Raw genomic sequence first — 72,089 nt, 5'->3', positions numbered from 1 at the left:
CCTCACTTTACACTCCTCTGCTTCATTTTACTACATTCATGGAAGATTGCAGCTTACAATGATGAAGATTGGAAGAAAGCCACTGCAACATTCACCAAAGACACTGATGAAGGATCTCTCGTTACTGGTACTACATTTTCATTTTGATAAATGACAATGTCTTAGCATAAAAAACTACAGTAACTGAAAAATGTGGATTTGCATGTGTTGCAGAAGGAGCTTGTGGCTATGGAGATATTCACAAGGCAAGTTATGGAAAACACAGTGCTGGATTGAGCAGCATTTTGTTCAACAGAGGGAGTGCTTGTGGGGCTTGCTATGAGATCAGGTGTGTTGACCACATCTTGTGGTGTGTTATGGGAAGCCCTTCTATTGTTGTCACTGCTACAGATTTCTGTGCTCCAAATTATGGCCTCTCAGTTGATTATGGTGGATGGTGCAACTTTCCAAGAGAGCATTTTGAGATGTCACATGCCGCATTTGCCCAAATTGCAAAGAGTAAAGCTGATATTGTTCCAGTTCAGTATAGAAGGTAAAAAGGATCTTTCACTGATGAAAGATATAGAATGTGTTTAGTCACTATAGATTAAATTACTTCAGTCGTTTTACCAAATTTGTAATTAAGTCCCTATAGTTTTAAAAACCAATTGGGTCCCTGCACCATTTTGAACTTTGTAATTAGGTCCTTATCGTGCCAAAAATGTTAGAGTTATCAGAATATTCTGAAAATGAGAGGACATTCAGGTTTACAAATTTACCTCTAAGCGTGGGTATCTTCGATTTGGCGAAGGATATTCTGCTAACTTTAATGTTTTTAACATGGGAAGGACCTAAATACCAAATCTAAAACGTGTAGGGACTCAATTGGAAGCTTTTAAACTATAGGAATTAGCAAAGTAATTTATCCGTAAGTATATTATGACAGAATACAGAGATATTGAAACATAGACAAGATATTAAAGTTGTGACAATAATATCCCTTGTAAAAATATGAGTGAAGTGTAACATGTTTATATACTTTGCAGAGTGAAGTGTCAAAGAAGTGGTGGCCTGAAATACACAATGAGTGGAAATGCTCACTTCTATCAAGTTCTGGTAACCAATGTAGGACTTGATGGTGAAGTGGTTGCTATGAAAGTGAAGGGATCTAGAACAGGGTGGATCCCAATGGCAAGGAATTGGGGGCAAAACTGGCATTGCAATGTCAACCTTCAGCGACAACCTTTGTCATTCGAGGTAACTGTCAGCAGTGGAAAAACATTAACATCTTACAATGTTGCCCCGGCGAATTGGCAATTTTCGCAGACATTTGAAGGAAAACAGTTTTCAGAATGAGTAGAATCAGAACTTCAACAGAAATGCTGAATTTTGCAAACTTTGCTTTATGAATCCAATGACAGAGCACAAGCTTGATTGTGCAAATTTTGCTCATGATTCATGATCTAGATTGGTTCAAGTCTCTGGTTAAAATGGTTAGAAAGAAAGTTTAGTAATATAAAGCTGAGCAAATGGGTCATGTATGATTCTAATCCTTACAATTTCATCAATCAAAAGGCAGCCATTGATGGAATATATAGTCAGTCAAAAAGTAATAGCTATATGAAGCAAACAAATCAGTCTTTTTTCTATCTAGCAAGTTATTTTGTTGCTTGAGCTTTTTCTAATCCCTTAAGGGTATTTTTAATTGTGGGGTAAAAATGAAGTCAAAATTTTCATAGATAAACTTAACGCATAAAATATACAGAATTCTCCACCCAATTTTACCCCCAACCAAGCATACCCTAAATATGAATATATCTTAGATCTTCCCCACAGGAAAGCAGAGTTTGATTCTGAATTTCTAAGCTCAATTTATCAAACTTCAACATTTACACCAATGACACTTTGGTCAAATATTTTTTCTATACTACAGAGTGATACTTCTAAATAAATATCTTCATAAAACTGGTTGAAATTGTCAGAGCTTATTGAATATAAGTTGGAGTGTATACTATGGAATCCTTGTGCTTCAATACTAACTAATAACAACCATAGAGGATGAACTAAACTGCCTATGACACGTCTAAGAAAAGTGTTACAAAGATTTTAGAAACTAATTCAAGGAATTCTACTTTGATTACAAATGTAAAAGCAAGATTAGAGCAAAATCTATCAGCAAACCATGCTACAAAACCTGAAGGATTGATTATTTGATATGTCAATTCTCCTCCTAAGCACTAACTTTAGCAAATTCAAAAGAACACAACTCATGTACACATAGGAAATAATTACTGACAAAAACGATATAGTCTTGATTGATATGCAGCTGCTAGCATCGAATGAGCAGCACAACCACTCTCAACTTCAGGAGTATTAGCGCCTAATAACTTGCTACATAATTCTTTGTAGTGCCATGTTTATTAGACTCGTCCATGTGTTTAAATTCGTTTGCATTAGCTTGCTTGAATTGTAACAGGTTCAAGAATTTGTTTCTTTGAAAGTTGTATGTCCAGCTCCTAATATCCTTCTTCAATGCTTTCAACCGCTTCCTCCAATATGCATTGCAAACTCAACTCTACCACCTCAATTTCAGCTTCTACTAAGTTTCCTTTATTAATAACATCAGACAAGAAGCACACTAACATATTTTCAGCATTTATAAGAAAATCTCCCACTGATGTTACATTTTTATCATTGATGAATTCTGCATATAACACCAATAAATTCTATTTTCTTTTCTCCCTTGACCCCATCTTCCATCTTCCGACTTTTCTTTACAATTTTCTTGGCTCCTACACTTGGCCATTCCTTCCAATGGTAAATGATTTCTTCCCAAACTTCATTATCCTGTATTTGTTTATCTTCAAACAGTTTTTTGTTCTTGATTCTCCAAGTAACCCAGATAATAGTAAATCATAGATTAATCCACCGTCTTTTTTTATTTTTTCGCATCTAACCACAATTTGGTGGCACCATGCCTCAAAAACATCTATAATTTTTTCAGATTTTACCCAGCAAATTTCTCCTAGTTGTAACGTTTTAACCCACAGAGATTTCACATATGCACAGTGTATAAATAAATGGTTCTCATCTTTTGTAATTTCAATGCCATAATTTATGACTTCAGGTTGTGGATGCGTCAAATGTGGTTTTGCAAATCATATAGCCAAGGAGAGTAATAATAGATAACACCAAATCTGTACATATGATTGCATATTCCTATCTAATATTTTGGTTCTGTGATTATGTTTACTCAAATAAGTGACAAACTTCATGGTGTGGATGTGATGGTATTTGATGGAGAAATAAACTCTCAATATTAAATCTTTTTAATTGTTTGTTATTATTTTTGCTCATAAATTATGCTTTATTATAGTAGTTATTTTTATCTTTGTTGAATGCATTTTTAATTAGGGCCAATGGAAATAATTCACAAAATCTTTTGTTGGAAAAACACTTAAAAGATGATATTAAAAAATTATTTATAGATTAAATATACAATTCGTGCTTAGCCATAGACTTGGGTTAAATATACATATAATTTTATAAACAAATTATAACAAAGTAGATTAAATACACAGTCTGTGATTAACCATATACTAGGGATCTAATTATTATAACTAAATGTCACTTAGTATTCATTGTTTGTGTAACTATATTTAAACAAATAAACATAATAGTTTTTACATTTGAGTTGAATCTATTCATATCGGCAAAATTATTTGGCTTCTGAAAAGGAGACGATGTAACAATCTTATACATTGTACAATAAATTTTTAACAAGAGTAGTTTTTCAAATTAAAAGTAATAATTATTAGTATAAATAGACATATTCAACAAATTTTTACAATAGATCAATATTTGGCCCGCGCGTAGGGCAGATTTTACACTAGTTTAATTTATAAATTGAAACCAATATGATCAACATTTAAGGGCGTCATTTACTACCCTATGGCCTGCCTTATGGACAACAGATGCCGCATGTAGCCAATAGATGAATTCAACATATCAGAATAAGAAAAATGTATGGAGACCTATTTTTGGAATTAGTAGTTCACATTCTTGATATTTCACTTATTTCAGCACACCATAGGTTGGGATTGGAGGGATAACTCGAAATCTCTCTTATTTTTTAAAACAAAAATAGAACCAAAAATTAAGCAAACTGCAAACTTAACAGCGAAAATAAGGAAAACGTAAATAGCACAACAAAGCTTTTGTTAAGCAAAACATATATTTAATAGGACACCTTACAAAGTAAATGCTTAATTGAATACATTGCCCAACAAAGGCACCGCTTTATCGGTTAGGTTGCATTTATTTTTGAAACCAGGGCAAGAAAATACATTAAAAATAAGACATAAAGCACATAGACACAAAATTTAGTATTCTTGTATTCTGTTTAATAATAAAATAGAATAAATTATGAAAATTTAATTTTTTTTTTATTTAAAAAATTTAAGAAAAAAATATAATAATAGAAAATTTATAAAAATAATAAAAAAATAAAAAATAAATTATATTATTTATTAGTATCTCTGTATCTTTTCTATAAGAATAAACACAAAATACATTAATTTAGTATCTCTAGACACAATGTCTCTATCCCTGGCTCATCTATCAAATATGATTTTGATCCATATCTCATCTATCAAATAGGATCTTGTGTCTTTATGTTCCTGTCTCAGTGTTCCATCCCTATAAACAAGCACAACCTTACATGCTAAATGCCTAACTTCAAACAACGTTTCCACCGAGTTATTCAAGTACTACAAAACTTCGGCCATAAATCAAAGAAATTATAGATGATGCCTATGAATTTAACAAGTTCACAAAAATAAAATAAAATAAAGAACTCTCCAACTATTTCTTAACCAACTAAACTATGAGTTAAGCAGGTAATACAAGTAGTTTACAGTTTAATATAAACTAAGATGTGACAAGTGAAGCTACTTCTACAAAGGGCGAGAGACAAATCCCATGGCAACCATCTTTTCCACCAAATCCTCATGCAGTTTAAGCTGCCCTGCTTTCCTCAACAGTTCTAGAACCATTTCATAAACAGATTGATTAGGTTTTAGTCCTTTTTCTTCAACCATCTCCTTCATAAACTTGTAGCCATTGTTCCAGTGCCCCTTTTCACAATACATTGAAATCAAAATTCGATAAGTATTCACATTGGGCTCAACTTGATTCTCATCCATCTCCTTCTTCAATTTCAAAACCATATCAATTGATTTTGAGTCCGCGAACATTCTCATCAATATATTGTAAGTTAATGTATTAGCCTGGCACTTCAGCTCCTTCATTCTAGCATACATCCTATGAGCAGCATTAACATCATGTAACTGAGCTATGCATCCAAAAATTGAATTGAAACTTGACGCGTTTGGAGAAACCCCTTTCTTAACCATTGAGTTGAGAACCTTCACAGCTTCTTCAAGATTCTCATCCCTGCAATGACTCTCAATTAGGAAATTATAAGTAATCGTATCAGCAGGACAATCCAGCCTCTTCATCTGATTGTAAACTTGCAAGACCTTTTCAGTCCTTCCAGCCTTCACATGAACTCGCATGAGACTATTGAAAGTAACCGCATTAGGATCGCAGCCGGCATCAATCATCTCTGAGAAAACATCATGAGCACGAGAAATCTGATCACACCGGCACAGTGAGTCAATCACAATGCTGTAAGTGTATGTGTTAGGCTTGATTCCAGCCAGTTTCATATCCCTGAAAACCTCCTCGGCTTTCGCTATATTCCCAGCCCTGCACCAACCATGAACTAAACTAGTGTACACTATAACATCAGGCTCAAACCTATCCTTAAGACTATCAAAAAATGATTGAGCTTCAATTGCTCTTCTCTTCCTGCATAAGCTACTAATCACAATTGAAAATGCAACAATATCAGGGAAGCAACCAAAGTCTTCCATGCGATTAAAGGCGTGAACCGCCTCCGCAGCCAATCCGGCCCTCACGTATCGTCGGACAAGGACAGAAAACGTGTCAATGGTTATTTTGACTCCGCGAACTTTCATCAAATTGATCAAATGCCATGCCAAATCGAAATGCCTCAGCTTTCCGGCAAGGTCGATCATCTCGTTGTAGGGCTCAGGGGATGAAGGGAAGCCCTCGAGGGAGGTGGCCCAGTTGAAGAACGCGAGAGACTGGAGCAAGGGGATGCCATGGCGGACACCCCCGCATTTCTCGATAACCTTGCGGGCGACGGCGGGGGAAACAGTTTCTGTGGCGGAGATTTTGGAAAAACTGATGTTGAGATCGGGTATGGTGAGATTGGGGGTGGGTGAGGTGGCGTTGGGATTAGGGTTTTTACGGTAGTGGTCTTTAATGAGAGAGTGAAAATTTTCTGCTATAAGGGTCTCTTGGGGTGACAGGTTAGTGGTTTGGGCAGTTTCTGTGGTTTCGTCTGTGTCATGAGCTTTTGAAATCAAAGCTTCGGAAGAAGAAGAATAGAGTTTGAAAGTGCAGAGTGAAAGTGAGGAAAGAGAGCTGTATGAGCTAACCCTTTGTTTGATGAAGGCCATGAAGAGGTATGGCACGCACTGCCACTGAGCAATTTAACTGAATATTGCACTTCAAGGTGACAGAAACTTCTCCGATGACTTTTGAAATTGGGAAGTGATGATGATAACTGAGAGCGGCTCCCTGGTTGAGTTATTGGCGGCGCTTTAGAATGGCAACTCCCTCGGCATCAATAGTTCACGCAAATCTCCTCATTCTGCATAAGCTAGACGAGGGTAAATTAGGTGAATAAAATATTTGACAAAGTATAAACTAGAGAGTTTATGTAAATGTTAATAAGATTTTTAATTCAATATAGAAAATTCGGACAGAAAAAACAATAGAGATCAGTTCATGAAACAAAACAAATAACTCCTATGCACATCTTTAAATTTAGAGTAAAGACTTAATTCGACTTTTGTTCATTTTTATCAAAGATAAAGTAATTTTTGTCTAAAAAAAATGAACATTTAAATTTTTAATTTTTTATTTTGGTATAATACGGTTTTTCTCTTAAAAAAATTATTAAATAATAATAAAAATTAGTTTTATAAAGGTTTTATTTGTATTTTATGGGATTTTAAATCCTCACAAAAATTTTTCAACAATATAACTAATTACTATCACTACTACCATTATCTTTTTCATCTTCATTATTATCACTCCTACTTCTATTATTTTTACTGTGTAACCATACTTTATCATCATCATTATCTCCTTTACCATCATCATCACAAATACCAATATTATCAATATTAAAGTTTTCTTCTTTCATTTCTTATTTGATGTTATTTTTTTCTTTAAAAGGTATTGTACTATAATTATTTTTTTTGTGGCATCATTTTTATCAATGGTTTTTCTTCACTTAACCACCATTGACAAAGGAATTTTTTGAAAACAAAGTTATTAATAGTTTGTGGAGGTTTAAACCTCCCACAAAATACAAATAAAACTCACACAAAGCTAATTTTTATTATTATTTAATAAATTTTTTAACAGAAAGACCGTATTGTCCCAAAATAAAAAGGTTGAGAGTCGAAGTGTCCATTTTTTTTTGACAGAGATCACTTTATCCGTCGTTAAGCTGTAACAGTTAAGTTGAGGATTTGATCAAAAGCTGAGAGAGTACCTTATCATCCTCATAAACCACAGTAGAAGAAATTTCTTATTGATGATCTTATCAAATTTGTTCAATACGGAATAAAAGAGTAAGAATTTAAACAGCTAAAAATTAAACCTCAAGCACAAAAACGAATTGATACAACGACATAATATCTTAAAATAATAGGAAAAATGATATACAAGGCTCAAGAAAGGAAAAAGTACAAAGAGAACAACAAATCAAATCAATTAGTTTTACATACAAATATAATTCATCTAAACCTATCACAAATTAAATCAATCAGTTTTACATACAAATACAATTAGCATCAATACATTGAAAGAGCAAAAAGCTAGTATAAAAAATTAATAAGAAATACTATATAAAAAAAGAAAAAGAAAAATCTCACCTACAGCAGAAGCAGAAACCAGAAACAGTCAGGGACGTTTTCAATTTGGGATCGTCGCCGCATTGCACCGTTGCAAAGCAAGCCGCCAGCGAGACAGCAGATCTTCGACGGACGCAGAGCAGAGCCTGCAGAAGAGCCAACACGATGACAAACCGGTTTTAAATCCAATTTTTTAATATCCAAATTTAAAATCCGATTTTAAATTTAGTTTTTTAATATCCAAATTTTAAATTCAGTTTTTTTTTTTAAACCAGATTTTTTAACCAAAAATTCAATTTTAAAACCAGTTTTTAGAAATCCATTTCCAAATCAAATTTTTTAACCAAAAATCCAGTTTGAAAACCAGTTTTTAGTAGGGATGGCAATACCACATGAACCCACGGGTACCCACCCGCCCCTATCCGTTCGGAGCGGGTAATTACTCGCCCCGCACCGGGACGGATTTTTAGCGGGACGGGTTCTTGGGAGAGGTGGGGCGGGGTCGGGTTTAGGTAATACCCGCCCCGCTATATATATAATATATGTAAAATAATTAGTAAATAATTAATAATATTGTATCATACTTAAATTTTTATTTTAATTTATGTTATGTATGTGATAATAGTTATATAAATTTTGAAATTTTATTTTATTTATTGAATTTTAATAATTATAGGGGCGGGTTAGGGTTCAACGTTTTACTACTCGCGGGTAGAAACGAGAAGGGTTCTATGCCGGTTGTTGTACGGCGGGTAGAGCAAAAACCCGCCCCGTTGCCACCCCTAGTTTTTAGAAAATTCGATTTTTAAACCATAATTTTTTTAAAAGTAAAATTTAGGGGTGAGCACGGGTAGCGGGGTACCCGATTACCCGTCCGAACCCGAACCGAACCAATTAAATTGGTTCTGTAATCAACGGGTAATTGGGTCCAACCCGAACTAAACTAATGGCCTTTGTTAGTGATTGGTTCGGGTATCGGTTCTGGGATGCGAAACCCAAACCAACCCGTGAACCCGATTATATATTAATTAAATAAAAAAATAAAAATATATATATGACTTTTAGTGGCTTTTAATGAGATTATTCACTATTAATACGTTTGGATTTTAATGAGTTTAGTTTTTAATATATTTAGTGTTTAACATCTTTAGATTATTTATATTTATATTACATGTTTATTGTACTTGATGAATTTTTAAGATAAAAATTTAGTTTTTTTATGAATTTCAAAGTCATTGGGTACCCAATTACCCGAACCGAACCAATCTGTTGTTAATCGGTTTGGTTTGGTTCGGGTACATACACAAAAAAATATAAATCCAAACCAAACCGAACTAATTATATTTTGATCAGTTCGGTTCTAATTTTACTTTGAATCCAAATCAAACTGACCCATGCTCACCCCTAGTAAAATTAATACTAAAGCCTTTTTAAACTATATAAGTTCATTACAACTAGAATTTGGTTCTTTATAAATCTAATGACAATCGCTAATCTAAATAACATTTAATCATTCTCAAAACATCAAAATGATCCCACTAAAAATTCTTCCTACAACAACAACCACAAAATATCAAAAGATCCAACAAAATCATCAAACAACCACAATTTTTGAGAAAAATATATTTACAAATAACAATATATCTGCAAATACATCAAACAACCACAACCTAATATTTCTCAAACGCTAGCATCAGGTGCTTCAATATAATTTCTAATCGTGGTGCCAACTCTTCTGCAGCCTCCTGTTTGAAGTAAACCAAATGTGGGCCATACATAAAATTAAGTAAATTGGATAACTGAATATGATTCATTAAGCGAAAACAAACAGATATTGTAGTCAGAACCTCTTCAAGTGTTGCAAAAGCTGAACAAGCAGCCTCTTGCACCCGCTTAACAATTTTTTCCAGTCTTGGCATCCTCTCCATCTTTCATAGATTTACCATCTTTGTTGTCTTCTTTGGGCGGCAGAGGGTTCTGTTGAAGCTTCAAAATCATTTGGTGCATTCTCGCAAGATTTGTAGGCTTCCCAGGCTTGGGACCCTGAATAGGATTGACTTGATGCTTCTTCTCAGCTTCTGCTTTCCTTCCTCTCTTCTCAATATTGGCAACTTCAGAAGGGATCATCTCCGCTATTGCCTTCCAGTAATGTTTGTCAGCTTCTTTGTGAAACTTCGCTTGGTTTGCCAAGTATATCTGCATATATTCTTTAAAAAACATGAGAAATGACACAAAATGAATAATGTTCCGCAAAAAGGCAGAAGGGAACTTCACTATTTCTTCTACCTTCTCCTTTCCTCTGTTGGTAGCTTTGCTTGTCTCACAATTAACCTTTCTTTTTTCATAGAAAGCTTGAATATATTCTTCAGCTTCCTTGATAATTTGATTCAGTAACTCCTTTTCTCTTTTTTCATTTTCCCCAAGATGAATGGCATTTTCACTACACCAGTGGAAGTCAAGAATAAAAATTGCACTTAGAGGAGGAGTATACAATTATATTAACTTTTTGTTTATAATAAGAGAGAACTATACTTATTTCACTACTCAGATTTCATTATTTCATACACTTAAACATTCAGAACTCACAGATTTAATGAAGGGACAATAAGAAAGCTAGCTTACAACCTACAATTAAAATCTTTACATCACAAGCTTTTAGTGGAAAAAGAAATCCAAACAAACATAATTAATTTATCTAATTTGCCATGTACACCTCTTAGTAAGAATTTCTGTACATGGGGAAGAGAAAATAATAACAATCCAACAAGAATGATAGTTAAAAGTGAAAGAAACCATTCGGAATCAGTGTTACTTGTTTGTGGTCCACAGAACAGTTCAATTACCTCAACTCTTTCAAAATTAATAAGAAAAAAAACATAAGACCATATTCAATGCATAAACCATATCCGCTCACCTTCCAAGAAATCTTTAAAGATCATACAGAAACAGACAGAGAGAGAGGAGAAGGTTAGTCCCAATAGTAACTAATTTGATCAGCATTTTCAATTCCCAAGAACTATATTGAATATTTTTCATGTTGAGGTTTTGTCCAGGGACAATGTAGAAAACAAGAATGAAAGAAAGCAAGAAAGTGAATGGGATGGATAGTAGAAAATGAATCTAACCGTCGCCATTGGCGTCTGGCGAAACCTTGTTGTTCTTGTTGGTGCTGGGCGTCGTGATCAAAGAATGATTCGCATATCTGAGAAGGTTGGAGTTGATACAGTGCATTGTTGTTGTGGTTGCTTTCGTCGTCTGCGTCGATGACAATAGACTCCTTCAACGCCATATTTTCTGAGAAGTGCTTCCCTTTTTTACTTGTTTCTGTTTATGGGTGTTTTCTGCCCCGTTCTGTGTCCTGGTCTTCGAGTTAAGCCCAAAGTGGTCTGACGCCGGCGTCGTGCCCCAAAATCGTGATTCTAGTTGTACCAACGGCAACGGTTCACTAAGTTGTTAAGTCCTGATTCATTTTTCATTAACAGTGTTGATGTCGCTTGATGACACTATTAGTGAAATATGATATATTGAGGTAGACGGATAATCTTGTTTAATAATATTATTTGATTATTTGTTAGTTTATATTATGTGGTACAATATTATTTATCTATATTTTATTAGGATAAAGTATATTTTGTGTCTTTTGAGGTTTGACAAAAATTTTAAAAATACCTTCTAAATTTTATTTTGTTTCAATTTTGTCCCAAAAATTTTCGATTTGCATCAAATATATCCCTGACAGCTAATTCTTTAAAAAATTTAAGATCAATTTAACAACAATTTCATAAGAACAATCCTTAATACAAGCAAATCAAGCATAATTTTCTAATTACTGAAGATATGAATTGGAATCAGAATCTTATTCAAGAATTATTTCCCCAAGACGTTGCAAATAGGATTTTGTCAGTTAAAATTCAGCAGAGTAGGGACAAATTGCAATGGAATTTGAACAAATCCAAACAATATGATACAGTTTCAGGTTACAGAATTGGCTATTTATTTTACCATCCGCCTCTGGAGCTTTGCCCTAATTATATGCAACAGAAAAAGCCGTGGATTGATCTATGAAAGTTGAACTTGCCTCACAAAATTAAGCTATTTATCTGGAAAGCTCTCCATGGCCGGCTCCCGGTACTTTCTCAGATTCATCACCGCATCCCATCTATATCACCAATATGCCCCTGCTGTCATGAAGCAACCGAAACAGTCACTCATTGTTTGATCGATTGCTCTAGAATTAAAGATGTATGGTCTCAGAGTTATCTTTGTGACTGTCTTCCCCCTCAGAGTCCTAACGACTTTTGGACATGGTGGATTGCATCAACAGAGATGCTTAACCCGTTGAAGAATACTGACCGTAATCCTCAATTACTTGCCATCATTTGCTGGAACTGCTGGAAAACTCGCAACCAGTTGATTTTTGAAGGTTCTACTTCAATGCCGTCTGCCATTCTAGCAAGCTCTGTCAAGTTGCTCCGTGAAATCCAAAGAACTCTCAGTTTAGGTCGTCATCTCCACGAGGCAAGCTCTTAGTTGCATTCAATTTGATTTATCATTCTTTCTTCTTTAAGATTTTTTTCGTTTTTCGACCACGCACCGTTGGATGAATACCTTCAGTGTAGTGTTTTTGGGAAATCCCCACCTTTCATTATGCTGTCCTCCTTTTGGACATCTTTGTATTTCATTTTTCAATAATTAATGAAATATAACCTACTATCTTTGGAAAAAAAAAATCAAGCATAATTTTCATGCATTATTGTTAGATTAGTCTTAAATTTTTTTGAAAATTTAGCCATCGAGGGTATATTTGATGCAAATCGAAAACTTTTAGGACAAAATTAAAACAAAATAAATTTAGGGATATTTTTAAAACTTTTACGAAACTTTAGGAACAAAAAGTATACTTTGTCCTTTTATTTATTATGTTATTATTATAGATATATTAAATTAGTTTTTAATTTTATATTAAATATTTGAATGAATATTCATCTCAATTTTTGATAATTTTTTTAAAAGATTTCAAGGTTTTCGACAAAAAATATTATTTTCGGTTCTTAATATTTAATTTTGTAAGATTGATTAGTTTCTTTATCAATAATTTCTCTTTAAAACATATTTGTATAACATATTAATTACTAATATATTTTTTATTTAATTTTATAAGTAAAAATAATTTAAATCTCATAGAAACAAAGATCAGCCGAAAAAAAATTTTTTTGTTGAAGACCTCCTTGTCTTTTAAGTCTAGTTGTCAGAACCGAATCGGTGATCGAACCGGTCAGGTTACTGGGTTACTGGATTACTAGTTCAACCGGTGAGTCACTGGTTGAACCGGTTGACTCGGTCCTATATAAATAAAAAATAAAAAATAGTTACAAATTTAAAATTAAAATTTAAAATAAATATTTTTACTAATATTTTAAAAATATCAAGCTATTTTAAAATAATATAGAACAGGAATAATAAATATTTTATTATTTTTACTCTATCATAAATATTTTAATTTTGTTTTTATATTAAAATAACTATTATTTTTAAATTTCAATAATTTATTAATTAGTTTATATTTATTATATTATTATATACTACAAGTATTTATTAAAAAAATATTAATAGATATTATATAATTATGAAAAGAAACAATAAGTGATTTATAACTAAAATTAAAATAAATTAAATAGAAGTAATTTGATGAAAAATATTTATATATTATAATTTGCGTATATACTAATGAAGAGCACAGTAGCCTAGTGGCTGTAAATAGTGCCTCCATTTATGAAGGAAGGGGTTTGAGCCCTGCTTCTAACATTTTGAACAAATTTTCAATTCGTACCGATTCGGTCGGACTGGTTTTCATCAGGTTTAATCGGTTTTCAACGGTTCAACTCGAGTGGCTGTAAATGGCGCCTCCATTTATGAAGGAAGGGGTTCGAGTCCTGCCTCTAGCATTTTGAACAAATTTCCAATTTGTACCGATTCGGTCGGATCTGTCTTCATCAGGTTTAATCGATTTTTAACGGTTCAATCTGAATTTGACTGGTTCGTACTGATTTGTTATCTTATACAGTCCAAATATTAGATCGGATCAGTATAGGATCCAGTTCATCGGTTTTTTAGTCGAACTGACCAGTCCGGTCCGATTTTAATAACAACGGTTTTAAGGTAATTGTTAGAAGCAATTAAAAAATTTTTTTTTTAAATAATTCATTTTAGCCTTTAAAATTGAATGTCATATATACCAGAGTTAAATCTCAATTTGACCCCTGAAATTTAGTCCAATACTCAGAATGACTCCCATAATTTCGTTGGCCCCAATTAAAACCCCCAAATTTACAATCGTGGCTCTGGCTTGTCCCTACAATTATCTCCATCACCGGAATGATGATCTGATGCAATTGCATGACATTGTGGACACTACTTAAATGATGGCGCATTAGTTTCGCTCCCAAACCCTTTGGAAACCACATCGTTTCAGTTTTTTTCTGGGTTAAAACTCTTTTTCTTTTCATTATAACGATCATAAGTTGCAAAATATCAAGAAAACCCTTACACTACGTGGTTTCCAAAGGGTTTGGGCGCGAAACCAATGCGTCGTCGTTTAAGTAGTGTCCACCATATCATGCAATTGAGCCAGATTGCATATTTTGGGGGTTCTAATTGGGGCCAACGAAATTATGGAAGTCATTTTGAGTATCGGACCAAATTTTAGAAGCCAAATTGAGATTTAACTCGCCAAATTAATCTGTTTATTTTTTTTTTGAATTCAAAATTCTTAATATATTTCTTAATGTTAATTTTAATTATATTTTTTAACATATTTTTTAACTACAAATATTTTTTATAAATATTTTTAAAATTTTAGTTTTAATGGTATAATTTTATTTTCATAATAATTTAACACTAATAACTGAGGTGAGATAATTTTTCATGTAATAAAGGAAGAAACCATATATTTTATAAATATTCTAGCAAACTTAGGTATTTCTTAATTTAATTTTTACGTAAATTAACTTAAATTTTTGTTGACTTGAGCACTAAAATTCTTTATCAACCGCTGTCTTGGAATTGATATAAAAGCATTTTAAATATTTTTAATGTCTTCTCTCACCTGTTTTATTTAGTCCATTTACACACTACTGATTTAAGGCATGTCTCATAATAATGATTTTGTTATTTAATAAAAAAATTATATGATTGATTTAAAAAATATATTTTTAAATTAAAAAACGTATATTTCATAGAAATCGAAAAAATTAAAAAATTTCTATGTTAATTTTTGATTTTTTGTTAATAACATGTGGGTTTTTTTACCAAAAAATGTATTTAATCAAACATAATTTTATATATTACAAAATTTATCAATATTAGATTATTGTAAAAAAAATTGTATAATTAAAACTAAAATCTTAAAATATTTTATAAAATCACTTGTATTTAAACGACATGTGAAAAAATAGAATTGAAATTAGTGTATCCAAAAATATTGAGGATTTTAAATTAAAAAAGATAAAAGAAAATTAGTGAAAGAATTAATTTAGTACACAATATTTAATTTCAGAGTGTAAAATGAGTCACTTAATACAAAATTAAGGATCAATTTGATGACCTACAATGATGACATAATTAATGACATGTGGACAAATAATGCTATGACACGTGGCACTTATCGATCCATTGTCATATCATTATATGAGGTCAAACCATAATGTGACACGTGTCACTAATGATCCATGTCATCAAGCCACATCAACAGGCGATTAATAAAAAATGAATTAGGGACTAATGTGATGCATTTTTAGGAATCTCAGAAATGTAATTGATGCAATTAAAATATTAAAGATGATTTTAGTGTACGACGTCAATCTTAATAATCACTTTGGAGCTTAATTCCCTACTCTTCTTGCGAATACAAAAAGGAGTTTATGTCAAATAGTTTTTTTCGTCGATATTAATTAAAATATAGAGTTAATATTTTATGAGTATATATTTAAATATGTCCTAAAAAATTTTGTGCCGAATATTTTTATCTTTGATTTCTAAATTTTATAAAAGTAAGACATATAAATCTATTTTAATTATTTTTAATTAGATAAATATGTTTTTAAAAGTGTGATAGAAGAACCTATATATTTTACTTTTATAAAGTTTAAAAACTTTAATATAATAAATTTATTTTAAAGACAAAAAGATTCAATAAAAAATTTCTTAATAACTAATTTAAATATATACTCATATTTTATCTTTTATATTATTAAAATTTAAAATTTAAAATGTAGTGCATAGAGATAAATTTATATATATTAGATTATTATGAGTTCAAAAATAACAAAAAAAAATCATGTGTTATTAGCTATTGTGAGTGTTGCCATTCGATAATAACGCTTAGTCTATTTTAATTTTTTTTTTTAAATTACAAAACGTAAGTCTTTTCATAATTTAAAAGTAATTTTAAATAAAAATTCATGTACACTATATGTTTATTATAAAATATTAATTTTTTATAATTAAAAGATATTATATTTATATAATTAAAAAAATTATAATATGTCTATGACGGATTATATTATTATTATAATAATATAAAATAAGAATAAATCACCAAAAATATATTTGAATAATTTTAAATGTACTCAAATTTTATTATAGACAAAAATACTCTCAAATAATTTAAAAATGCGATAAAAATGCACAATATTAAATATGTATTCTCAAAAATATTTTAAAGATTGAATTTTGATGCAAAATTTTTACAAGCATGATTAAACAATGAGATATTTTTATCTTTAAGATTTAGTCATTTTTCGTTATATATATATATATATATATTTGTGAAATTTTTTGTCAATAACTAATAATACTTTTAAAAAATAAAAAATATAAATATCAAATTTTTTGTGTATGTGTTTTTTAAATAGTTATCTAAATATTCTTATAAAATTTTAGATCAAATGCATAAGCGGTTTGTCACAAAAATTGTTTGTCACTTATAAAAAATATTATTTTTGTCACGCTTTTAAATTATTTGAGGATATTTTTTGTCGATAACAAAATTCATGTGTATTTTTATCAACGAAAAAATTATTCGAGTGCAATTTTTGTAAAATTATCAAATATTTTGTGTTTTCCAAAAATTACTATTATGTAAAAAATTTAACCTTAAAAAATATATTTATTAATTAGAGTAATTATCCAAATTAGTTTCTGAGATTTTTAAAATCGGACACTTTAGTCCTCCAACTTTTGAAATACACAAAAAACTCTCCCAAGAATAATTCCGACAGACAAATCCATCCTTGGCAATGTTTCTCCATCAATGACAAATAAAAAACGCTAACGTTGAGTCCCGAACTAGCACACGTGGCAGTCAGTTGTCCACGTGTGCAAAAAGACAGATTAGTCCCCAGGCTTAAACTGCGTCGTTTTGGAGAATGGACTATGTACAACCTCTCTGTTTTTCTCTTTTAAAAACAAAAAGACTCAAAACCCACCCTTTCTTCTTCAATTTACAGAGAGAACTTCAACCCTTCTTTAACGTTAAACCCCAAATCATTGCCCACATCATCGCCATCATCCTATTTCATTTGTTTCACCTTTAACCTCCATCACTCACATTCAACCGTGTCACCCCCAACGTCACCATTCCGTTTGTCGCCGTTACCTTAGCGCCGAGTCAGACGCAACGAACAAGTGGATGTGACCACTGAAGACTCGCATTGAAGGAGATTAGAAACTCATTGTTTATTCTTAGCTACCATTATAGTAATAGTGATGAGTATTTTATTATTTGGCCTAGGGTTTAGAAATTTGTGATAGAATATTGTAATAGTTTATTCATCCTCTCTGTTTTGGTTATTATTATGACATAAAACGAAAAAGAATGAACCAGGAAGTAGGAATTTTCATTGAACTTTGTAGTGGTGCTTGTTTTTAATAAATTATTATATGTTATGTTCAGTGATGGAAGATTTCGTAGTTCCTATGTTCCACCATAGTGGTCATTTTGAGAGGCATAACAATGGAGCACTACTGCACATTGATGGTAAAGTAGAAAGGTTTCTAAGGATGGACCTTGATCTCATCTGTTTCTTTGATCTACTGACTATATTCAAAGGTTTAGAATATCTAGATTACAAAAAGATGTTTTGGTATGATCAAATTGCTGGTGATATAGAGTTTGGATTGCATCCTATTAAAGGAGACTTAGAGATTAATCAAATGTGCGAAGGGTTAATGAAGAACAGAAAAACTGATGAAATGTGCATTTTCTTTGATCACCGAATCATGGAAACCTCAGTTGAGGAGGCTAGGGATGAACCTGGCGATGAAGCTGGAGATGAAGCTAGTGATGAGTCTAGCAATGAGTCTAGTGACGATGGGTATGAAAGCACAGAGGATGAGTTTTATAGACCACCTCCCCCAGGCTTTGATGATAAAAACAGTGAAGAAGGGTGTGTGATTGTGAATAAGAAGACCAATAGAGGAGAAAAAAATAGAGAATAAACATAATGCTTCCAGGAAAGAACAACAAACTATGAAGAAGATGTCTTAGAAGGAGGTTAACAGGGGCTCAAAGAATACAAAGACTTTAAAAATTAACAACAAATCTCATGTTGGGCCAACTATTAATGGGCCTAATGTTAGGCAGTCTAATAATGTTGGGTCTAAATTTAGTGACCCAAGTTCAGCTAGGCACAACCATGCTAGTTCAAGTGGTGGTGGCCCAAGAAGTGGTTGTGGTCCAAGAAGTAGTGGTGGTCTAAGTTTTGTTGAGACAAATTCTGTTGGAGCAAGTGATGATGAACAATAAGAGGCTGAAGAAGAGGTTGAGCCTGACCCTATATTTGAGTATGAGTCATTTACTTTAGTGACACTAGAAAACTATAAAGATGAAAGAGAAAAGTATGAGTTTCCATAATACAATGAAACAGCAGGGTTTGGAGAGGTTTACTTTGAGTTGGGCATGAAATTTGCAACAATTGAGTCCTTCAATAATGCTTTAATGTTACCTTGCAGGTATTTCTTGTGTTCATGCTTTAACTGCTATTTCTAGGAGGGGTGACAACCTGAGGGCTATGTATATCCATTATTGAAAATTGGGGCAGCAAGGGCCACATACCCAACCCTGCATCCAACTAGTGAATTCAAAAGAGTATTGGGATAAGATTGATGTTATTCACCCAATTTCACCTAAGTTGAAGAGACCTGTTGAAAAATCAGTGAAGAGAAGAATGAAGGAGCCATCTGAAAATGAAACAAGTGGTTCAAAGGTGAAAAAGATATTTTGGGTTACATGTTTTAAATGTGGAGAGACTAGACATAACCAGAAAACATACAAAGGTCCTCCCGCTCCAAATAGAAGATCAACCAACTCAAGAAGACGTACAAATACTCAGTCAACTGCTGAAATCACTAACCAAGCAGCAGAGGAGATTCATGTCTCCCAGTTAGCTCTCCAAGCACAGGTAACACTTGTGCTTCTTTGGTAAATTGATAGATGGTAGAGATTGTGTTGGACTTTTTATAATAATTGAGGGATTGATATGTCTTTTTTTAAATTTTTTGGGATTGATATATCATTTTTTAAAATCTTTAGGGATGGATTGTAGTTATGCTAAACAGTGATTGTATTTTTTTGGTTTGGTTGCAGAACACTAGCACACCTCAGCCAACTCAAATACCAATTCATGTAAGACCAAAACAGTTAATTATTAGGCCACAACACTCTCTAACACTCCAATCTAGCACTCCATCTCCTATTCCACATCCTCATGCCAATGAAAGAATCTCATCAGAAACACTGATAGCTACAAGTAAGGACACTTCTTCAAAGATGTTCTAATTCATTCCAAATTCAGGTTTCAAGGCTCTAAGAAAGAAGTGATGACATGAGCTATTTTATTTTAACTTTTTCGGTTGGAATTTCATATGACAAAAATATCAAAACTTTAGTTTCTCATTTTGACCATCTAGAAATATTATAAAAATTCTCTATTTTAGCAACTCATGCTACTGCATGCATGATCTATTTTGGCTTGTTCATACTCATACTACTACTAAAAATGTATAACATTACTATTTACTGTTAATGTGGTGCTTGAACCACTCAATATATGGTATTAGCTATTATATATATTTCGAGTAGTGTTTGTTTTAATTGCAATAATTTAAATTCTATATCATTCAATTAACAACTGATTGTATATGCTCATAAAGGATAGAGCTTACATTTCATTTTTAGTGCCTAGATAATATATTAATACAAAAATACAATAATAACTATTATTTCAGTAATAGATTCAATGATTATTTGATGAGCAGGAATGACTCAAAATCTAGGATCCTAATTGAAATAATATGTTTATTATCTTTGTTTAAGAAAGGATAGTTCTTTACAACTAAGTTTTAACAATTTTCAATTTTTTTTTAAAAAACAAACGTGTTTGACAGCCTAAAATTATTTAAAAAAAATAAAAATAAAATATATCACTCTAAAAGAAGTGATATAAAGAGTAACATATATAGAGTCAAATTGTTAAGGACTTCATTCATTCATAAGTTTGAATTTACATCACTAAATAACTAATATTTTTAAAAAATTAAGATCCAACAATAACTTAAACACAACAACACAACTTGCAGCACAAAATACACAAATAAAATAAATTGTCTTACACTAACTCTTCTTGCATTCTTTTTTTGGCTCTGTATTTTGACACATCTCTAGTGCATACATCTTATTTTGCAACTCTATCAATTTATCTTGAAATTCTCCAATAATACCCACTAAATCCTGTAGTTTACTAGTGTCTTCCACAACAACCTTCTTGAAGCTGAGATAAAAAACAATATCAATCCAAGTGAAGAACTTGCAATATAGTTGATTTTCCTGCAATGAATCCAATTATTGATTTTGCTCAGAAGCATTCTTAAGATCCAAAATGCTTGTTATGCAATAATTTTGGTTTCTTACCTTGTACATGGAACACCCAAAAAATAACTTTTCAGAATTCTTCGTAACGGTTGATTTGCATATTCTCGCGTGATACCCACAGAAGCAATTCGGGTCTTTTCTCTTTGCGAAGTCGATTTTGCTTAACCCTCCCTCACTCATGCTGTCCTAGCTTAGTCTCGCTTATCGGCGACTAGACGCAACAAAATTTTCGTTGCTAACGGTCGCTGAAGCATTAGCCATTATAGAGTGCAAACAATAGAGTTCTAGATGCACGCAAAGGGGGATTCCATCTTCACCCAATTTCAAAATTTCAAACGATGTGTTTGCAACCCTACACCGATGTCAGGGACTGATCTATTTTTTTGCACACGTAGACAATTAACTGCTACGTGTGTTAGTTCAGGGTTTCACGTCAACGTTTTTTGTTTGTCATTGACGGAAAAATATTGTCAGGAATTGATTTGTCTGTCGAAGTTAAATTTGAGAGAGTTTTTTTGTGCATTTCAAAAGTTGAAAGACTAAAGTATCCGATTTAAAAAAACGTCAAGAACTAATTTGGGTAATTACTCTATTAATTATTAGAGTAAAGTGACAATTAGATGCTCGAAGATGTTGACTTTGGACTAATTAGTCCTTGAAGAAAAAAAATATTAATTAGGTCCTCTAAGATAGCAAATGGTGGACATTTATATCCTTCTGTCAATAAATAGTGCAAAACGAAACCGAATTGTCCATGTATTTTGTTATTTAAAGTGGTGCATGTCTCGTTATTGTCACATGAGCAGGAAAATATAGTTTTGGACAGTGAAATATTTAGTATCTTTTGAGTTTTCATATATTCTTTATCAGTTACTCTCTATTTATCACAAATTCTATCAAAACAAGTGAAGTTTCGTTCCAAAAATTGTTATTTACATGACTATCTTTAATAGATAGACATGTCAAAATAATTAACAATAAATATAAGTATTATCGTTAAGTTTTAGTTGATGAATTGATAGAAGAATGTCATGTATCCACTGTTTGCTATCCAGATGATCAAATTAATATTTTTTTCTTTAAGAACTAATTAGTCCGAAGTCAAAATTTTCAAGTACCAAAGTATCACTTTACTCTAATGATTATGTACTGACAAAAAATATCTGTGTTTGAGAGAGAATTATTTATTGGGTATAAGATGGTGGTTTGTTATGGTCATTTGGAAGTGGAAGTGGAAGTGGACGTGGGAAAGCCAATGCTGGACACCTCACAAAATTCAGAGTCCGGATCGTAAAATGAGCGGGTGAATTTTAGCCCACGCCTATCCCATTGAGGTTAATGAAACGCCTCGTACAATCTGACACATTCTAACCTGGGTTTTCAGGTTTATTATAGAATTGTGTTTAACCCCTAAAAGATTCAGATTTTAAAAAAGGCATACCATAATATTTTTAAAGATGACCCATAGGATTTAATAAATTGCTGGACTCTATCCTTGACATATGCAGCCCGAGTTATTTTATTGAGCTGAATACGTATATTTTACATGAGGGCCGGCCCAATTCGTGGTTTGGCAAGAATGTTTCTTAAACTTTTTTTTTTAATTCATGACCATACAAAAAACAAAAAAAGAAACTCCATGAATGAGAAAAAGTGAAAAAAAAAAGTGAAAAATGAAAAATAAAAATATCTAACGGATGGTAATTTTTAAGAAAATTTCATCCGTAAAAAAAAAGAGAAAATAAAAAAAAAATTCTTTAACAATATGTAAAATAAAAAAGAGGAAATGAAAAACGAAATCCATTCATAATTCATACTATTGATTAAAAAAAAGCCCACAATAGAAAACTTTAATATGCCAACATCTTAAGATCAGATTCAGAAAGAGCTGTAGTTATGTATTCGGGATGCTGATGACAGCCATGAAAATATAAACAAGCGAATCTACACTTTGAAGCATAAACATTTTGAAGACTTTCAACACATCTGTATTCTTTAAGATGGAGTGTTGATGGTAAGTACATTTTGTTTGTGTTTCGTATTTTTTGTTATTTTGCTATGTTTGTAGAATTACTAGTACATAATTTTGTGGAAAAAAAATTATATATATATATATATATATATATAATAAAGTAATGTGATTCTAGTCATTTTACAAATATTTTATGATGAATAAAAATTTTTAAGAGTAAAATTAAAAATAAATATGTGATTCTAGTCATTTTACAAACATTTCATAATGAGTAAAAATTTTTAAGAGTAAAATTAAGAAAAAATTATTTAGAATCAAAGTAATGTGATTAAGTGTAATTTACTTAGATGTGGTTAAAAAATAATTGAATAACTATATACAATAAAAAATTGATATTAGTGAAGGATAAAATTAAAATTTATTTCTATGTATCGTTTTTGTCTCCAACGTTTTCGTCCTATTTAAGTCCCTAACTCTTCAAAATCGTCTTACTTTTGTCTTGCCGTCAATTCCGTTAAAAGATTCCTAATGACAGGATAACATTGAGTCAATTTTAAAATGTTGGGAATTTAAATAGGACGATTTGTTCAAATGTTAGAGACAACTTTAAAATTTATTCCAAATGTTAAAGGATAAAAATAATACTTTATTCTTATATATACTATATGTACAGAATTTTACTAATAATATAAATCAATTTATAGGAAAAAAGAAATGTTTACAAACGCCCAAAATGAGGTCCCTGCTAAAGACCTAAAACTTTAGATTTTGTTCTAATTTAGTGAACTTTTTTTAAAACAAATCCCACATTAGACCTCAATTTTATTTGCCCCATATCTGTTAGTTTTTTTGTTCGTTCAGTTGCCAAAAAAAAAAATTATTCTCACATGCACCAAAAAAGAAAACATTTCTCCTGATCCAACTTAAAGACCCACAGTATATCCACAAAATTATTTTAAAAAGTACTCTATCCTATATGTATATTATATATCCACCCCACTGGGAATAGGCCAAAATGAAAATTCGAAAAGACATCTTCTACCAAATTTCAGGTTAAAAGCAAATCCTCCATGACTGAGCCACTGAATTTTTAGAGACAGGTGTCTAAATTTTCCATTACCACGATCGCAGGACAGTACAGGCGTCTCGGACACCTCATTTAGTGAGGCGCTCCCTAAAACCCACCAAAATGAGCGAAAAGGCAAAGCCAACAGCCTCATTTCGAATCCCAAACACATCTTCTACTACGTGCCTCTTACTCAAAAGTCAAAACCACCCATGGCGGACCGCTTCTTCCCGAACTCCATGCCCGAATTCGTACCCGAAACGGCGCCGTCTACCCCTCTTGAACAACAAGAAGCCCTTACTGTCGGCGACTCACTCCCGAAGCTGCTTGCCATGCCCCACGCCCCACTCTGGGAGCGTCTCAAACGCGCTGCCCTCGACCTCAAAGAAACCGTACCCACTATTACCAATCTCTGCCATCACACGCACTCTCTTTCACTTCCACGCACGCTAACCTCTCGAATTTGTGTTTGTGTCAGATAGTGGTGGAGACTTGGGGGTTATCGGGCCAGCGCGCACGTGACTTCACTCTCTATTGCGGCCTCCTCGGCACAGCTTTTCTTCTCCTCAAATCGTACCACGTGACCGGAAACGCAAATGACCTTGCGCTGTGTTCCCAGGTTGTGAAGGCTTGCGACGCTGCTTCTGCCACCTCCAGGTTCTCATTTTCTAAATATCTTATTCTTAATGTGCAGTTTCTTGGAAGTTAGTTAGTTAGAGGTTTGTTAAGTTTAAAGGTTGAAACATGAATTGAATGGCAGGGATGTGAGTTTCCTTTGTGGGCGTGCTGGTGTGTGCGCCCTTGGGGCTGTGGCTGCCAAGCTCGCCAGGGATGATGAGTCCTTGAGGTACTACTTGGCTCAATTTGAAAAGGTATTCTACTACAATTTATTTTAATTCGACTAAAAATGGTAGGTTAGGTAACTGAGTTATGGAAATTATCATTCACTACTAAATTTAAGAAAACAATTTAGGGCTAAACATGGAATGATGATTCAGGATTATTTATGAGTTCTCATGTTTTTGTTTACTTTTTGAAGGGAAGAACCTCAATTATAGCACCAAAAGGTTCAAAATTCTAACAAGTTAATTCTTAAAAGAGAGTTTATTAATAGTGAGTTATGTTTACTAATGGGCTTTACTTGTGTTGCCAAAAGATGTTTTAGGGCTACTTTGCTAGCAAATCAAGCTTTTAGGTATTTATTTATTTGTTTGTTGGTATTTTAAGAACCAATTTGTTAGTACATTGACCATTGTGGTATCTCAAGAGCATATAATTATCTCTTTGTTTGGGATTAAATTTTGAACTTTGGGATCGTTTGAGGACCAAATTGGTGGTTCTCCCTTTTCTCAAGGTTATTAATGTGGGGGTTTGATGCAGATTAAGCTACCAAGAAGTCTTCCTGACGAGTTGCTATATGGGAGGGTAGGTTTTCTTTGGGCATGTTTATTCTTAAACAAGCATCTTGGTCAGGGGACAGTTCCGTCCACTTACACTGTGAGTTTAGTTTACCAACAAGTTTTGCCTTTTTTTGGAATTTGATTTGCGTTGAATTGATCTCAAAGAAGGGTTAGGATACTGGAGATCTAAATTTTGATATTGTTGTCAGCGTGTGGTTGTGGATGAAATCATAAAGAACGGAAGGGCAATGGGTAGGAAATTGGGAAGATGCCCATTGATGTTCGAATGGTATGGAGAGAAGTATTGGGGTGCTGCACATGGACTGGCTGGGATTATGCATGTCTTGATGGATATGGATTTAAAGCCAGATGAGCTTGAGGACGTCAAGGGCACCCTTAAATATATGATACACAATCGCTTTCCAAGTGGAAACTATCCTGCTAGTGAAGATGATATAAAGAGAGACGTCCTTGTGCACTGGTGTCATGGGGCTCCTGGAGTGGCCCTCACCCTTGTCAAAGCAGCTAAGGTAAAAAGGATCCTTAAGACTGTTTAAAAGCTGCAAAATTTCTTATTTTGATTTATGAAACACTTAATTATGTAATGTCATCATTGTTAAACACCATTTCCCTTTCTTGTTTGATTTCACTTTGCTGTTTTATGATATGCAATATTGTGGAAGCTGCTTATTTTTTCCCCCTTAAAAATAATTCTTTGTGGAAGTGCCAGTGTCAATAATGCTGTTTGAATGTCCATGTCAATCATTTATTATTAAATGTTTTGTCACAAACTAAGCAGTTAGGACAAATGCACAATTTTTTGTTTACCATGTTTTAATTTCTATTTGTTACTTGTCTCATCTCACTATCATGGGACACTTGTAATAAACTTTCTCTTGAAAAACTCAGCTTTTTGGAGATAAGGAATTCTTGGATGCTGCTATAGAAGCTGCAGAGGTTGTTTGGAACCGTGGTCTACTTAAGCGAGTTGGGATTTGCCATGGTATTAGTGGGAATGCATATGTCTTCTTGTCACTATACCAACTAACCAGGGATGCAAAGTATTTATACAGGGCCAAAGCTTTTGCTTGCTTTTTGCTTGAGAGAGCTCATAAGCTGATATGGCAAGGTGAAATGCATGCAGGTGATACACCATATTCCTTGTTTGAAGGGCAAGGAGGTATGGCTTATCTCTTCTTTGACATGATTGACCCTACTCAATCTAAATTCCCAGCTTATGAACTATGAGAAACAACATATTATGTATGGGAGGCCTTTATGTATGATGTAAAATCAATGTAAATGGAAATGTGAATAAAATGACTAAACGAGAGTCTTAGACATGATATGTAGCTTTTGCTTCTTAGTGGTAGGCTATCCTTATTTATGCATGATTTTTCCCTCTTACAACTGACAAAACTCTTCATAACTTCCTTTTGTGGTATGAGATTGCCCCTTTTAATCTCATTCTTTGGTGTGAAATTAGTCGCCAATGCTGAATCTGGATAGAAGCCAGAAGGCTAAGTTTTGTTAAGGGCGTTTGAGAGTTGAGATATTAAAGTAGGGAATAACTTTGAAATTTATTTAATCTTTAACACTTCTCGTATTTTCTTTTCCTCAAAAATTCCAACTCATACGTATCCTTGGGTTCTTAGCACAATGAAGGAGGAATGCAACCTTTTTAATTTTTATCGGACATTACAGTTTCAAATATCAAAAATGGTAGGAAAGCTGTTTCGTTATTTAGGATGAGGATTCTTTTTAAGTTAAAATTAAATTTGAAGTTTTGAACCATCAAAATGAACTTGAGTTTACTGTGATGAGTATTAGATTGGAATTGAGCAGCAGTCAATGTTTCAACTTTCAACAGCATTCATTGTTTCTCACAACCACTCATAAGTTTCTAATAGAAGGCTTGCACGAGGAGAGAGCTAGACATTAAGCTAAAGTCGCCACCTAGTTAAAAGGCCACTGAAATGAGTGACATTTTTGCATTGTTGAATCGAACTTGTTACTTGTTGCTTTTCCCTCGGATCCTGTCTCTAACCCCCGTGATTTAACCTCCCTAAATGGAACAAGATTAGATGTAGTCATGGGAAATGATTTCTTGATCTCTTAATCGATGGTGTAAAGCCGCTAAGAAGTCGTCTTCATTTAAGACAAGGCGTAGAAAAACCGGCACACAGAAATCACTAGCCCTCTCTCCAAAGTCCAAACGAATCTGTGAAGTCAAAATCCTCCCGGTGCATGAGTGCATCCTCAGATATATGTACGGGGATTTTGAACTAAGATAGCAAAGGATAATCTGAACGGTGTGTTTGATTTAGGGTTTGAGTTACAGAACGTTCAATTGTTTGGAGTGGCGTCGTCCCGCACAGGGTTGAACTGTTTACTTGATTTGTGTTGATTGAGAGGGTGCTTACTAAAGAACGACTATCCAGACTAGGTGTTATTGATCAGCGTGATAATATTTGTGCTTTATGTAGTAAGGCTGTTGAGTCTGCTTTTCATCTGTTTGTTGGGTGCGAAATCACTTGGCAAGTGTGGAACGCGTGGCTGTTTGCCCTTGGAAGGTCATGGACCATACCAGGTACACTGAAACAACACTTCGAGGGTTGGATACATGCGCCACGGAGAAAGATTGAGAGAAAGAGGTGGTTGGTTGGCTTCTTTGCTGTCATTTGGGCAGTTTGGCTAGAGAGGAATGATCGAGTATTTAATAATCATGGCTCGGGAGTCGTGGAAATAATCAATAAGTCCTTCATGTTCTTTGACGAGTTGCTTGGTGGTGCTCCCTTTGGTTGTTGATGGCAACGCCGGAGATGGCGAAAGGTTGATACCACTCTTCGAGTTGTTAGTAATGTTTGTAATTTGATATTTACTTATGTTCTGGACTCTAGTTGCTCCACTTTGCTGTGTTGAGCGCGTTTTAATTAAAAAAAAGGTTCAATTGTCTGGAAATTTTTTTCTTACTAAATGCATATGTGATTCTATGCTTCGACTCCTATTTATTTAAAGTAACAAATTGTAGTTTTTGTGTTCAATAATTACGGTTGGCTAAATGATTAAAGAAATTTATTTTTTTGAATAAATGACCATTTGTACCCATGAGAGATGAAAACGTCTACCCATGAAAGCTCGAAACTAATCTTGTACCCATGATAGATGCTGCCTGTGTGACAAAAGTGCCCTGACTTAAATCTGAGCTTGGTTCGTGGGTTTCCGAACTTACGTGGCACTCCCAACCTCCCCCCCCCCCCCAAATCTGAGCCAACCATTCACCATCATCATCTTCATCTTCTTCACCATCACCATCACCATAACCTCCATAACCTCCATCACCATCACCTCAGCACCGCCACAGCCACCTCCCTTCACCACAACCTCCGGCGACAACCCACACCGCCGCGCCCCTTTCTCTTCTTCTTCCCCTCTTCTCACCTCCGCTGAGCCCAGAAACCACAGTGCCAGCTCCTCCTCTCCACCAAAGTCCAGAGCGGCAGCGGCCACTTTCTCCATTCCTGGGTCTCCTCTCGTCTGCCACCAAATAGCCGCGACACCCAACCTTCTACGAGCCACTGCAACCCTTCCCTTTTCTCCCCTTTGCGTGTTCTCTGTCTTCCTCAGCCACACCAACGAACCGGCCACCTTCTCCTCCCTCTCTCTCACTGGCCGAACCGCCGCGCCGTCGACGAGCCACAACGACACCGACGATGAGCCCCTTTCCCCCTTTCTTCTTCCTTCTCTGTCATCCCGTCTCACCATCGCGAACCAGCCTAGCACCGTCGCGATTCCAGCCCCGTTTCCCGTTCTACCATGGAACGACCAGAACAGGGTGCAGCCCCTGTGTCTTCCATCCCCTCCGTTTTCCCCTGTGTCTTGCATCTCCTGCGTTTTTTCCTGAGTTCTGTTTCTTTTATTGTATTGCTTTTAGTTCATTTTGCTTAATTTGGTTAGTTATAAATGCATGTTAGTGGATTTAGGTTTATTTTGATTCATGCTGGTGTTTGAAAATTTTGCTGTTTTGATTCATACTACTGTTTGAAAATTTTGACTTGTCTGATGCTGCTGGGAGCTTTGGGGGAGGCAGGGTTCGGACAGGGGAGTGGTGACGGGTTGGAACGCCATAAGGACGCTGCGGAGAAGGTTGGGTGTCGCGGATGTTTGGTGGAGAGGAGGAGCTGGCGCTGTGGTTTCTGGGCTCAGCGGAGGTGAGAAGAGGGGAAGAAGAAGAGAAAGGGGCACAGCGGTGTGGGTTGTCGCCGGAGGTTGTGGTGAAGGGAGGTGGCTGTGGCGGTGCTGAGGTGATGGTGATGGAGGTTATAGGGGTTATGGTGATGGTGATGGTGAAGAAGATGAAGATGATGATGGTGAATGGTTGGCTCAGATTTTTTGGGGGGGGGGGAAGGTTGGGAGTGCCACGTAGGTTCGAAAACCCACGAACCAAGCTCAGATTCAAGCCAGGGCACTTTTGTCACACGGACAACATCTATCATGGGTACAAGATTAGTTTCGAGCTTTCATGGGTACAAATGTTAGCGTTTTCATCTCTCATGGGTACAAATGGTCATTTATTATTATTTTTTTGAATAAATGACCATTTGTACCAATGAAAGATGAAAACGCTGACATATGTACCCACACTAAATCAAAACTAAACTTGTACCCACGCAAGATGTCCTCTGTGTGACAAAAGTACCCTGTCTTTGGAGGGTTGGAGTGCCACGTAGGGTACTTTTGTCACACGAAGGATATCTTACGTGGGTACAAGTTTAGTTTCGATTTAATGTGAATTCATATGTCAGTGTTTTCATCTTTTATGGATATAAATGATCATTTATTCTATTTTTTTTGGCCAACATTCACTTTACTATATAATCTATTTTCATATAAAAGCTGTCAAACATAAATCAGGCTAACACTGATTTATTTTTCATCAAAATTAGGGCAAATCACAATAATAAGCTAAGGGGAGTAAAATTTTACACGAATCAGCCAAAACAAAAACTGCTTCATGAATTCACCAATGCACGTTTATATGTAGTTCGAACCAGCTAAATTCGAACTCTATTTCTACATAATTCGAACCAGCTAGGTTCGAATTATACACAAACACACGCACACACTAATTCGAACCAGCTTGGTTCGAATTACACACAGTAATTCATGGTATAATTCGAATTATGCTGTTAAAAAATTAATAATTTATTAAAAAAAAGTTATTAAAAAATTTATTAAAAAAATTAATAATTTAAAAATTAAAAAAATATATATTTTATTTCATACGTTAAAAAAAGCTAACGAAATATTTAATTACGAGACTTCTTTAAAATATTAATAAACTATTAATTCGAATTTCATACAATACTTTTCTGTCCATTTTTAATAGCTCATGAATATTTTTTAATAAATTTTTTTAATAAATTTTTTTTAAATTATACTACAAAAAATATTTTATCCTATGCAAAATAATGTAAAAAAAATTGGCTTAAAAAATGTTAAGAGTACTATAAAAATTTGTAATGTTCTAATAACTTAGGTAAATACATGCATGTACTCAAATTTTAAATAAAATATTCTACATAGTCAATAATAATTTAGAAATGAAAGAAAATATTTTATTCCATACAAAATAATTAAAAAATATATTTTATTCTATACAAAATAATTTTTAAAAATGGTTTAAAAGATATTATGAGTACTATAAAAGTTTGTAATATTATAGTGATTTAGGTAAATACATGATAAAAATATTTTTTTCCATACAAATATTCAAGAATGGGCAGAAGAGTATTGTATAGAATTCGAATTGCTCACTATATAATTTGAATCAGAGTGATTCGAACTTCCCATGCGTAATTCGAATCATGTAATATCTCATCATATAATTTAAATAATTTTATTAAAAAATTATCAAAAATATTTTTTAATAAATTTATTTAAATTATACCACAAAAACATATTTTATTCTATGCAAAATAATTTAAAAAATGGCTTAAAAAATGTTAGAAGTACTATAAAAATTTGTAATGTCCTAATGACTTAGAACATTAAAGAAATACTCTACATAATCACTAATAATTTAGAAATTAAAGAAAAAATATTTTTATCATGTATTTACCTAAATCACTAGAATATTACAAACTTTTATAGTACTCATAACAACTTTTAAGCCATTTTTTAAAATTATTTTGTATAGAATAAAATATATTTTCTAATTATTTTGTATGGAATAAAATATTTTCTTTCATTTCTAAATTATTATTGACTATGTAGAATATTTTATTTAAAATTTGAGTACATGCATGTATTTACCTAAGTTATTAAAACATTACAAATTTTTATAGTACTCCTAACATTTTTTAAGCCATTTTTTTTAAATTATTTTGCATAGGATAAAATATTTTTTGTAGTATAATTTAAAAAAAAATTATTAAAAAAATTTATTAAAAAATATTCATGAGCTATTAAAAATGGACAGAAAAGTATTGTATGAAATTCGAATTGATAGCTCATTAATATTTTAAAAAAGTCTCGTAATTAAATATTTTGTTAGCTTTTTTTTAACGTATGAAATAAAATATATATTTTTTAATTTTTAAATTATTAATATTTTAAATAAATTTTTTAATAATTTTTTTTAATAAATTATTAATTTTTTAACAGCATAATTCGAATTATACCATGAATTACTGTGTGTAATTCGAACCAAGCTGGTTTGAATTAGTGTGTGCGTGTGTTTGTGTATAATTCGCACCCAGCTGGTTCGAATTATGTAGAAATAGAGTTTAAATTTAGCTGGCATTACTGGATTCATGAAGTAATTTTCGTTTTAGCTTATTCACGTAAATTATTTTCTCCTTTGGCTTATTTCTGTTTTTTGCCCTCAAAATTAAGTTTGAAAAATCAATATGATGCAAAATTCCTTTTACAAATTTTAATAAAAAAGCACAGTAGTTCTTCTGCCTTCAATGTAATAACAGGAAGTGATTACCATTTGGTTTTCTTTAAGGCAAATGTTTCAATTTGATTATATCAGTGCTGGGAACCCTTTAAAATTCAGATTGATCGAACTGCAACGTGAGGAATCAAAAGTGGTTGGACTAAAATCAATGTTACTGTTTTTTTTTTTTACCAAAGATATAGAGACTCGAATCCGCAACCTCTTAATTGAGTATGAGGAGACTCTGTCATTTGAGCTATTGCTTCTTGGCAAAATCAATGATACTGTTGATCTGATTACTAGGCTAAATGGCATCAAAGGTAAAAAGGTACTAACTGGAAACTAAGCCTTACCAGTCCCGAATTCAAAAATCTTTCTTAATTTGTGGAAAGAATTTTGTTACACTTATATGTTTGGGACTTCGTTATCATAAAAAGTAAAGAAAAACATGCCGTGTTTGGCAATTTGCCAATTTGGGGGATCTTTAATTTGGGTAGTTACTAGTTAGTAGTTGCAAATGATAACAGGTGGTTGCAAATTGCAATGTCAAATCATATAAAAATAATACCATTCAAACAGTTGAAACTGTTCTATTTTTTTCCGTGGAAAAGAGTACACTTGGAACAAACACAAAATGGACGATAGATAACAAAGATACGACACCTCTTATAGTGACCCCTAACCTCATGAGGAAACAAGTCACACAGAATCCAAAGGGTTATTAAATTTGAGCCTAGCTAAGACATTTTATTGCAGAGTTGAAATAAATTACGAAATGTGAAACATGTTTTAATGTCTATTTGTTAATGAAAAATCTAAATAAGGTTTGCTGGAGAAAATAATGTATAAACGCAGTTTTAAAAATATTTTATGAAATTGAATTATTAATAGTCATCAATGATATTTTAATGGTGTGAAATTTCATCCAATGGTTCATTTTTCTTTACTGGTTACATGCTGCTGGCTAGAATTTGAAAAAGTTGTTGGCTCCTAGACTTTTCGTACGAATTTATTATACTTATGTTTGAGTTAGATATAGTTGAATTTTAATTGTCATTAAAAAAGGAGATAGGAAAAAAAAACTTCCTGTGAAATTATACTCCTTTCATAACAGTTGGAAAATCCAGATGTACGTTGATAATTCAACGGAAAAAAATAAGGAAAAAATAAGAAAAAATAAGAAAAAGTTTGATTGCGGCATTAAAACAAACAAGAAGAGCCTAAAATGCTTGTCACCATATATTTCCAATCCTTGCCACTCGCCAGTAGTAATCGCCACGCATTATGAAAATAGAAGCCTGTGAAGTGTGAACAGAAGAAGTACACAACCCATAAACCTTAACTCTCAGACTTCATAAAAACCTTCACCTACCCCTGTTGCACATATTCTGTTATATTAGAAAACATTTAAAGGGCTCTGAAGATGAAAGAAAGTTGTAGAACAGGAGAGTATCAAGTCAGGGTTTAGCTTTGCCTTTGGCCAATGAATCACTAATTGCAGGTAACTAACTAATAATTATATTCTAGTTTCCTTTACTTTGCTTAGGATTTTTCACTTCTATCTTGGGCACTGCATGCTAGTTCATGATTCATGTTGCAGCTGATAGGAAGTGTAGGGGAACAATTTTTTTTCTTAAAGTAAATGACAATTAGATTCTTAAAGATGTTGACCTTGGACTAATTACTTCTTACAGAAAAAAAAGTACCCTTCAAAATAGCAAACGATGAACATGTATATCATTTTGTCAATAAATAGTATAAAACGAAACCGAATTGTCCATATATTTCGTTATTTATAGTAGTGCATGTCTCATTATTCTTGTTATTGTCTCGTTATACAACGATGTAGGTTTAGACAGTGAATCATTTATTATTTTTTCAATTTTCATATATTCTTATTCTCTATTTATCATCAATCCTATCAAAATAAGTGAAGTTTCATTCCAAAAATTGTTATTTATATGACTATATTTCATAGATAAACATATAAAAATAATTAACCATATATATAAGCATCACCGTTAAGTTTTAGTTGAATTGATAGAAGAACATCATATGTTTACTGTTTACTATTTTGGAAGTCCAAATTAATTTTTTTTCTTTAGGAATTAATTAATCCGAAATCAAAATTTTCAAGAATTTAATGATCATTTACTCCTTTATTGTAAAACTTATCATTTCATTTGAAATTTATGTATCATAGATCATGACTATAAATTTCATATTAATCCAAAATTATTTTGACATAATTTTCATAAAACAAAGTAACAATAATATAAAAGTTTAAAATGCATATTGTTAGATTATGATCTTATTGATGTTCAATTTTTTTTTTTTAAAATTTAGTACAAATAACTTTTAACCATGTTAGATGTTTACCAAAATTAGCTATTAAAATTAATCACTAATATAAAATATACAATAAAATATAAAATACACATTAACAATGAATTAAATAATACATAATTACTGATTTTTTTTTTGTGACTGCATAATTACTGATTTTAGTATGCACATAGTATTTTTTGAATAATTTTTATAATAAATCATTGTTATTCAGTGATTGAAGCAATAAAAATAATTTTCAAGACAAATATAATTTTGTTTAAATCTTAACTTTTTATGTAACCCTTTATATTAATAACGTTACAAATTTTTTAGAACAATCAAATTAGATAACTAGTTTTTTCAACTAATAATCAAATATATTATTATTTTCACTATTAAGAGTGCAGACAATAGAAAATTGGTTTATTTTCATTTCTTAGTCTAGAAACTAAACTAGTGTCACACATATTGTCCATAAAACAGGACAGCAAAAAAGTATCAAGAATGTTACATAGAAAATATAAATTAAACAAAATATATATATATATATATATAAAATATGATTGATTTAGTAATTAATTTTTGTCTGTACATATAATATTTTTGAAAAAACATTGTATATAGAAGAGTGACACACTGAACTATTTCTATTTCAGGAAGAGTCCTGCATAAAGTAACTAGCACACTCCATGGAGGGAAGAAAATTGAGAAGGTCTCTGGTTCTCTCAATATCTATATCACTCTTTCTACTCCTCACCTGGCTTCACCTTCCATCATCCCCTGAGAATTTCATCAAGAAACCGGGCCCCACACACCATGAATCGGATGTTCCTCACCACCCTTTAGACCCTTTAACCGTTCACGAATTCAACAAGGTCCGTGCCATTCTCGCCACGCACCCTCTCTTCGAGTCCTCATCCACGTACTCACTCAACGCCATTGCCCTTGAAGAGCCCGATAAAGAGCTCGTTCTCAAATGGAAGCGCGGAGATCCCCTTCTGCCAAGGAAGGCCTCTGTCACTGCTATGGTCAATGGAAAATCTCATATCCTCTTAGTAGACCTCAATACTTCCGAGGTATACATAATCTTCTTATCAACTAAAATTTGTCCCTACATAATCACTAGATTTTTTTTTACGTGAAATATGTTATAAATACACTAAATTAATTTTTTGCGTATAAATACATACGTTATTAATTTATTTTTAACATACATTTTGTATTTTAATATTTAAAAAATATTAAAAAATTAATAAAATTTATTATTTTTAGTTAATAATTTGTTAATAATATTTAAATATATACTTAAAAATATATTGTTGAATTGATAAACTAAAAAAAATAGACCAATAACTAAAAATATAGACAAAAACAATAAATTTTGATAATTTTTTAAATATTTTTTTTATGTTATATTATAACTATTTTAGTAGTTGATTTTATTTTTGCGCATAATATAATTGTTCTAATTTTATTGGTTGTTGACACCTCATTTAAATTATCTACTACTTATTCATCACAGGTATCCTATAATGAATTGGGTTCGACTTCGGGGTACCCAATATTAACAATAGAGGAGACGGCGAGAATACTGGAGGTTCCATTCAAGAACGTGGAGTTCAATGGCACCATCGCCCAGCGTGGGATCAACATGGGAGATGTTAAATGCGTGCCACTCTCTTCAGGGTGGTACAACATGCCAATAGAGAACAAAAGAAGGGTGATTAAGGTGCAGTGTTTTTCCATGAAGGACAGCGTGAACTTCTACATGAAACCAATTGAGGGGCTCACTGTGCTGATTGACATGGATAGGGAAGAGGTGTTGCACATTTTTGATAATGGCAGAGGCATCCCTGTTGCTAAGGGAATTGACACTGACTACCGTTACTCTGTTCAAAAACTCCGTGGTGAATTGCATCTTTTCAATCCAATATCAATGGAGCAGCCCAAAGGGCCAAGCTTCATAGTTGAAGATGGGCATTTGGTCAAATGGGCAAATTGGGAATTTCACTTGAAGGCAGATCCCAGAGCTGGGATCATAATTTCACAGGCCAAGGTAAGTTTCGATCATTAATTTCACTTGCAGCCTTGCAGGCATGCAGATGACAAGTTAATATCATTAAACTCATAAACTACTCCTGTACACCGGAGATTAAATTTGATGTTAGTGTTCACAAAAAATAACATATTTCTTAAGCTTAAATAAGATTTTAGTTTTTATATTAAAAAATATCTATATACACAGAAAATTAATTACTAAATTAATCATTATATATTTATATAAATATATGTATAATTTAATTTATTTTTAATATATATTTTATATTCTAATATATTTAATAATTGATTTTCTATGTATATCAAATACGATTGAAAATATAATTTTTTATTTTAATTTATTAAAATTTTTAAAAAATACTTATTTTAGTTGTCTTTAAAATTTAAAAAATTTTAAATTAGACACTTCCGTCTTTAGTAATTTTTTGTTTATTAGAAATTTAAAAATTATTTTTTTTGGACATGACTTCTTAGTTGCTTTCAATTAAATTTTTAATCTGTATATTAAATAAATAAATTTTTAATAAATTTTATTATAGGACAATCAAATTTTAAAATATATTACTATAAGACAAACAAAGGAATCAATATAAAAGTAATTCTAGAAAAGAATAAATTTTTTTTAAAAACCAAAGTATCTGATTAAAAGTTTTTTAAAGATCAGTTTCCATGTATTGTATAACAAATATCTACCAATAAGTATTTGAGTGGAATTAAAATCTTTTTGGATGCCAAAATTGTGAACCACAATTTACTTTTTTGAAAGGTTAGGGATCCAGACACGTCAGAGATGAGGAGCGTGATGTACAAAGGATTCACATCTGAATTGTTCGTACCGTATATGGATCCAACGGACGCGTGGTATTTTAAGACGTACATGGACGCGGGCGAATACGGGTTTGGGCTGCAAGCAATGCCTCTGGACCCACTCAACGACTGCCCAAGAAATGCTTACTACATGGATGCAGTCTTTGCAGCCGCTGATGCCACGCCCTACCTCCGACCCAACATCATCTGCGTCTTTGAGACTTATGCTGGGGACATTGCTTGGCGCCATGCTGAGACCCCCTTCAATAACTTCAAGGCAACACCATCTTTCTTATTTCTTCAAACACAAATTCTTAATTAATAATTTATTTTAATAACTAAATTTAATTACATTAGTTTAATAAATTAAAAGTTTTAATTGAAAAAGTTAAACAAAACATGATTTGATTTAATTAAAAAATAATTTGTTCTTTTAATATCTTTTAATTGATAAAATATTTTTACTACCATTTTACGGAAATTTATAATTGTTTGCATTGATAATATAGTTGTAATTATTTTAACTTGCTTTTTAATGCGAGGACTTTTAATTTTCTTTATAAAATAAATAGATAAATAAATATTGTTACCGCCAATAAATAAATAATGTCAGGTTACAGAGGTGAGGCCAAAAGTGAATCTAGTGGTTCGGATGGCAGCCTCCGTGGGAAACTACGACTACATCGTTGACTGGGAATTCCAAACTGATGGGCTAATCAGATCAAAGGTTAGTGCATTTTTTCCCTTCAATATTTTATGTTATTAGTTGTTACTACTTCGTAATTTGTTTGTTTGTTTGTTTGTTTTTTGTTTTTTTACTTTTTTCGATTTCATAGGTTGGACTAAGTGGTATGTTGATGGTGAAAGGAACAATCTATGATCACATGAACCAAGTTCCAAGCGAAGAATATCTCTATGGCCCCCTTTTGAGCGAGAATTTAATCGGTGTAATTCATGACCATTACATCATTTATTACCTTGATTTGGACATAGATGGCACTGACAATTCATTTACCAAGGTAAATATTAAGAAACATGAGACCTCACCAGGAGAATCACCTAGAAAGAGCTACCTAAAAGCAATTAGAAATGTGGCAAAGACAGAGAAGGATGCACAAATAAGGCTCAGCCTCTATGACCCATCTGAATTTCACATGACAAACCCATCAAAAAAGACAAAGATAGGGAACCCAGTTGGGTACAAGGTGGTTCCAAGTGGCACAGCTGCTAGCCTTTTGGATCCTGAAGACCCACCACAGAAGAGGGCAGCATTTACAAATAACCAAATATGGGTCACTCCTTATAACAAGAGTGAAGAATGGGCTGGTGGCTTATTTGCTTACCAGAGCAAAGGTGATGACACACTTCAAGTATGGTCCAACAGGTTAGACATACACATACAATTCTTTCATGACCATATGATGAGGTATTCACATACATTTGAATAAATTATTGACTATAAAAGATTTAAGTGTTTGATAATTCTAAGAAAAAATATAGAGAATCAATTTTTATTTAGTTAATTAGTCAATATTTCTTTTTTTAATTTTAAAAGTTTTTATTTTTTGGAGAATTTATGGTTTAGAATTCATAATTTAAAATTTAAGATTAAAAATTTATAATTTAAGATCTATAATTCAAGATAAATAAAATAATTTTAAAAAATTGATTAATGTTAGCTGAAAAAAATTAGTTCCTTGATATTACTTTTTTGATAATGAAAGATCAAAGATGTAAATTAATTTGATACTCACTAAAAATTAAATTAGTTGGATAAAACAATTTATCGGACAACTCTTTATAGATAGTTTTGTTGAACTAATCCAATCTTTAATGAGTATCAAATTACTTTATAACATTTATGATTAGAATTTATAACTATTTAAATCTTTGATGATAAAATATAACATTTTATAACATTTTGTTAAGAAAAATATTAGGTGATTAACACTTTATTTTATTTTATTTTTATCTTATATTTAAATAATAACATTTTTTAAAAAAGGTAAAAGTGTTGGTCTCCTATCAATCGTTTATTAATTAATATCTTCAAAATATTTATTAAGGTTTATGAGAAGAAAAGTTTTAATTAAAAAGACAAAAATTTGAAGTTATTAATGCACTCAATTAAAATTTGGCTCATGAGATATAAGGTTGCGTTTATTTATTGTCTTTCAAATACATAGACTTAGACATAAATACACAAAGAGATATATACACAAAAAGACACAAATTTTTTATTGTGTTTAGTGATATTGGACAAAATATACCAATATAAACTAAATATTAATTTTACTCTTATATTATTACCAATGGGATAAGAATAAAAATAAATTACTAAGGATAAAAGAGTAAATATTTGTATTTTATTCAATGTATCTTAATGTCTCATCTTTTTTGAAGGACACCAAATATATGTATTTTATGTATGTTTGTGTGACATCGTGTCTCAATAAACAAACGGTAAATATGTACCACCGTATTTATGTATTAATGTCCGTGTTTCATAGCATAAGTGTGGTTAAGAAAAGAAAAGAAAATAACACAATGTTACATACAGGGATCGGCCAATTGAGAAGAAGGACATTGTGCTGTGGTACACACTTGGATTCCATCACATACCTTGTCAAGAGGACTATCCCATCATGCCTACGGTGTCATCCAGCTTCGATCTAAAGCCTGTCAATTTCTTTGAGAGGAATCCAATCTTAAGGCTGCCTCCCAATTTCAAACATGATTTACCTCTTTGTAGCTCTCATCATTTACCTTGAACCTCAAACCATTTTTTAGCTTACACTAGTGTAGTGCTCGTGCATGAGAATGCTAAACCAATCCACGAGTTAATATAAGTCACATTTACATCACAATGACACATACACTATTTTTATAATTTTATTACAAATGTATCATACATAATTGTACACTTCACATTGAGTCACCAAATTAAATAAACCAAGATCTCTATTTATAAATAAAAACAATGAATTTCTTATGGTTAATATTAAGATATCAATGTTATGCTAAAATTAATTCTCAACAATAGAAAAAAAAATTCATAGAACTCGTAGCTATAAGTTAAAATTAAGTAACAAATAAATAAAAATATTACAAAAATCTGAAAAAACCAAATTATTGTAAAAAATAGAAATACACATTTAAACGCATTGTTGCTTGCATTATACATAAGGAAAAAAATTTTCTGTACACCATATTCAAAGTTGAATCGTCATTTAGTAAATCATTATTGTTAAATATGTTACTACATACTTTAAAAGATATTGCATAGAATTTTTCATGACTTAGAATAATAGTATTTATCATTAAATACTAACAAAAAATGCACATACTTTAGAATAAATTACAAATATAATCCAATGTGCAACACTTCTTAATCAATGGTGCAACCGAAAATTTTCATTGAGTTTTATTTTTTGAAATTTTTCAGGTCTTGGTCTACTTCTGTGAGACCATGAAAGTCCTAATAACAATTTAACAACACACAATTAAATAGATAATTGCTTTACTTGGCAGCAAAATGAGGAGAGAATATATGATAAATAATTATTTTTGGTATTAAATTATTCATGGTATAAAATTTCAAGCTATTATTCGGCAAGTGAAGGTATACGCTAGATAACATACTTTCTCATGAGTTCGAAAATAATTCTGAGTTCAAAAATCAGGAGAATTGAAAATGATAGGAAACTAAATTGTCTAAAATGTTGAAAGCATAAAAATAGCAAATTAGGAAAAAAATTAATATAACATCAAAGTGTACATCCACTTAATATAATAGATGTTCTTTAAATATTGACACATTTAAGAATATTCAATGCAACCCTCTTTTCAAATTAAACAAAATAATGATCATGTTGCTTAAAATGAAATTTATCCTAATTTTTAACAAAAAAGAGCTCCGCTTTAACAATTGATTGGGAGAAACAATAAATAAAGAATTAAGAAAAAATTTAAAAAAAATGAAAGTAATGAATTTACAAAAAAAAATTAGTGATCTTATACAACTAACAATTTTTAAACTGTGAAGTTTTGAGGTCTTTAAAAAATGAACTGAAATTGGTTTAGATCAACCATAGCCCACACGGACAGACATAAGAGACACAATACAATCATAATTAAACTCTTAACTAAGTAATTTATTATCCAAGTGAGAAGAAAAGAAATGAAAAGTAAAAAAAAAAAAAAGCAGAGAAAGAAAAACAGAAAATATATCTTCACATAAATTTGAATAACATTCAAACTAACTTCCTTGACTTTCTGAATAAGATCTGACCATATCTATCAATAAAATAAAATAAAATAAAATAACAAATCAAAACTTAGCATTGCAACAAATAATAATAATAATAATAATAATAATAATAATAATAGCTTAAAATAAAAATAAAAAATTTAAGAATTGTAAAAAATCTTAGAAAAAAAAAAAAGAAATTTTAAGGAACCTTTGCTATCTATGCTTCCTGGTCGCTAGACTCATTCTTCCTATCATGACTGTAAAGCAATGGAATGAGCGATCTCAGATGTCATTCTTGCATCATGACGCCGAAAACCTGCTCGAGCAATCTCTAGTTTCGAATCTAGTCTCGGCATCAATCCCAAAGGCCTCTAGTCCCAGAGCTTTGCCCACAAGCCCTACTAGCGTAGCAAGTCTGGTCGCAGGTGTGTTGTTCGTTCTAGCTTATCATCTCTCTTCTAAGACATTCTCAATCTATCCGTCTCAGCTCAAACATTCTTTCTTTGCCCGTTGCTTAATAGCCCCTGTGTTGTCTTATTTCAGGAGGGACTAGATTGTTAAGAATGCTCTCTCCTTGATGTGAGGGAAAGAAGTGAAGGGCTTTGTACTGACTGATAAGAGTCTCCAATATGCTCTTAGCTTTCATCGTGAGTGAGAGAGGAATTGAGGCTGATCCTGCTAAGGTGAAAGCCATTGTGAGTCTATGTCGTCACCCCGCCAAAGGTTAGGCCAAGTCATGTCTAGTGGGAAGAAGGCCTAGGCTAGTGTCGTCGAAGAGGCTCATGCTTTTAGGCAATTTGAATTCCTCTTTAGGTAAGAATGTGTAATTTCCCACATTAACTTCGAAAACTAGGTTTTCCGATCTTCTTATAGTAAGTAAGTTTAGATTAAGCCAACCTGCTAATCCCTAGATCTAGAGCGGCCGCTTTCCAGTATCGGAATTCATTCTATTTAATGTCGGGGGGTAGTATTTGTAGAATAGAGAGAGAGAGGAAGAATCAGAGGTCCGAAATTCGAAGTGAAATTTTTGAATTGCCCGTTCCTAGTCGTCATGGGAAAAAGGGTGCTCTTATTTTACGACGGTAGGGACGATTGCTTCCATTACTGACAAGAAAGACTGGCGGAGTATTTTGACTTTCAGCTCAGTGAAGTGAAAAAAGAAGCAAGGAGGAGAGTTAAGTACCCATTTGAAAAATAAAGACCTTGTAAAAGCAAATTTTGAGCTAAGAGCATTTATAAATGGAGCCATTGACAGAAAATTATCCTTCTTTATCTGTCCATGGTAATAACTTTATAGTTATAGGACACTAAAGCCTCAGCTTCAACAATTAATAAACATACCAACACCATCAAGATTAATACCACATTTTACATTTTTTTAGTTTCTTCATTCCGTCGTACACAAACGCTATCAAATTTAAAAAAAAAAAACCAAAGTATTTAAATTAGTAAAACTAAAAAACAAAAAGGAGAATTATATTTGATGCAAGAAATTCAGTATTGCAGAGTCTAATATGCAAAAGACACAATAATCTCAAATTGAATATTTCTACCAAATCAACAATTTAAATAAATCAAATTCTCTCACTATTCTCCTAGAGGCTCTAGTTAAATTACAAAGTTCTCTAGGCGAAAAATGACAACATTATCTAGAACTCAACATGTCTTTAGTTCTAGACATACTTTTCTAAATAAACTCCAGCATTGCCAAATGCAGCAGCAATTTCACACTTAGCAAACTCTAAACAAATTAAATATAGCTTTTCTTTACCAAAACGGCCATTTGCACGTGATATTGTTATAATGGCTAATGAAATACAGATTGATAAGTGAAGTTGTACTATAAATAATAAACTAACTCAAATAATAAGTCAAGAATACTATTTCAACAAATTTACCTGTAACAAAATTTCGGGTCAGCTAATGTAAAAATTCTAACACAACATTCTCATAAGATTTATAAATCATAAATCATAATAAAAATCAATTTCAAATGAGTGCATTACCCGTGCTTCACACAGGCATGTTTAATGTTCCAAGCTATATAGACAAAATATGAATAAACACAAATGCAGAATATGTAATGGTTAAAGTGATACCACTACGTAGAAAAATGTATGAATGAAAAAATATTATCCTAAAATAGCATTTAATGTCAGAAAATTGAAAACTAAATAGAAATGACTTAATAAAAACATAATCATAAAACAACTACAACATAATCCAAATTGATTGCTTACAAAAGGCTTTTATAAAATCCATATAGATAACATATATTAATTTTATCAAAGCAACCTTGCTACATGGTAACATGACGACTGCTCCATTGAATGAACAATCATGTGTGAAAATCCATACGCCACATTAAGTCATACTTCAATGCTTCATTTATAAATTGAACTACTAAAAGAATGTGCAAAATTAAGCATGCAAAATATTTAAAAATGATGAAACTACTTAAAAAAGTTAGACTGCATGTTATAACTTATCAGTTATCACTCTATCTGTTGTTACATCATGAAAAACAGGCTAAAAGTTCTTGATCATTCATTCACCAAATTTGACAGCAAAATTCAAAGCAAACTACCAAAACCACAACATAAAAAAAATGAATAGCTATGAATCAATCAAGCACCGAATATTAACATTAGATTAAATCAAAATTAAAGTTTAGTGATCAATTAAACTTTGTATTGTACTGATAGATGCATAGACACATGTATGTATGAACACATACAATGACAACAAAAAAAGAGAATTTCGTCTTCTTTTTTATTCTTTTTTATTAAAAAAATAAAAAATATAATTCCTCTGGCTCGCAATAATCAAAATAATAATAGTATATCAATAATCATACATTTTGTAAAAAGAAATAGAATAACTAATTGTAAACTCTATATTTTAATTATTTTTTAATATTCACCAAAGAGGATTCAATATTAGTGAATATTAACGTTACTCTCATCTGTCATAGGCATGAAGAAGCACGCACGTTACCTTACCTAGGTCAATTAACAATAGTTAATGATAAGTATTACAAATTAGCAGCTAATGTGACTCCAACCAAAGAAACTATCATCTAACAGCATCTATTCCATTCCGTTACACATTTCATAGACTTACTATTACTCACCAAAAGCTAGTACCAAATAACATAAGTATTATTTGTTCTTTCTTCTATTGTGACTCCAACCAAAGAAACTACCATCTAATAGCAACTATTTCATTCTATTACACATTTCATACATTTACTATTGATCACTAACAGCTAGTGCCTAGTAGTATAAGTATTATTTGCTCTTTCTTATAAAGAAACTATAGTCTAATACAAACCAAGAATGTTTTGAATCTTGAATGTGAGTACACCTGTTATCCAAAGAAACAGATAGTTCACAATTTTAATTTCGCCACATTATTATGAACAAAATGTATCTGGCAAAATGTAACGTGAGATATATGGCTCAGCTAAACTACAAAAAAAACCCAAATAGGCAAATAGTAAACATACCAACAATAATCTGAAGAAAGCTTTTAAATTTCAAAGAAAAATATAAAACTCAACCCAAGATTAACAAAATTACTACTATCTCTACAAAGCTTCAAGATGCTGGGATTAACAATCTCCTTTGTATTTCAACCTAAAAATTATAATAAAATAAAAAATTTAAAGTAAAATACATTTTTTTTGGTTTTATAATTAAGGACTTCAATTAAAGACTTCAATTTGCTTATATTGCATGCTAATAATCAAATTTAACCTGAAAATCCCTCCTAGCAAGCTTGATGTCATAACTTACTTGGAATGCAAAATAGGTTGATACAATTTAGTAATCGGCCACTGAAATTTGAAGACAATCTACATTTAATTAAAGGTAAAGCTCTCACCAAAGGTGAGATGACAACTACAATAATCAAGTCCAAATTATTGCATGTAAAGCTTTAGTTAACAATATCAGTTTTGCATCAAAGTACTATGCAGATGCAATTTTTGTTTTGGAAAAACTGAGATCCACAGAGAACACAATCCAGCATGAGCAAAATCTAAATAAATTCTTTATTCATATTACTAATAAGTTAATCATATAAAAAAACTCACCTTAAAAAATAAGATCAAATCAAATAAAAGCTATCTTTTTTCAAGAGTTTTCTGTTGAGCCAACCGTGGGGAGCTCTCAATCACCGGAGAGATTTTGAGGAGGAATCAAGTGAGATAACATAAGATGAGAAGACACCACATCCAACTCAAAATCTTAAGGTGTCAAGTTAATGGGTCTCTCATCACTCTTCCTTGCTTTCTTTGATGTGGGACTAACTTCATAGACTCCTCACACTTGCAACATTAACATTTTCTATAGCAGGGTATTAACTCAAAATATGGAGAAAACTTACATGAATTATTTGTGCAATTAACCTAAATAAATCCCAAAATACAAAAAACTCACTTCAACATTTAACAAAAGAAAAAAGAGAAAGAGAATGGCACAAATCAAAACTATCAACAGATTATCTTCCTATACACCACATTCAAAGTAGAATAATCATTTAGTGAATCATTGTTAAATGTGTTACTACATACTTTAAAAGATATTGTATAAAATTTTTCAAGATTTAGAATAATAGTATTTATCATTAAATAATAACAAAAAATGCACATACTTTAGGATAAATTGCAAATATAATCCAATGTGCAACACTACTTAATCAATGGTGCAACTGAAAAATTTTCATTGAATTGTTCTTTGAGATTTTCCAGGTCTTACTCTACTTCTGTGAGACCATTAGAGTCCTAATAACAATTTAACAACACACAATTAAATAGATAATTGCTTTACTTGACAGTAAAATAAGGAGAAGAGAATAAAAAAAAGTATATGATAAATAATTGTTGTTGGTATTAAATTATTCGTGGTATAAAATTTTAAACTATATTACTCGACAAATGAAGGTACGTACTGCTAGATAACATGCTTTCTCATGAGCTCAAAAATAATCCTAAGTTCAAAAATCAGGAAAATAGAAAATGATAGAAAAACTAAATCGTCTAAAATGTTGAAAGCATGAAAATAGCAAATTAGGAAAGAAATTAATATAATATCAAATTGTACATCCACTTAATATAATAGATGTTCTTTAACTATTGACAACTATAAGAATATTCAATGCAACCCCTTTTCAAATTAAACAAAATAATGATCATGTTGCTTAGAATGAAATTTACCCTAATTTTTAACAAAAAGAGCTCCGCTTTAACATTTGATTGGGAGGAACAATAAATAAAGAATTAAGAAAAAACTTTTGAGAAGAGATTGAAAAAAACTGAAAGTAATGAATTTACAAAAAGAAATTAGTGATCTTATACAGCTAACAATTTTTAAACTATGAAGCTTTGAGGTCTTTGAAAAATGAACTGAAATTGGTTTAGATTAGGGGTATTCACGGTTCGGTCTGACCCGAAGTCCCGGTCCGGCCCCGAATTTTTTAGGGGCTAATTTGGTGTGATTTTACTGGGTCTAGGGCCGAGTAAGGGTCTCAAAAATAGACCCGGTCATTATTTCGGGTCGGATCTGGGCCATAACTCGGGTCACCCGAACTCGACCCGGTGGCCCGGTCATCATACACAATTAATATTTTGTGTTATTAGTGATAGATGATGGTTATTCTTATGTGGAATTTAAGTATTGTAAACCTTAATATTTTGTGTTATTAGTCATTATAAGACTATAAGTTAATGTTTTATGTTTAAAATGCATAATATTGTGTTATTTGTATTGATTTAAATATTTGGTGTTATTAGACAATATTAGTATTGATTGTGGTTATGCTTTAATTTTAGGGAAGGATTGGTTCTTGTTATATTTTTCTAAGTGAATTTTACGATGTCAAATAATGGTTGGAGTCTTGAAAATTTGGATATTTTCACATGTTAGCTTACAAGAAGGTAATGTTAACGGCCCGGTTTTCACCTGATTTTTACCCAGTATAATCGTGGCCCAAAAGTGTGTAGGTTTAATTGGGTCTAGGACCGGATTTGGGTCTAACAAATAGACCTGGCATATATTTCGGACTGGGTCTGGGTCAGATCAAACCCGATTTCACCCGGCCCATGAACACCCCTAGTTTAGATCAACCACAGCCCACACGGACAGACATAAGAGACACAATACAATCATAATTAAACTCTTAACTAATTAATTTATTATCCAAGTGAGAAGAAAAGAAATGAAAAATGAAAAGAAAAGCAGAGAAAGAAAAACAGAAGATATATCTTCACATAAATCTGAATAACATTCAAACTAACTCTTTTGACTTTTTGAATAAGATCTGACCATATCTGTTAATAAAATAAAATAAAATAACAAATAAAAACTTAGCATTGCAAATAATAATAATAATAATAATAATAATAATAATAATAATAATAATAGCTTAAAATAAAAATAAAAAACTTAAGGATTGTAAAAAATCTTAGAAAAAACAAGAAATTTTAAGGAACCCATTTGAAAAATAAAGACCTCGTAAAAACAAATTTTGAGCTAAGAGTATTTATAAATGGAGCCATTGATAGAAAATTATCCTACTTTATCTGTCCATGGTAATAACTTTACAGTTATAGGACACTAAAGCCTCAGCTTCAACAATTAATGAACATACCAACACCACCAAGATCAATACCACATTTCACATTGTTTTTAGTTTCTTCATTCCGTCATACACAAACGCTATCAAATTTAGAAAAAAGAAAGAACCAAAGTATTTAAATTAGTTAAACAAAAAACAAAAAGGAGAATTGTATTTGATGTAAGAAATTTAGTATTGCAGAGTCTAATATGCAAAAGACACAATAATCTCAAATTGAATATTTCTACCTGATCCGTCACCTTATAACTCGATCTTTATTGTGTATTATGAGTCATAACTCGGCCTTAATTATTATTCATTCTTTGCTTGTAACTGACACCTTCATTACCGACTTAATGACCATCATTTCCATCTTAATGACCAAACAGTCATAACATGAATATCATTCATCAATTCTATACCTATAAAAGGAACCTTCTATATCTAATCTCAGACACAACACATGATAAGTTCTATTTTCGTGTCTTACATTCTATATTCATAGAATTATTATAAATACAACATATAATAAGTTATATTTCATGTCTTACATTCTATATTTATAGAATTATTATAAAGACACACACGTGATAAGTTCAATTTCACGTCTAACATTTTATATTCATAGAATTATTATATAGTTCTTAAACATTTACTAACTTGAGTGTTGGAGTGTCTTTTGCAGGTATCCACCCCTTGTTCTTTCATTGCTGATGTATACCTCATCTGGAAAGAAAGCTTACAAGTATTCACCGGTAGACGAGCTATACACTAGCCAATCTCAGCAAGAACAATTGACGCCGTCTGTGGGAACGAGTAAAATAATTCATACTCCTTCCGGGTTCATAAAACTTGATTCACATACATTCAAATTTTTGAACCAATCTCAACAATCTTATTTAAGATTTTATTTAATACCTCTTATCAAATTTTAATCTATCGTAACTTTTTATAAAGTGTATACTTTATACATTCGAGTTGCTTCACTTTTACGTATCATAATATTTCACATCTCATAATCGATCAATGAACCAATCCGAGAATAAACTCGGCTTTCAATCAATTCGAGAACAAACTCGATTTTCAATCAATCCGAGCACAAACTGGCTTATCAATTTTGCTTATTTTTTCAAAGTTCTCTATTTACACAAGTAAAATTATATATTTTATTCAACATACTTTTGCATTTATATTCTGTGTAACTAATATTTACTAATTTATTAGTTATATTCAAACCTCAATATATATTCTATACTTTATGCTATTAAATTTTATGTTACTATTGATTTAACACAAAAAGTTAAGCAAAAATATGTGCAAACATTCAAAATTTACTATTATTGAATGAGGAATATCCCTCGTCATACTGTAACTGCTAAAAACATTGTACTAAATGTATCATTCAATGACTGTTATCTTATTACTTTATTGTCAAATTAAAGCATATTCTACAAAACAAAATTCAGATATTCACATTTGACATATATGACATTCATATATGTTGTCTTCTTCTCTGCAATTATCAACCTTCAAGGTATATTTTTCTACTTTGAACTCTTTTACTTTTACAATATATATTATTTAATATATGTTGCAACTTTATACATATTCATTTTCTCAATTTATCTTATTCATGTCATATGACATTCACTATAATCAATAACTAATTACTTTGAGCGAGAAATTCATCAAATAAGCTATTGTGGGCCGGAAAAATTCCCAAGATAATTAACCATTATATTCTCGGATCATACAATCGATTCCGTCAATGGATATCTATTTCTAAACTTTTCAGTTCACATACAATCAAATGCTAAAATTGTTCTTAAGCGAAAAAGTATTCCCACACAACTATCTTGATTGAATGACTCTTATCACTCAATTATTTTTTGAATAATTGCCATAATAACTCGACTAAGCTTGGGGCTCACCATATCATTATTCACTTATCTTTTAACCGAGTTATAACTCATTTTATTTTCTAAGCTTAGCCTGGATCATATGATTGGCAGACAAAGCTTGAGGGCTGTGATTCGTCACCTTATAACTCCGTCTTTATTGCGTATTATGAGTTATAACTCGGCCTTAATTATTATTCATTATTTGCTTATAACTGACACCTTCATTACCGACTTAATGACCATCATTTCTATCTTAATGACCAAACGGTCATAACATGAATATCATTCATAAATTCTATGCCTATAAAAGGAACCTTCTATATCTAATCTCAGACACAACAAATGATAAGTTCTATTTTCATGTCTTACCTTCTATATTCATAGAATCATTATAAATACAACACATGATAAGTTATATTTCATATCTTACCTTCTATATTCATAGAATTATTATAAGGACACACACGTGATAAGTTCTATTTCACGTCTAACATTCTATATTCATAGAATTATTATATACTTCTTAAATATTTACTGACTTGAGCGTTGGAGTGTCTTTTGCAGGTATCCATCCCTTGTTCTCTTATTGCCGATGTATACCTCATCTGGACAGAAAACTTACAAGTATTCACCGGCAGACGAGTTATACACCGGCTAACCTCTACAAGAACACTACCAAATCAACAATTTAAATAAATCAAATTCTCTCACTGTTCTCCTAGAGGCTCTAGTTAAATTACAAAGTTCTCTAGGCGAAAAATGACAACATTATCTGGAACTCAACGTGTCTTTGGTTCTAGACATACTTTTCTAAATAAACTCCATCATTGTCAAATGCAGCAGCAACTTCACACTTAGCAAATCCTAAATAAATTAAATATAGTTTTTTTTTTTTTACCAAAATGGCCATATGCACGTAATATTGTTGTAATGGCTAATGAAATACAGATTGATAAGTGAAGTTAGACTATAAATAATAAACAATACAGATTGATAAATGAAGTTGGACTATAAATAATAAACCAACTCAAATAATAAGTCAAGAATACTATTTCAACAAGTTTACCTGTAACAAAATTTCAGGTGCCAGCTAATGTAAAAATTCTAACACAACATTTTCATAAGATTTATAAATCATAAATCATAATAAAAATCAATTTTAAATGAGTGCATTACCCGTGCTTCATACGGGCATGTTTAATGTTCCAAACTACATAGACAAAATGAATTAAGAAATAATGAGAAAAAAATATTAATAAACACAAATGCAGAATATATAATGGTTAAAGTTATACCACTGTGTAGAAAAATGTATGAACAAAAAACATGATCCTAGAGCAGCATTTAACATCAGAAAATTGAAAACTAAATAGAAATGACTTTATAGAAACATAATCATAAAACAACTACAACATAACCCAAAACGATTGCTTATAAAAGGCTTTAATAAAATCCATATAGATAACATATATTAATTTTATCAAAGCAATCTTGCTACATGGTAACATGACGATTGCTCAATTGAATGAACTATTGTGCGAAAAATCATATATTGCATTAAGTCATACTTCAATGCTTCATTTATAAATTGCACTACCTAAAGAATGTGCAAAATTAAGCATACAAAATACTTAAAAATAATGGAACTACTTAAAAAAGTTAGACTGCATGTTATAACTTATCAATTATCACTCTATCTGTTGTTACATCATGAAAAACAGGCTAAAAGTTTTTGATCATTCATTCACCAAATATGACAACAAAATTCAAAGCAAACTACCAAAACCATAACATAAAAAAACATGAATAGCTATGAATCAATCAAGCACTGAACATTAACATTAGATTAAACCAAAATTAAAGTTTAGTGATCAATTAAACTTTGTATTGTACTGATAGATGTTTAGACACATGTATGTATGAACACATACAATGACAACAAAGAAAGAGAATTTCGTCCTCTTTTTTATTAAAAAAATTAAAAAATATAATTCCTCTGGCTCTCAATAATCAAAATAATAATAGTATATCAATAATCATGCATTCTATAGAAAGAAATAGAATAATTAATTGCAAACTCTATATTTTAATTATTTTTTAATATTCACCAAAGAAGATTCAATATAGTGAATATTAACGTTACTCTCATCTGTCATAAGCATGAAGAAGCACATTGCCTTACCTAATGTCAGTTGACAACAGTAGTTAATGATAAGTATTACAAATTAGCAGTTAATGTGACTCCAACAAAAAAAACTATCATCTAACAGCATCCATTCTATTCCATTACACATTTCATAGATTTACTATTACTCACCAAAAGCTAGTACCAAATAGTATAAGTATTATTTATTCTTTCTTCTATTGAGACTCCAACCAAAGAAACTACCATCTAAGAGCAACCATTCCATTCTATTACACATTTCATACATTTACTATTGCTCACTAACAGCTAGTGCCTAGTAGCATAAGTATTATTTGCTCTTTCTTTTAAAGAAACTATAGTCTAATATAAACCAAGAATGTTTTGAATCTTGAATGTGAGTACACCTGTTATCCAAAGAAACAGATAGTTCACAATTTTAATTTTGACACATTGTTATGAACAAAATATATCTGGCAAAATGTAAAGTGAGATATATGGCTTAGCTAAACTACAAAAAAATAACCTAAATAGGCAAATAGTAAACATACCAACAATAATCTGAAGAGAACTTTTAAATTTCAAAGAAAAATATAAAACTCAACTCAAGATTACAAAACCACTACTATCCCTGCAAAGCTTCAAGGTGCTGGGATTAACAATCTCCCTTGTATTCCAACCTAAAAATTATAATAAAATTAAAAATTTAAAGTAAAATACATTTTTTTGGTTTCATAATTAAGGACTTCAATTAAAGACTTCAATTTGTTTTTATTGCATGCTAATGATCAAATTTAACCTGAAAATCCCTCCTAGCAAGCTTGATGTCATAACTTACTTGGAATGCAAAATAGGTTGATACAATTTAGTAATCAGCCACTGAATTTGAAGACAATCTACATTTAATTAAAGGTAAAGCTCTCACCAAAGGTGAGATGACAACTACAATAATCAAGTCCAAATTATTGCATGAAAAGCTTTAGTTAACAATATCAGTTTTGCATCAAAATACTACGTGAATGCAATTTTTGTTATGAGAAAATTGAGATCCACAGATAGCACAATCCAGCATGACCAAAATCTACATAAATTCTTTATTTATATGACTAATAAGTTAACCATATCAGAAAACTCACTTTAAAAAATAAGATAAAATCAAATAAAAACTATCTTTTTTTCAAGAGTTTTCTGTTGGGCCAACCGTGGGGAGCTTTCAACCACCGGAGAAATTTCGGAAAGGAATCAAGTGAGATAACATAAGATGATAAGACATCACATCCAACTCAAAACCTTAAGGTGTTAAATTAATGGGTCTCTCATCTTATAAATTTCTCACTCTTCTTTGCTTTCTTTGATGTGAGACTAATTTCATGGACTACTCACACTTGCAACATTAACATTTTCTATAACAGGGTATTAACTCAAAATATGGAGAAAACTTACATGAATTATTTGTAAAATTAACCTAAATAAACCCAAAAATATAAAAAACTCACTTCAACATTTAACAAAAGAAAAAAGAGAAAGAGAATGACACAAATCAAAACCATCAACAGATTATCTTCCTTCACTAAGTAATTAATGTTGTTAACTTTTGTTCAAAACATGATTTAGTTTATATTACCATGCTGATGAAATTAGCAATCCTCGAGTCCCATCACTGGCTAAAAGTAAATACCAGAACCTTTGGTGAACTAAATCAAATGAGCCAAATGATCCATAAAACGTAGGTAGAAAGTGTCATATACAGAGCTTCTGAAATTTGTATATAAACTTGGAGCAAACGGGTTGACTATTTCAGTATAAAATATCATTGTTAGAACCATGAACTATAGTATTGGATTAGCAAATGAGCAATACACAAAAATTGGCAACCATGGATTGTTACTAATGCAATGACTCTAATCAAACCCAACAATAATCTCTATGAAATCATGACGCTCTTTAGATGTTGACATGTCTCCTGAAGAAATTTAGGCTTGAATAATAGAGATGTAAAGTGTCCCAAAATTTATAATCAAATATAGATAAAAGTTCAGAGTTAAAATTTTAAAAACCATAGGCAAATAAATGTAGAAGCAAAGAATGGTACCATAACGAGAAAAATTACACATGCTAAGAGACAAAAATTTGACCAAATAATAATTTCTTATCAATAAGATAGTAGCATAAAAAACTATTTTAATGCTTCATGCATAGAGATTTCCAAAAAAAATTGAAAAAATTCTTTAAATGCATGATTTTTGCCAAATATTTTCTAAATTAAAGAGGCAAATTTGCCAAATGTATATGAAAATAATTTTGTACCAAGGTGTAGCTCTGTGCTTCCCTCCGAATTCTCTTAGCTTCCTTCTACTCCTTGGGAAGGATGTCGAATTTTAGATATTCGATAAAGGGAGTCATCCATCTGAGGTTTAAGCCGGAGACAGGTAGAATGTCCGACTTGTTATTTGACTTGATAACTGAGGGCTTCTTGAGAATTTCTTGTATCAAATTTCTATTATTTCCTCCTGGTTTGGTACTCGCCAATTTAGAAAGGACATATGCTCTGCTATTAAGTTCTCGAGTTATATGTCAGACCTCGGTATCAAAAAATTGTTGAAGATGCTCAAGTGTTTTTTCCAAGTATCTCTTCATATTGGGATCTTTTGCCTGGTACTCTCCATTGATTTGAGAAGTAACTATCTAAGAATCACTTAAGACTACCACTTTGGTTGCTCCAACTTCTTTGGCGAGTTTCAGGCCTGCAATCAGGGCTTCATATTTGGCTTGATTTTTGGAAGCAGGGAACTCAAACTTTAGGGAAAGCTCTATTTGAGTCCCTTCTTCATTGACTAGTATGATTCCCGCACCACTCCCGACCTTCTTGGAGGATCCATCTATATAAAGATTTTAGGTCGTGGAGTTTTCATTCTTGTCACTTGTGTATTATGCTATGAAGTCGGTGAGGTATTGAGCTTTAATGGCTGTCCGAGTTTCATACCTTAAGTCAAACTCGGATAGTTCTATGGCCCATTGTACCATCCGACCTGCTATGTCCGTTTTTTGGAGAATCTGCTTCATGGGTTGGTTCGTCCAGACTCTTATGGTGTGCACCTGGAAGTAAGGTCGGAGCCTCCTAGATGCTAGGATTAAAGCGTATACAAATTTCTCTATTTTTTGATACCTTAACTCTGGCCCTTGTAAGACTTTACTTGTGAAATAAATAGGATTTTGTCTTACTTTATCTTCTCGTACCAGTGCTGAGGCTATTGCCTTATCAGTGACAGCTAAGTACAGCACAAGCTCTTCTCCCGTTTCTGGCCAGGTGAGGATAGGTGGTTGACTTAAGAATTTCTTGAATTCTTGAAAGGCTTATTCACATTCCGGAGTCTACTCGAATTGGCATCCTTTCCTAAGTAGTGAGAAAAGTGGCAAGTGTAAGACCCGGTTAATTAATGGCTAATTAACCCATAAATGAGAATTTATTCTAGAAAGCCAAAAATGTTATTTTATGGCTTAATGTGATAGAGGAGATTGAGACGAGAATTTCGGTACCAATTTTATAGAAATCGGACCAAGATTGGACCGAACGGACCAAACCGGGCCAACCGGACCCAAAGTGGGCCCTTGGCCCAACTAAACTAAACCAAAACCCTTGTTTTCAGCACTCTCTCTCCTCACTTATCACTCAAACACGCTGAAATGGAGTAAGGGAGGGGAAGAACACTCTCTCAAGTTCTATCTCTCACTTGATCTTCAAACCACCATAACTTTTGATCTAGAGCTCTGATTGCCGCACCGTTTGCGGCCACGCGTTCATCGCGGAGAGCTCTACAAAACCCATACAATCAATCTTAAGGTAAGCCACGTGCTACTGTTCGAAATTCCAGCCCTTGTTTTCGAGTTTCATGGGTAAAATGTTGAGATTTTGGGTTCTTTGATGTCATAGGACCCAACTCTCTTGAAGGAGAAGGTTAATCTTGTCTCCTTGGATCTTTGGTGTGGTAAGATTCTCAACCCTAGTGTAAATTATTATTCTATGATGTTTGGGTATTGAGATGTTGTGTATGGGTATGATGATTGTGGCTTAGGTTGTGTATATGTGAATATTGGAGCTTGATTGGTGATTTTGGAAAGCTTGGAAGAGGGTTTTGTGTGATAAAATCTGCTCTTGGAGGTATTGAGACCTTGAGAGCTTGTGGACAAGTGGTTTGGAAGTGCTCCGGTTGAGCGTGGAAAATCGGCTAAGGTATGGTTTCGGTTTCCCGTATCTAATATGTAATGTGGTAGGAAATACTTAGGCTAGAGGCCCTAAGATAGGCATTGAATTGTTGATGTTGTTGAATGATTGAGATATATGATGTGTTCATATATGTGATTATGAATATTGATGCCTTGATTGTGTGATATATGAGAAATGCATGTTGAGATATATGCTTGATGGATGATTGAGGTTGAATTGATTGGGTGGTACCATGTTGATGGTGAGTATGGTGTTGATTATGTATAATGATGGTTGATTGGAAATGGTATTATTGAAAATTGGGATGAAGGAGGATGTATGACATGATATTGTGTTTGTCCTTTAGCCATTTGATTGAGAAGTGTTAAAAGGGTTGGATGGTGATTTTGGAAAATTTGGTAAAATGTCAATGTGTGAGTTGAGGATGGCTTGATGTTGATTTTGGTATATTTTGATTGATCTCAAAGAAAAGGGATGAAATTGGCATGTTTTGATTGATTTTGAAAAGAGTTGAAAGTGGCTTGTATTGAAAATGGCACTTTATGGTTTTGTATGAAAACATGGTTTTTGGGCATACTTTGACGGGACATAACTTGGACTACGGATCTCTGATTTGTGCCAAATCTATTTAGAAATGAAGTTGGATCCGGGATGTCCATGCCGTTCGAAGAGCGGGTGAAAAACGATTTAAAATGAGAAAGTTATGTCCGTCGGAAGATTGGGGGCTGAATCTGTAAATTCTGCAGCTTTTAACTTAGAAAATTTTTAGCAGGATGACCCCCCGCGCGTAGGCGCACTTGGCGCGTACGCGCCATTCTTCGAGAAAACACCATCCACGTGTGCGCGTGGTGTGCGCGAGCGCGTCGATGCGCTGCACCAAATGCCCAGCTATTTTCCCGAGAGTTGTGCCAGAGTTGTGCCAGTTTTGTGCCTGGGGCGCAAGAGCACCCACGCGTACGCGTGGCTGACGCTTGCACGTCATTTGGCTAATTTTCGATCCGCGCGTTCGCGCGTATGACGCTTGCGCGTCGATGGGTTTTAAGGCCATCCACGCGTGCGCGTGGAGTGCGCGTACGCGTGGCCCTGTTTTCATCCCAAAGTTGATTTTTGAGTTTTAAAAGCCAAATTTCATACTTCTAAGCCTCTGATCTCACCACTTATGTCTTAAATCATTATGATATGCCTAGCATGAGAAAAAGGGCTAGTGAATGTGGTAACTTGCGAGTGAAGCAAGGGGAAAAATGAATGATCATTGAGGATCAAAGATGATTATGTGAGATGCGGAGGATGGCGGTGGAAGTGCTTGCTGTGCCATGGGCCGAAGGACCGTAATTGTTAATGAATTGGCTGGTTATGGATTTAACCGTGAGCCGGATGGCTAGATTATTGCCGTGTTACGGCGAAGCCATGATTATGGCTAAGTATAAATGCATATATGCTGTTGAATGAATTGTGAATGTTTGCACTTCCACCATCGGAGATGAGGGTTTTCCTGGGAGAAAGCAGTGGCTAGCCACCACGTGCTCCAGGTTGAGACTCGAAGCTCTTTTGACCCTATGTCGTAAGTGTGGCCGGGCACTGTGAAAGGCCCGGATGAGCTCGCCCCCGTAAATATTCACCAGTGAGGGTGATGGATATGGATCATGATTATGATCAAGTTTATGATGAGTATAACTCGAGTTGGGGATGCGCGACAGAGGGACAGTCCAATGGTTAGCTACTAGGACTTGTCGGGTTGGCTCTATAACCGACAGATGATATCATCAGCCACTAGGGACAGGAATGCATCATAAGCATACTACATGAATTGTTTGAGATTGCCTATTTGACTGCATATTACTTGCTAATTGTCTAAATGCCTTATTCGTTCCTATTTGTAAATCTCTTGTCTGATATAACTGTGTTTTCTATATTATACTTCTGCTGGTGGTTGGGAGGTCTGAAGGAATTGGAAAGGGAAGTATTAGTTAGACTAAAGGATCCTTAGTCAGTTGCCACTTACGGTTTAGTTTGTTTATAAGCTTTGATATTATATAGAGGAAGTTCTAGGATTGCCTTCGGCTTTCCTCTATTATTATGTATTATATATGTGGAAGCTGTTACCGTGCTGGGGATCTCTGGTTCTCACCCATGCAGATTTTGTGGTTTTCAGATGCAGGACGCGAGGCTTCTCGTTGAGGCATGCTGGAGACTTCTGGATTAGCGAAGATCCTTTATTCCCGGGACTCTGTTTTGGTTTATATATCTTGTTTAGATACTTTTATCTCCATTAAATAATACAAACAATGATGACTCCTCTTATAGGAGGTTTTGGAGAATAGGTTTCTGTATTTATGTCCCTTTGGGTTTCCTTGGGGTTTTCCTTATTTTATCATATGTATATATTGCTATGCTCGGACTGGTTATCTTCGCAACCGGATTTTGGGCCTTGATTTTCCTGTTTTTGACACTCCTTTGTATATATATAATCTCGCGTTGACTTATCCTTTGCTCGGTACGTTATCGATCGGAGTGTTGCGCTTTCGAATTACGGTTTTTGTTTACCCATTTTTCTACAAAGGCTCCTAGTTATAAATCCTTAATCACACTACTATACGTACTAAATTTTTGTTTTAGAGGTCGTAATACCTTGCCATCTCTGAATTATGACTTAAGCATAAGACTCTGTATGGTGGGGTGTTACATTATGGTATCAGAGCAGTTCGTTCCTGTAGAGCCTGAGGGACGGACTGACTATGCTTCTGTGCATTCTCTGTATGTGTGTTATGTGCTGTTAGTATATCTACTTGATATAATTGGCATAAACGTTCATGAGCATACATTTGGGACTTTGAAGCACTAGACTTCCGATATTGAGACTGATCAACTTAATATCGATTGTTTGGTGTGTATAGGAACCAGATGGCGCCTCGTGGACGCGGTAGATGTCGTAGGAGAGGTCATACGAATGCTCGTGCGTCGGAGAATAACTCTAATGACCCGGTGAACTTTATGACTGCGTTGGAGAACATGGCTGCTGCTATGCAAGCCACTGCTGAGGCTCTTGGTCAACAGATGAACAACCATGGTAATGACGGAGGTGGAGTTCAGGGCCCGATGACACTGGCGAACTTTTTGAAGGTTAATCCCCCGAAGTTCAAGGGAACTACTAGCCCGACTGAAGCCGATACATGGTTTCAGGCTATGGAACGAGCACTGCAAGCGCAGGTGGTACCTGAAGGGCAGCGTGTGGAGTTCGCTACCTATTTGCTCACTAGTGAAGCGTCGCATTGGTGGCAGGGTATCCGACGTCTCCTGCAGCAGGGTGATGATTATATCACCTGGGATGTCTTCCAAGAGGAGTTCTATAAGAAGTACTTTCCGACTTCTGCTAGGACGGCCAAGGAGCTTGAATTGTTGCAGCTGAAGCAGGGTGCTATGTCCGTATCTGAGTATACTGAGAAGTTTGAGGAGCTGTTCAGATTCTCTTGTATGTGTCAAGGGACTTTGGTGGAATATGAGGAATGGAAGTGTGTTAAGTACGAAGGAGGACTCCGGAGCGATATTTTCAGCTCAGTGGGACCAATGGAGATTAGAACTTTCTCCGAGTTGGTGAACAAGTGTAGAGTTGCTGAAGAGTGTGTGAAGAGGGCAGCCACTGAGAAAGGGAGTCACAAAGGATCATTTCCACAGAATCGAGGGAAGAGCTTTGCACCTAGAGGTCCGCCTTTCAAAAGGGGAGGTTCTTTTAGGAGGCCCAACAACAACAACTCCCAAGGGAAAAGGTTTGGGAAGCAGCCTCAGAATGATCAAGCTTGTACTAGGTGTGGGAGTCACCATCCGGGAGTACCATGCAAGGCCGGATGGGGTTTGTGCTACAATTGTGGAAAGGCGGGGCATAAAGCCGCAAGTTTTCCGGAGAAGCAGAAGCAAGGTGCTGGGAAAGCACAACAGACTGGTCGGGTGTTCACCACCTCAGCTGTGGGTGCAGAGGGATCCGAGACACTCATTCGAGGTAACTGTGAAATGGCTGGTCAAATTTTAAATACTTTATTTGATTCGGGAGCATCACATTCATTCATTGCATTTGAGAAAGCCCATGAGTTAGGATTGAAGATCGTAACCTTAGGTTATGACCTAAAAGTGTATAATGCTACCCATGAAGCTATGGTCACTAGGCTAGGATGCCCGAAAGTTTCGTTTAGGTTCAAGCAGCGTGATTTTGTCCATAATTTAATCTGCTTACCGATGATCGGTCTTGATCTTATCTTGGGATTGGACTGGTTATCTGAGAACCATGTCCTGCTTGATTGTTCTACAAAGTCAGTGTACTTTATGCCGGAAGATACAGAAGGGCCGGTCGTGGTGAATAATTATTACTTGAATTCGATGATGGTGAACTGTTCTGGAATCGAATGTCAGGGTATCCTGTTGTTAACCGCTGGTGTTTCGGGTGATGATCAAAGGTTGGATCAGATTCTGATAGTGTGTGAGTTTTCAGAAGTGTTTCCCGATGATATTGAGGAATTTCCACCTAACCGAGAGGTCGAGTTTGCTATTGAATTGGTGCCTGGGGCGGGACCAATCTCAAGTGCTCCTTATAGAATGTCACCGTTAGAGATGGCCGAGCTAAAGTCTCAGTTAGAGGAATTGTTGGGTAAGAACTTTATCCGACCAAGTGTTTCCCCGTGGGGTGCTCCAGTGTTACTGGTAAAGAAGAAAGATGGAAGTATGCGGCTCTGTGTGGATTACAAGCAGCTGAACAAGGCCACCATAAAGAATAAGCACCCATTGCCGAGAATTGATAATCTCATGGATCAGTTACAAGGAGCTGGGGTTTTCTATAAGATCGATTTGCGATCCGGTTATCACCAGATAAGGGTGAGGGGTGAGGATATCCCTAAGACTGCTTTCAAGACTCGTTATGGTCATTACGAGTATACTGTAATGTCTTTTGGGTTGACGAACGCTCCTGCAGTGTTTATGGATTACATGAATAGAGTGTTCCGTCCGTTTTTGGATAAATTCATTGTTGTCTTTATTGACGACATACTGATTTACTCCAAGACTGAAGAAGAGCATGCGGAACACTTGAGGACCGTGTTGCAGATTCTAAAGGAGAAGAAACTCTATGCAAAACTGTCTAAGTGTGAGTTCTGGAAGAGTGAGGTGAAGTTTTTGGGTCACGTGGTGAATAAGAAGGGAATAGCCGTAGATCCAACTAAGGTGGAAGCTGTGATGGATTGGAGGCAACCAACCACAGTAACTGAGATAAGGAGTTTTCTAGGTTTAGCTGGCTGTTACCGAAGGTTCATCAAAGGCTTTTCGCAATTAGCCTTGCCGTTGACAAAGTTAACCCGCAAAGACACTCCGTTTGTTTGGACTCCTGAGTGCGAGGAGAGCTTTCAGACATTGAAGAAAAAGTTGACCACTGCACCTATGTTGGTGTTACCTGAGCCGAATGAACCATTTGAGGTGTACTGTGATGCCTCATTAAAGGGTCTAGGGTGCATGCTGATGCAGCATCATAATGTGGTGGCGTATGCCTCACGACAGTTGAGACCTCACGAAGTTAGTTACCCTACGCACGATTTGGAACTCGCTGCGGTTGTGTTTGCCTTGAAGGTGTGGAGGCATTATCTCTATGGGGTTAAGTTCCAAGTCTTCTCCGATCACAAAAGCTTGAAATATCTCTTTGATCAGAAAGAGCTTAATATGAGGCAGAGAAGGTGGATGGAATTATTGAAGGACTACGACTTTGAGTTGAATTACCATCTGGGAAAGGCGAATGTAGTGGCAGATGCGTTAAGTCAAAGTCGTTATATGCGTCTTGGATGATGCTTCAAGAGGAGAAGTTGCTCAAGGGATTCGAGAGTCTAAGAATTGGTGCTCGAGAAGTATCTGGAACCTTGTGTTTGAGCCGATTAGAAATCTCGAGTGACTTTAAGTCCGAACTCCTAAAGGCTCATGAAAATGATGAAGCGTTATGGAAGGTGTTACCGGCTATCGAGAAAGGAAAACAGTGGAGAGTGTCGGAAGAAAAAGATGGGTTATGGAGATTCAAGGGTAGGATCATTGTGCTGGAAGTTGGCACTGAGGCAAGATATCTTAAAGGAAGCACACAAAAGTGGATTCTCCATTCACTCGGGAAGTACTAAGATGTACCATTATTTAAAGGCGATGTTTTGGTGGCCAGGTATGAAGAATGATGTGGTGGAATATGTTTCAAAGTGCTTAACTTGTCAAAAGGTAAAGATTGAACATCAAAGACCTTCCGGGATGTTGCAACCTTTAGAGGTTCCGCAATGGAAGTGGGAAAGTATTGCAATGGACTTTGTGTCGGAATTGCCAAGGACTAAGACTGGTTTTGATGCTATCTGGGTGATTATGGACCGACTGACCAAGTCAGCTCACTTTTTGCCCATTCGAATGACTTACACCCTTGAGGAGCTAGCACGGTTATACATAAAGGAGATTGTGAGACTTCATGGTGTACCTGCTACTATAATCTCTGATAGAGATCCTCGTTTCACTTCGAGGTTCTGGGGTGCATTTCAGAAAGCCTTTGGAACCCGATTAAGCTTGAGTACAGCTTACCATCCTCAAACAGATGGTCAATCCGAGAGGACGATCCAAACCCTAGAGGATATGTTGAGAGCTTGTGTTTTGGACCAACCGGCGAGTTGGGATCGGTATATGCCGTTAGTGGAGTTTGCATACAATAATAGTTACCATGCGAGCATCGGAATGGCTCCATATGAGGCATTGTATGGGAGGAAATGTCAATCTCTGCTATGTTGGTATGAAGTTGGAGAGAAAGGCTTGTTGGGGCTGGAAATGATAGCTGAGACCACTGAACAAGTTAAGAAAATCCGAAATAGGATGCTTACGGCACAGAGTCGCCAGAAGAGTTACGCCGATCAGAGGCGGAAGCCCTTGGAATTTGAAGAAGGAGACCATGTTTTCCTGAAGGTTACTCCAACCACAGGAGTAGGTAGGGCGATTAAAGCAAAGAAGTTGAATCCTCGATACATTGGTCCATTTCAGATCCTGGAGAGGATTGGACCGGTGGCATATTGAATGGCTCTACCACCTCATCTTTCAAACTTGCACGACGTATTTCACATGTCGCAGCTGCGGAAGTACACTCCTGATGCTAGCCATGTGTTAGAACCTGAATCGGTTTAGTTAAGAGAAGATTTGACGCTTTCAGTGGCTCCAGTCAGAATCGATGATACTAGTATCAAACGGTTGCGTGGAAAAGAGGTTTCATTAGTCAAAGTGGCTTGGAGTCGAGGCGGTGTTGAGGAACACACTTGGGAACTTGAGTCGGAGATGCGAACGGATTATCCGCACTTATTCTCAGGTAATTGAATTCGAATTTTGTGGGCAAAATTCCCAATTAGGTGGGTAGAATATAAGACTCGGTTAATTAATGGCTAATTAACCCATAAATGAGAATTTATTCTAGAAAGCCAAAAATGTTATTTTATTGCTTAATGTGATAAAGGAGATTGAGACGAGAATTTCGATACCAATTTTATAGAAATCAAACAAAGATTGGACCAAACGGACCAAACCGGGCCAACCGGACCCAAAGTGGGCCCTGGCCCAACTAAACTAAACCAAAATCCTAGTTTTCAGCACTCTCTCTCCTCACTTATCACTCAAACACGCTGAAATGGAGTAAGGGAGGGGAAGAACACTCTCTCAAGTTCTATCTCTCACTTGATCTTCAAACCACCATAACTTTTGATCTAGAGATCCGATTGCTGCACCGTTTGTGGCCACGCGTTCACTGCGGAGAGCTCTACAAAACCCATACAATCAATCTTAAGGTAAGCCACGTGCTACTGTTCGAAATTCCAGCCCTTGTTTTCGAGTTTCATGGGTAAAATGTTGAGATTTTGGGTTCTTTGATGTCATAGGACCCAACTCTCTTGAAGGAGAAGGTTAATCTTGTCTCCTTGGATCTTGGGTGTGGTAAGATTCTCAACCCTAGTGTAAATTGTTGTTCTATGATGTTTGGGTATTGAGATGTTGTGTATGGGTATGATGATTGTGGCTTAGGTTGTGTATATGTGAATATTGGAGCTTGATTGGTGATTTTAGAAAGCTTGGAAGAGGGTTTTGTGTGATAAAATCTGCTCTTGGAGGTATTGAGACCTTGAGAGCTTGTGGACAAGTGGTTTGGAAGTGCTCCGGTTGAGCGTGAAAAATCGGCTAAGGTATGGTTTCGGTTTCCCGTATCTAATATGTAATGTGATAGGAAATACTTAGGCTAGAGGCCCTAAGATAGGCATTGAATTGTTGATATTGTTGAATGATTGAGATATATGATGTGTTCATATATGTGATTATGAATATTGATGCCTTGATTGTGTGATATATGAGAAATGCATGTTGTGATATATGCTTGATGGATGATTGAGGTTGAATTGATTGGGTGGTACCATGTTGATGGTGAGTATGGTGTTGATTATGTATAATGATGGTTGATTGGAAATGGTATTATTGAAAATTGGGATGAGGGAGGATGTATGACATGATATTGTGTTTGTCCTTTAGCCATTTGATTGAGAAGTGTTAAAAGGGTTGGATGGTGATTTTGAGAAATTTGGTAAAATGTCAATGTGTGAGTTGAGGATGGCTTGATGTTGATTTTGGTACATTTTGATTGATCTCAAAGAAAAGGGATGAAATTGGCATGTTTTGATTGATTTTGAAAAGAGTTGAAAGTGGCTTGTTTTGAAAATGGCACTTTATGGTTTTGTATGAAAAAATGGTTTTTGGGCATACTTTGACGGGACATAACTTGGACTACGGATCTCTGATTTGTGCCAAATCTATTTAGAAATGAAGTTAGATCCGGGATGTCCATGCCGTTCGAAGAACAGGTGAAAAACGATTTAAAATGAGAAAGTTATGTCCGTCGGAAGATTGGGGATTGAATCTGTAAATTCTGCAGCTTTTAACTTAGAAAATTTTTAGCAGGATGACCCCCCGCGCGTAGGCGCACTTGGCGCGTGCGCGCCATTCTTCGAGAAAACACCATCCACGCATGCGCGTGGTGTGCGCGAGCGCGTCGATGCGCTGCACCAAATGCCCAGCTATTTTCCCGAAAGTTGTACCAGAGTTGTGCCAGTTTTGTGCCTGGGGCGCAAGAGCACCCACGCGTACGCGTGGCTGACGCTTGCGCGTCATTTGGCTAATTTTCGATCCGCGCGTTCTCGCGTATGACGCTTGCGCGTCGATGGGTTTTAAGGCCATCCACGCGTGCGCGTGGAGTGCGCGTACGCGTGGCCCTGTTTTCATCCCAAAGTTGATTTTTGAGTTTTAAAAGCCAAATTTCATACTTCTAAGCCTCCGATCTCACCACTTATGTCTTAAATCATTATGATATGCCTAGCATGAGAAAAAGGGCTAGTGAATGTGGTAACTTGCGAGTGAAGCAAGGGGAAAAATGAATGATCATTGAGGATCAAAGATGATTATGTGAGATGCGGAGGATGGCGGTGGAAGTGCTTGCTGTGCCATTGGCCGAAGGACCGTAATTGTTAATGAATTGGCTGGTTATGGATTTAACCGTGAGCCGGATGGCTAGATTATTGCCGTGTTACGGCGGAGCCATGATTATGGCTAAGTATAAATGCATATATGCTGTTGAATGAATTGTGAATGTTTGCACTTCCACCATCGGAGATGAGGGTTTTTCTGGTTGGCTCTATAACCGACAGATGATATCATCAGCCACTAGGGACAGGCATGCATCATAAGCATACTACATGAATTTTTTGAGATTGCCTATTTGACTGCATATTACTTGTTAATTGTCTAAATGCCTTATTCGTTCCTATTTGTAAATCTCTTGTCTGATATAACTGTGTTTGCTATATTATACTTCTGCTGGTGGTTGGGAGGTCTGAAGGAATTGGAAAGGGAAGTATTAGTTAGACTGAAGGATCCTTAGTCAGTTGCCACTTACGGTTTAGTTTGTTTATAAGCTTTGATATTATCTAGAGGAAGTTCTAGGATTGCCTTCGGCTTTCCTCTATTATTATGTATTATATATGTGGAAGCTGTTACCGTGCTGGGGACCTCTGGTTCTCACCCATGTGGATTTTGTGGTTTTCAGATGCAGGACGCGAGGCTTCTCGTTGAGGCATACTGGAGACTTCTGGATTAGCGAAGATCCTTTGTTCTCGGGACTCTGTTTTGGTTTATATATCTTGTTTAGATACTTTTATCTCTTTTAAATAATACAAACTATGATGACTCCTCTTATAGGAGGTTTTGGAGAATAGGTTTCTGTATTTATGTCCCTTTGGGTTTCCTTGGGGTTTTTCTTATTTTATCATATGTATATATTGCTATGCTCGGACCGGTTATCTTCGCAACCGGATTTTGGGCCTTGATTTTCCTGTTTTTGACACTCCTTTGTATATATATAATCTTGCGTTGACTTATCCTTTGCTCGGTACGTTATCGATCGGAGTGTTGCGCTTTCGAATTACGGTTTTTGTTTACCCATTTTTCTACAAAGGCTCCTAGTTATAAATCCTTAATCACACTACTATACGTACTAAATTTTTGTTTTAGAGGTCGTAATACCTTGCCATCTCTGAATTATGACTTAAGCATAAGACTCTGTATGGTGGGGTGTTACAGCAAGGATCTCAAGGGCAATTCTGCTAGAAATCTGGACAAGACTGCAAGTCGCCCATTCAACTGTTGGACTTCTTTCAAACAAGTCGGACTCCTCATCTCTAAGATTGCTCTACACATGCCAGGGTTGGCCTCAATTCCCCTCTGTGTGAGTATAAATCCCAAAAAATTTTCTCCTTCTACTGCAAATGTGCATTTGGTGGGATTTAGTCTCATCTCATGTCTTCTTATAGTGCTGAATACTTATGAGAGGTCGGACAGGAGATTTGCCTCATCCTTAGTTTTTACCAACATGTCATCCACATATACCTCCATTAAATTTCTGAGGTGAGGTGTGAACATCTTGTTCATCAACCTTTGATATGTGGCCCCTACATTTCTTAATCCAAATGGCATGACCACGTAGAAGTAATTCGCTCTGTGTGTGATGAATGATGTCTTCTCCTGATTTGACTTGTACATCGAGATTTGATTGTATCCCGAGTACGCGTCCATGAAGGATAGGTATTGATATCCTGAAGAGAAATCTACCAAAGCATCGATATTGGAAAGGGGATATGGATCCTTTGGGCAGGCTTTGTTAAGGTCGGTATAATCGACACACATTCTCCATTTCTCATTTTGCTTTTTTACCAACACCACATTTGCTAACCATGTTGGATACTTGACTTCTCTAATGAATCTGGCTTCTAGTAGTGCCTGAATTTGCTCTTCGACCACTTGAGTTCACTCTGGTCCGATTTTGTGCCTTCTCTATTGGATAGGTCAGGAGCCGAGATATATCGCCAGCTTGTGCGTCATAAGTCCGGGGTCTATTCCGGGCATGTTGGCGGCCTTCCAGGCGAAAAGATCGGAGTTTTCCTACAGGAGTTTCACGAGTTCTTTTTTTTTTAAATTCACCCTTATATTAACTCCTATGTTGGTATTTTTTCTGACTTCTTCTCCGATTTGGACTTCTTCCGTTTTTCCTTCAGGCTGTGGTCGTAGCTCGTCTCTTCCTTGGACTCCTCTGAACTCAATAGAATTGACCTCTTTACCTTTACCTCGTAGATTCAAGCTTTCATTGTAACATTTTCTTGCCAGCTTCTGATCTCCCTTAATAGTAGCAATTCTGTCCTGTGTTGGTTATTTCATGCAGAGGTGGGGAGTGAAAATAACAGCTCCTAGTCGGTTAGAGTTGTCCTGCCAATTAGGCCATTATAGGCTAAAGTTACATCCACGACAATGTAGTCGATGTTTAGGGCTTTTTACTTCAATCCATTCCCAAAGGTAGTATGTAAGGAGATGAACCCTAATGGTCTAATCGGCGTATCCCCTAGCTTGAAAAGGGGATCTGGGTAGGATTTCAATTCCTTTTCTTCCAATCCTAACTTATCAAATGCAGGCTTAAACAGTATGTCGGCTGAGCTTCCTTGATCCATCAAAGTCCTATGTAAGTTTGCGTTAGCAAGTATCATAGTAATTACCACGGGATCATCGTGCCCAAATGCAATTTCCTGCGCATCTTCTTTTGTGAAAGAGATGGTTGGGAGGTCGGGGGTCTCTTCTCCGACGTAATAGACCTCTTTCACATATTTCTTTCGAACCGACTTGGTTACTCCTCCGTCGGCGAAGCCTCCTGTTATCATGTGGAAATGTCGCTCGGGAGTTAGTGGGGGCTGCCCTCTTCGACCGACTTCTTCCTCATCTCTATTCCTCTTTCCATAACAGTCCGACCTTTCCATGAGATATCTATCCAACCGACCTTCTCTAGCTAATTTTTCTATCACATTTTTTAGGTCATAATAGTTATTTGTAGAATTCCCATATAGCTTGTGGTACTTACAATACTCATTGCGGCTTCCCCCTTTTTTATTTTTGATTGGACATGCGGGGGAGGGGGGAAGCTTCTCCGTATGACAAATTTCCCTGTAGACATCCACGAGAGAAACTTGAAGCGGAGTGTAGTTGTGATACCTCCTAGGTTTCTCTGAGCCATATTCTTCTTTCTTATTGGGCTCCTTTTCTTTTTTCCGTGTCTGATGAGGATGTCCTAGTCGCCAGTTTGGTTCTTGTAGCCTGGCGTTTTCTTCCATTTTAATGTACTTTTCAACTCGTTTTTGTACATCGCTCAATGAGGTCGGGTATCTTTTTGAGATATACTGAAAAAGGGACCTTCCCAGAGACTATTGATCAATCCCATTATTACTGCTTCAGTGGGTAAGTTTTGGATTTCTAAACATGTATTGTTGAATCTCTCCATATAGTCTCTAAGAGATTCGCCGACTTCCTATTTGACTTCGAGTAGGCTGGATACGTGTTTGACCTTATCCTTTTGAATTGAACTGTGTAAGGAATTTTCGCACGAGGTCGTCGAAACTAGTAACCGACCTAGGTGGCAGGCTGTCAAACCATTTCATGGCCGACTTTGTTAAGTTTGTCGGGAAGGCCTTGCAGCGAGTAGCATTTGAGGTGTCAGCCAAGTACATCCAACTTTTGAAGTTACTTAAGTGGTGCCTCGGGTCGGTCGTCCCGTCATATAGATTCATGTCTGGACTTTTGAAGTTTTTAGAAACTCTGGCCCACATGATGTCTTCGGTGAAAGAATCTTCTCCTCCCAACGGGGTATTTTCCCGAGTTGTACGCAAATTCCTGCCTCGGATGTTAGATTCTAACTTTGAGAGCTTTTCTTCCAGCTCTCTTCGTCGTTTAATTTCTCTTCTCAGGTTTCTCTCTGCCTCCCGCTGTAGCTCTAACTCCTATTCTAGCTGTTCGAGTCGGCCATGATGTCCATGTAGGAGCCCCATGAGGTCGGTGGAATGGGGTTGTTTTTCTCCTTCCAAGTGGTGATCCTCGGAAGGGATTCATCTATGGTGATGATCACCCGACTGGTGATCCTCGGAAGGGATTCATCTATGGTGATGATCGCCCGACGTACCTTCACCATGCAGTTCCTCTGTCCTTGGAGGAGGTACCACAAGGGCTTGGCCATTGTTGACCATGTCTTGGTATTCTGGATCTGATTCAGACGCTGTGCATCCGTCTTTAAGGTGATCATCCGCCATGGAGTGTTGATTCCCAGGTCCCCAACAACGGCGTCGATGTTCCGAGAGTTACCTAAAACTGGATCGTGTTTGGACTTAAACATGAGGTCCAAGCTTTGAGTGAAATGATTTCCGACTTAGCCTGCGTCAAGCAGCCGTCGTCCGAGTTGTTTGTGAGGAGATGGGGGGGTAGTACCTGCAAAACACTCCGATGCCTAAGTCAGCAAGGGTCTTAGCAGGTTTAAGTGTATTGGAGCTTAAGTATACCTGAGAGTGTCAGTATATTTATACGTGATGAGCTAATAATTACTATTGGAGTAGTTCCACTAAAAAATATAAATTAATAACTACAAAATAATAGTTATACTCCTCATGTTGCAAATATCTAAAGCACCTATCAAATATAAAATAAGGAAAATTATTTTAGAAAAAAGCACACAAATTCTTTTGTGAGCTTGAAACTTGTTTTTGTACTTTGTTAAGTGACTCTTGTATTGCGGGAATTATGATTCAACAAGAATGATTGACTTTTTAGTTCAATTTTCCTCGTATCTAAGTTGATTTGAATTGTTTGCTCAGTATTGTGATATGTTAACCTCACTGGACTAGTTTTTTCATATTTTTTAGTAGAATAGTAAAGTGAATTATTATTTTAGCAATGGATTTGGATTCTTTCTATTTGATCTGAACATGACCTTGCCATGTTTACAAACTAAAATGACAAACAGTTGACAATGGAGATATAAGCATGACAAGATCATGTTCAAAATAACACAAGTGAATCCAAACCAATTGGGAGAATATATATGCTTTTTGACTAACAGTCACTATCACACTTGTTTAGGAAGCTTCAGACGATTATTAGTGAGTTTATGCTCAAAACGGAAGTTTAAAGTCTGAAAATAACATGCTTCTATTGTCTGTCATACTAAGCAGCTTAGAAATAACAAACTCTCAGCACAAGAACAATAATCAAACGCTTTGTTTGTCAAGGAAGTCAATGATGAGCTGGTTGATCTTCTCTGGAAACTGTTCATGCACAAAATGGCTTCCTTCTGGAATAAATGTGATTTCCAAGTCTGGCACAAATTGTTTCACTACCCCACTTCGGATATAGTCCTCAATGCCTGGGATCTTGATCACATAATCTTTTTCACCCATTATCAGAAGTGCAGGAACACTCACTTTTGGGTCACTTAAGCCGCCATCTGCATTGGTACTCCTGCATGGATCATAAACAGTTCCAAATCTGAAATGTTAGTAAGTCTATACTCCAAAAGCTATTTTATGGCATGTGATCATTTTACTTGACTACTAAAATGCAAGGCTTCACATATTAAACACAGTTGAGAGAACAAACATTTGGAGTAGCAAAAGATTTAAGGATTTGGATTTTGTTAGAAACACTTAGAGAGGAATAGTGGCATTAGCTGAATTAGTTCAATTAGTTGAGCAAAGGGCTGAATAGGATTTTGGGCGGGAAAATTGGTTAGAAAAATTAATTGCACTTTTTGGTGTTTGAAAACAAGGGAAAGTTAAATTCTGATTTCACCTGTAAGGAACCTGCAATGGATATCTGAATCCAGATTTTTCATAGAGTGATGCATAGGTTTGAAGGTCTTCTTCAGAGAACCATGGTGGAAGCGGTTTAGAGGGATCAAACAAGTCCATAATTTCTTGATCATCAGCTGCTATTGGTATCTCACTGCTAGAGAACAGAGTGTAGATGTTCCTTATAACTGACTTCACATCGAAGCGACCGAAATCTGCTTCTGCTCTCCCAGGTT

General features: G+C 34.2%; 6 protein-coding genes across 10 annotated transcripts in view; 3 read left to right on the top strand and 3 right to left on the bottom strand.

Moving 5' to 3' along the window:
- Window positions 1-1,630, top strand: part of EXPA20 (expansin A20) — a 2,124-nt gene extending 494 nt beyond the window's left edge. Inside the window, exons 1-3 of the mRNA XM_016337798.3 lie at window positions 1-127; window positions 214-532; window positions 1,026-1,630. The exon at window positions 1-127 is cut by the window's left edge and continues 494 nt beyond it. Of these exons, the coding sequence (XP_016193284.1) occupies window positions 1-127; window positions 214-532; window positions 1,026-1,335 (756 nt within the window). The 3' untranslated portion in view covers window positions 1,336-1,630. The remainder of the gene's footprint in view (window positions 128-213; window positions 533-1,025) is intronic.
- A 2,995-nt stretch (window positions 1,631-4,625) lies between these two features.
- LOC107629878 (uncharacterized) lies at window positions 4,626-8,143 on the bottom strand. Of its 4 annotated transcripts, none has more exons than XM_088509536.1 (3): window positions 8,016-8,143; window positions 7,634-7,680; window positions 4,626-6,730 (listed from the first exon to the last, which is right to left on the bottom strand). In XM_088509536.1, exon 3 carries the CDS (start codon window positions 6,525-6,527, stop codon window positions 4,935-4,937), a length of 1,593 nt encoding a protein of 530 aa, XP_088365662.1. In that variant the 5' UTR covers window positions 6,528-6,730; window positions 7,634-7,680; window positions 8,016-8,143; the 3' UTR covers window positions 4,626-4,934. The 4 variants fall into 4 exon arrangements, with proteins under 4 accessions (XP_088365662.1, XP_088365663.1, XP_016188301.1 ...); XM_088509537.1 differs by having other exon boundaries at window positions 4,626-6,721; window positions 8,016-8,141; XM_016332815.3 differs by lacking the exon at window positions 7,634-7,680.
- A 1,389-nt stretch (window positions 8,144-9,532) lies between these two features.
- On the bottom strand, window positions 9,533-11,497 carry LOC107632636 (clathrin light chain 1-like). Of its 2 annotated transcripts, XM_016336305.3 has the most exons (4): window positions 11,120-11,497; window positions 10,281-10,434; window positions 9,842-10,190; window positions 9,533-9,739 (listed from the first exon to the last, which is right to left on the bottom strand). In XM_016336305.3, exons 1-3 carry the CDS (start codon window positions 11,281-11,283, stop codon window positions 9,888-9,890), a joined length of 621 nt encoding a protein of 206 aa, XP_016191791.1. In that variant the 5' UTR covers window positions 11,284-11,497; the 3' UTR covers window positions 9,533-9,739; window positions 9,842-9,887. The 2 variants fall into 2 exon arrangements, with proteins under 2 accessions (XP_016191791.1, XP_088365660.1); XM_088509534.1 differs by having other exon boundaries at window positions 9,533-10,190.
- A 10,657-nt stretch (window positions 11,498-22,154) lies between these two features.
- On the top strand, window positions 22,155-26,703 carry GCL2 (GCR2-like 2). The gene is made up of 7 exons (XM_016332816.3): window positions 22,155-22,225; window positions 24,089-24,352; window positions 24,439-24,617; window positions 24,721-24,832; window positions 25,341-25,457; window positions 25,570-25,890; window positions 26,270-26,703. Exons 2-7 carry the CDS (start codon window positions 24,173-24,175, stop codon window positions 26,606-26,608), a joined length of 1,248 nt encoding a protein of 415 aa, XP_016188302.1. The 5' UTR covers window positions 22,155-22,225; window positions 24,089-24,172; the 3' UTR covers window positions 26,609-26,703.
- A 6,864-nt stretch (window positions 26,704-33,567) lies between these two features.
- On the top strand, window positions 33,568-40,360 carry LOC107629880 (amine oxidase [copper-containing] gamma 2). The gene is made up of 7 exons (XM_016332818.3): window positions 33,568-33,804; window positions 35,288-35,707; window positions 36,154-36,687; window positions 37,456-37,773; window positions 38,110-38,223; window positions 38,333-38,880; window positions 40,057-40,360. Exons 2-7 carry the CDS (start codon window positions 35,321-35,323, stop codon window positions 40,265-40,267), a joined length of 2,112 nt encoding a protein of 703 aa, XP_016188304.1. The 5' UTR covers window positions 33,568-33,804; window positions 35,288-35,320; the 3' UTR covers window positions 40,268-40,360.
- Window positions 40,361-71,141: 30,781 nt separating this feature from the next.
- Window positions 71,142-72,089, bottom strand: part of LOC107629881 (epoxide hydrolase 2) — a 2,395-nt gene continuing 1,447 nt past the window's right edge. Inside the window, exons 4-5 of the mRNA XM_016332819.3 lie at window positions 71,855-72,089; window positions 71,142-71,524 (exon numbers count right to left, since the gene is read on the bottom strand). The exon at window positions 71,855-72,089 is cut by the window's right edge and continues 1 nt beyond it. Of these exons, the coding sequence (XP_016188305.1) occupies window positions 71,275-71,524; window positions 71,855-72,089 (485 nt within the window). The 3' untranslated portion in view covers window positions 71,142-71,274. The remainder of the gene's footprint in view (window positions 71,525-71,854) is intronic.

The sequence above is a fragment of the Arachis ipaensis genome, chromosome B3, assembly GCF_059453495.1.
Source record: "Arachis ipaensis isolate K30076 ecotype BB chromosome B3, ASM5945349v1, whole genome shotgun sequence".
Taxonomy (NCBI): Eukaryota; Viridiplantae; Streptophyta; class Magnoliopsida; order Fabales; family Fabaceae; genus Arachis; species Arachis ipaensis.
The sequence above is the reverse complement of the archived record's forward strand: the minus strand, read 5'-3'. Positions and strand labels throughout refer to the sequence as shown.

Excerpts from the sequence above, each read along its gene's own strand:
- LOC107629878 (XM_088509536.1), bottom strand. The coding sequence starts at position 6,527 with ATGGCCTTCATCAAACAAAGGGTTAGCTCATACAGCTCTCTTTCCTCA.
- LOC107632636 (XM_088509534.1), bottom strand. The coding sequence starts at position 11,283 with ATGGCGTTGAAGGAGTCTATTGTCATCGACGCAGACGACGAAAGCAAC. Across the intron at positions 10,435-11,119 it reads GCCAGACGCCAATGGCGACG|TGAAAATGCCATTCATCTTG; the intron begins GTTAGATTCATT and ends CCACTGGTGTAG. Across the intron at positions 10,191-10,280 it reads CCAACAGAGGAAAGGAGAAG|ATATACTTGGCAAACCAAGC; the intron begins GTAGAAGAAATA and ends GAATATATGCAG.
- GCL2 (XM_016332816.3), top strand. The coding sequence starts at position 24,173 with ATGGCGGACCGCTTCTTCCCGAACTCCATGCCCGAATTCGTACCCGAA. Across the intron at positions 24,833-25,340 it reads ACTTGGCTCAATTTGAAAAG|ATTAAGCTACCAAGAAGTCT; the intron begins GTATTCTACTAC and ends GGTTTGATGCAG. Across the intron at positions 25,458-25,569 it reads CAGTTCCGTCCACTTACACT|CGTGTGGTTGTGGATGAAAT; the intron begins GTGAGTTTAGTT and ends TATTGTTGTCAG.
- LOC107629880 (XM_016332818.3), top strand. The coding sequence starts at position 35,321 with ATGGAGGGAAGAAAATTGAGAAGGTCTCTGGTTCTCTCAATATCTATA. Across the intron at positions 38,224-38,332 it reads ATGGGCTAATCAGATCAAAG|GTTGGACTAAGTGGTATGTT; the intron begins GTTAGTGCATTT and ends TCGATTTCATAG. Across the intron at positions 38,881-40,056 it reads CTTCAAGTATGGTCCAACAG|GGATCGGCCAATTGAGAAGA; the intron begins GTTAGACATACA and ends TGTTACATACAG.